The following is a 52,340-nucleotide window of genomic DNA, read 5'->3' as shown; positions in this document are numbered from 1 at the left end:
TTTGAATATACTTCTTCAGGTTAGAGAGGCACAAGGTACATTATCTTGAAGCTGTCACCAGTAACTTGCGAATTTTTAGAAATTCCCTGCTTATTTAGTCTTTCTGTAATATTTGTAAAAAACAAAGGCAAAACCAAAACAATCAAGAAAAAAAAAATAAAAGCAAAACCAAAAAAAAAAAAACCAAAAAAAACCAACAAAACAAACCAAAATACTAACCAACCAACCAACCAAAAAAAAAAAAAAAAACCCTGAAAAAACCAAACCACAAAACAAACTAAACTATTTATTCAAGACAAATGTATGTTCTAAACTTTTACCTTTCTTTAACAGAGAGTATTTTGGATGTTTAAACAGTACATGCCTCTGGCAAAGACAAAGACATGCTAAGAAGACACTTGGACCCTTGCCAATCTGCTTTCAAGCTTGTCAACTGGTTTAAAACAAGACAAGTAACCTGACACAGGATGACCCGGCATCAAGTTGGGCTTGGACAACGCCATCTCCAAAGAACCCAACCAGCCTAGATTTTTCTAGGATTTAACTTGCATTGGGATGGTCAGGCCCCAATCAATGTTGACAAGGTGGTTATGGGACAATATCTTCAGGGGCTTATTGGCAATTATAGGCATTGGTAACGATGTTCATGACTGCTATTGGATTTTTAGGTACTGTAATCAGCCTTGTTATCTACTGAAAACCTGCCATGTGTTCAGCCATCAGCTTTCTTCTGGCAGCCCTGGCCTCTTTGACCCTATGCTGTCCTGCAGCTACAGTTGTTACAGCTAACTGGACCTTTGGGACTCATTTCTGCCTAAACTCAGCTATACTCTATTGATTATTTGTCTTGGAAGGAGTTGCCATCTGGATGATTAGCATGGACCATTTTCTAACCACTGTCTAGAGGCAACACTAGCTGAAATCCCACGGTGCTGGAGTCATGACTGGCTTTGGGGCTTAATGCTTTCTGCGTTACCTTTGGATGGATGGATGGATGGATGGATGGATGGATGGACGGACGGATGGATGGGGAAATGCAAACCAGAGCTCTCCAGGGTGTATTTCCTGCTGGCTGAGCTAATAAAGTCATGCTTGTTGTGTTTGTTTTTCATTCCTTCCAGCATCATGCTGCACTCAATATTTGCATCCCAAACACCTCTGTAAGAGCTTCCTGAGCACCCACCCATGTTTCCACAGCCTTCACTTCAACCAGAGGAACAAACTTTACCTGATAGGGCTGTAGAAACCTTGCCAAGTGATCACAGATCTTAACTTCAAAACAAGAGCCCTTCCCTGAAGCTCTGACTGTGTTGGATTTTTACCCTACTGGATCCCCAGTTAAGCTGTGCACACAACCTGCCCTCAGCATCCAGGGGATGCCTGCAGCCTTGCCAGTGCCTGCATTGCCTGGCAGAGTGGGGCTGGAGAGCAGCTGAATTAGGTCACACCTGCATGCCCTAAACACTCCTTTTCTGCACTTCTCCTTTGCATTCCTCTCTCACCTCTCCCAGAGATCACGCCAGTTTCTTTGGCTTACCACACTCTTTACCAGCCCTTACCACCCTTCCTTTCCTGGAGCTTCCTTATCCTACAGTGCCACTGTGGTGGAACTGGGGAGCAGCTGGTCCTTTGGCCCTGAAGCCAGGGCCATTAGTCCTGAGCGGTGAGGAGGAAGATGAGGAACACCAACACCGCTGCCTTCTGCAGAGTATGTAAGCACCAGCCTCACTTCCACATGTCAGGGATCTGACCCCTCTGTCAGTCACCCTGATGAATCCTCTATTCATCAATAGATAATCCTTTCCCTTCACTTGGACATTCACATTCCAGGGGTTTTGTATCTATGAATCCATGACAAATGTAATTAAAAGATTTTATTTTATTAAAAATTGACATATTTATACATTTGTACATTCCACATACTGCTGTGTATGTTCACCAATATAACCACTAAGTCCAAAAGCCTTAATGGTACAAACTCTCATCTGAACAAATTTACTGCAGGGGAACTTCAATTTTGAAATCAATCATACATTACAGAACATTATTAACTTTTCTTCTTTTCCCTTAAAAAGTAGCAGCACATTTAATTACCAGTGTTCACAAGGCATAAGCCCCAAAGTGTTGTACAGCAAGAGAAAAATTAATTAGCTAATATAGGCAATAGGAAGAGAGCTCACAATGAAAATGTATTAGTTGCTGCCTGTTATGAACAGCAGGATGTTAATAAACACTTAGAGCCATGCTGAATAGAGACTGCAGCAAACCAGGAAGAGTTATAAAATAAAAAATTATTTCTTGATAGAACTGTATAAAACAAAATATTTTTAATGTCATTCAGGACAGAAGTCCTGTGAAGAACAGATGTTGCTATAAAGACTCAGCAGTCAGGATAATGCTCGTGTGTTTAAACATGTAATAAAGTTCTCAGAAAGCATATACATACTCCATCCCTACCATCACCAAGAGCAAGGGCAGCAAAGAGAGAAGTTCTCATTGTAACCTGGAATCCTGTGCACACCTGAGCCCCCTCAGTATGGGCTGCCTGAATTAGTTAGTTCATAGGTGTCTCTGGTGTGCTCTGTGTAACAATCCCCAAATGCTTATTTTCCCCTGGCTTTGACAATGTTACAAGAATACTGACCTCAATGTGACAACTTATCCACTTACACAAAAGAAATGAAAATGTAACTGAATTCTTTCTCATGAATATACAGCCATGAATCTTATTTTGAGCAGAATGCCAGATTCCGAGTAATTTTTTTAATTACAATTTTTCCTTTTATTGACTGAAAGAGAGAAAAATAGCGTATGATGACATACACACATGATAGGTAATTTTTTTGTAAGGTAGCATGGAGCTATGAAAGTGTAGAAGAAAGTTTAACAAGTGTTTTTTGTATGTACCATCATGTGTAGCAGTGAATGACTGAAAAGTCAGAGCTGCAATATTTCAGTAACTGGAGGTTACATGTTAGACAAACGTGTCTTGATATCTGCAGAGACATCAATGTGAGTGAATAATCTCATGTATTATGTCCTGAATCACAGACACAATATCACATTAAAAAAAAATCTGCACTACTGTTTCAGTTTTGACACATACAAAGTTGGAGGAGACTCATTGGAAAAAGTGAGGGAGATGAATTTCAAATAATTTAGCAACAGCTAAATTAAGAATAAATATTCTGGCAGAATCTCCATTCTCCAAGGGCAGGTCTTAGACACCACATTACCTAACTGGAGATAAAAAGATCACATCAAGCTTTAACTCCCAAAAAGCATTTGTTTCCAAACTAGAAGAATTGTCCAAGAAATATTCCTCTTTCCTGCCTCTCCTCCTTCACATATGCAGTCAGCAATTAGTACCCACATCTGGTTCCTTCCCTGTTCACTCCCTTTGTGCTGCTGCAGCCATAACTTACCACAATAGCAATGCTGGCCCAGGATTTCAGGTACATAAACCAAGAATCACCAAACTGACAGTGGCAAAACAAAAGAAGGATTGAACTCAGGTTCTCCAGAATGAAGTGTTCTTACCCAAGGGCTGTTCAGTTGTCCCACCTAAGGAAATGTGAATGCAGACCTTTCATAAATTTCCTGGTGACAAAGCCCAGAACACCACAGAGCACTCTGATGTGGGCCGACATCTTCTCTGTTTGGGAATACTCCCAGTTGCTCACATGCTGGACACACAGAGGAAGAGCATCATCCCCTGCCACCTCCCTGCTGAGCTCTTGCTCTGCCTCAGCCTCACATTGGCTTTCTTTGCTTTTTCCTTTAGTTACTGTGGGATTTCCATATTAATTCATTCAAATGAATTAATAATTCATTCAAATTCATTCTAGTATAAAACTTAACAAAGCAACAGGTAACAATATATCAATTTTTCCAGTCCACATTTTCAGGGGACTGGGCTTCAAAGAACTAGATGGCCCCAACTTAAATATCAATCACATTTTTGATTGCAAAAATGCTGACTTGCATTATTCTGATTTCTGTATTTGTTCTGCATGTACAGTTAATGGTTTTGCTGCATTTTAGCCAAAGTACATATCTGCAAAAAGATATTGACTATTAATAAAAAAATATTTAATCTTTTATAGACACATTTTTTCTTGCAATAGCAACTGAGAACTTTCCTGAGGTCTGGAATGATATGATTTTTATTCCATTGCAGCAGTAGTTCATCACTACTAAGTGGCTAAAATTACTCTAAATCATGGAGAGGGGTCTGTTTTAGTACCCCCTTACTAAATAGAAAAAAAGAACATACTTAGGACGCTGACAGCAAAAGAAAGTATTTCTTAAGAAATGCATGCTAGTGTACAATAAAGGTTTATAGGGTCTATGTAAAAATCACTTCCACTCTTATCAGCAAGTATTTTGAGGACAGGGGACTATAAACTTTTCTATACCATTACTGCCAGTTGTATACACAATGTTCAAAACCCATGACTACAAGATAATCTGCTTATACTAGTGCCACAGCAGAATCACTCGTGCCAGAACTAAGTCAGAAATGCCCACACTTCTGAAGTGTCTCTCACTAAATGTGACCTGCATGTCTTAGTACAAAGCACTACAAAATTCCTCACTTGGGCTTTCAAAAATAAATAAAATTCAGCACAAGTAATACTTTGCTAATTTCAAAATCAGCAAGGAGAAAGATTCAAAGGTCTTTTGCTTTAAAGCAAAGTACTCCACACCTTGAGTACAGCTCTGGGACCCACAATACAAGGAAGATGTTGAACTGTTGGAATGAGTTGAGAGTAAGGCCTCAGTGATGATCACAGCCTGGAGCACCTCTCCTATGAACACAGGTTGAGAGCTGGGGCTGTTCAGCCTGGAGAGCGGCTCTTGGAAGACCTTACAGCACCTTCCAGAACCTGAAGGGAGACAGCAAGGGAGCTGAAGAGGGACTTTGTACAGATGCATGAAGTGATAGGGCAAAGGAAAATGGCCTTAAGCTGAAGGAGGGCAAATTTAGATCAGATATCAGGAAGAAATTCTTTACTCTGAGGGTCGTGAGGCACAGGCACAGATTGCTCAGGGAAGTTGTAGACAACTCATCTTTGGCAGTGTTCAAGACTAGGTTGGATGAGGCTTTGAAGAACCTGGTCTAGTGGAAGGTATGCCTGCCTATGGCAGGGGGGTTGGAATAGATGGTCTTTAAGGTCCCTTTCACCCCAAACCAGTGCATGTTTCTGTGAAAAGAGATGGATATCTTCTTCCTCTGGATGAGGGCTGGCTGCCCCTTCTTGGAGGCAGCACTGCACATAGAAGGCAGCTTCCTAAGCCAGCCTTTCTGTGCAAGGAGGCTGCATCAGGACAACACTGAGGCCCATGGTGTGACTCTGGGTGTCCTGTGTGGGGCCAGGACCTGGACTCCATGATCCTGATGCATCCCTTCCAACTCAGCTTATTCTGTGATTCTAGAAAGGACCAAGCACCCCATTTTGCTGAAAGCCTCCACTGATTTGGAATTCTGAAACAGGGAGCAGCCATACTAATTCAACTGCATGCGGGTCAGTAAGCCTGGTATTTATTAGAGCTTTACAGAATTCAAAGAAATGCTTTCACTTTGCAATACTTAAGTTTATTTAAAGTTGTCATTTTTTTAACCTCTCTCGGGGGAAGCTACATCTTTTAAATCAACTTCTTTAAAATGGTTAAATAAGCAATGTGAATACATATGAGGGCAGTTAAGTAAGGGGTTTGTTTTATTTGAAAAATTTTAGTTCACAGAATATTTAGTAGAATATAAAAAACCCAGTACCCCTGTAGTGCACTTTTGTAGATTTCTTACAATTTTATACCTTCTCTCTGTGGTTTTGATTGCACAGTTATTCTTAAGCACTAAAACCTATTTTTGTGGAGTTCCAACCTGCCTAAGTTATGTTAAAGCAAACACTTAACACATCATCTGTACACTTATGTATCAGCTACATCTTAATCCTCCAAAGAAATGCTAGAATGATAAGATCAATTTATTCAACTGTATGTACAGCATATTTGCATATTAATAAATAAATCAGTATTAAAGTCAGGGCCTCTTCCCCCATATAAAAGTGACTACAGTCTGACCAGACAAACTTTCTTTCTTTTTTCTTCCAAGCTCACCTGTGTGATTGAGGTTATTGGTTTCCACTCAATACATTACAGTAACAGCAGGAGCAGAAACCTAACAGAGCAGTGCTTACATTTAAATTCCATATAGCAGGTGGATGGGAGGGAGGTACTAAAAAGTGCATCAAAAGCCAACATTTTGTAAAGCAAAAAAATTGAAGTTGATAATGCGATCCTGTGGAAGATAATCCAGCCCAAAAGAAGACATGCTGCAGCAAGCACTAAAATCGATGCACATCTCTGTCTTCATAGTAAGCTGCATGATGCCAATCTTGTCCCATCACTCTTCAAGAATTCCAACTCCAATAAATGCCATCTTCCCCTCCACAAATTTATCAACACCACAGTCAGTGCAAAGTGACGATTCTTAAAATGACTGTTTGCCTTCACTGCGTAACATTCATCCTCACTGTGAAGAAAAGGCTCCTTTTCTCTTAAGTGTTTACTCCTATTCACAGAAGAGCCCATATTTGCACCTCTCCATGTGTAGTAGTGAATTTTCTTTTCTATCTACATTCATTAGAAATCAAAAAGATAAGTAGCAGTGTTTTATATTTACTGGAAGTCTTCCCATTAACCCAAAAACCAGTGTCCATCTTGATTTATACTTAAAGTAGCTGCACTTTTTTCTTTCCAGCCCACTTTCAATGGGGTATAAGTCATGGGAAATGTGGGAATATTTCAAGTCTGATTGCTGGAGCTGGGAGAGTGATGAGTCACATTGGAATTGAGATGTCTGTTTGCAGCACAGTGCGTGTGGGCCATGCTCCCATTCGGGTATCTTACAAACACAGGCTCGCAGAAAGGATTTTGGCACACCTGACACACCTTTTTGTCTGAAAGAAGAATCGGGGCTCCTTTTTGTTTAACCTAAAAGAGAGGGGGAAAAATATTCCAAAAGTGAATCTAACAAGAAAGGAAGGGAAATGATGGAGCATAATTGCAACTATACCAAATGGATAAAACAAAAGTAATTTTAAGAATCTGCTGTGAACTCTAAGCAACACTGTCCTAGCTAGGAATAGAAGAAAGCTTCACAACTGAATTTACCATTAACAAAATTTACTAAGAAGCTTCAATTAATACTGGAATGCTGGAAAATTTTTTAACAAATTTTGACAATGACACTGTAAAAAAAAAAACTGAATTGGAAATTCTGACACTCCCTCCTACTGAAAGAAATGCTAACTGACACTTGTTAAAGTTTCTGCAAGAACTTTTAAAATCTGCAAATCCCAGACGCACTTCATATTCAGCCCAGCAGCTCACCAAGGTTATTCCTATTTCAAGGCCCCTACTTTTCCTTTTGTTTTACAGTGAAAACATACAATTAATTTTGAATCTAGTAGTCATGGCAAAAAAAAAAACCCTAATAAATGCCAAAGACATGAAGACAGGTTTTGTACTAATTCTTCAAACTGCTTTTGATTACTGTGTACCAAAGGACTCAACTGTAAAGCTTCCAAGTGCTTTTATTTAAAAGCCCCCCAATAACCTACCTTCTCGTGCTTGTAGATTAAGTTTTCAGCTTGTGCTAATCCAAGTGCCACCTGAGTCATTCTTTTTGTGTGAATGCTTTGTCTCACTGCTCCAGCCAGGAATGGGGACAGGAGCTGCACTGACCAGCTGTCAGGCACCACCTGCAAAACCAGACCTGCATCGAATTCCGCAGCGTGGTTATTCAAGAGATCCACAGCAGCCATGACGAGCTCACAGTCCGAAGTGCCTGGAGTTAAATACACTGACAGCAGCATATGGAAAAGCCTCTGCCTGTACTGCAGGTCTCTGTTCTCTGAGTTCCACATACAGTACTCTTCAGCAGCATGGAAGTCCTTCAACTCATGGACAAGGATATGCAAAGCCTTCTCGTGTTCTTCTAGTTTCCCATATAAAATTGCACTTTCCATATGAAGGTCTGTGCCCTGGATTTTGTCTGTTAAATGAGAAACAAGGCAATATTTGCTCAGTGGAGGAGACAAGTGCACCCTCTCCCAGCAAGTGCAACTATAGAGAAGGCAGATGCTTGTACGTACAGGAATGTTCAGATGTATGGAAACACATCTCTAACAAAAGAGGACCACAAAATATGGGACAAAGAAATGACTAAATAATAGGTGATCAACCACTGTCACTGACACCTTTTAAACTCTAGCAGACACTCCTACCATGTACAAAAAAAACCTGTAAGATGAAGCAGCAATATTTTTAACCTCTGCTTTTCCCAGTGTTATAGGAGGTCACAGAATAAACTCCATAAAAGACAATAAAAATCCAACAGTACTTCCCATTAAGAAAAGGACACTACAAACCATTAATCCAGTTTAAAGTTCAAGTGTCGGCAATAGGCAGATAGAATGGCAAGTTCATCTGGCATTTCAAAATAAAGTAGAAAATAATCTAATTACTGTAGTGATAAAGACTTGGCATAGGCCTATGGAAAATGCATGGAAACACAATGTTTTTCTCACCAAAATGTTTTGGTTTATCAGGGAGGAACACACTAGCTTGCACTGATCTCACTTTCATGTAACGTAAGAATTGTCATGTAAGAAATCCTTTATTTTGGAGCACATGGATTTCAAGCGAATAATCCATTCTGTAACTCTTGCCTGGAAAATTTTATTTGAAAATTGACTAAAAGATGAAAAAAAACCCCAAGTGTTTCAATGACTGTGCTCTATTTGTACAGTACCCATCACATAACATTTTGCTGCCTGAAAAGGAAAGGAAACATTAAACTTTGGTATATTATTTTAGTTGATACTCAGCAAGTTTTATTTCCACTTATACTGGATTTTTTCCACTGAATTTCAAAACTCATTCCACATCTTTCAGTTCAATAACAAGTCACTTCCCTTTCATCCACTATTCCATCATTCTCCAGCCATAATCCTCCATACCAGAGAAGATTTAAACACTTGGCTTGCTTAATTGTACTGTATGTTTGCATTCCAGTGGATGAAACATTAAAAATTAACCATTATAAGCACTGAATAAGGAAAATTTTTAGCCCAACTGTTGCTTGCCTAATACCAACAATAACATGTATGTTGCACTCTTCACTTTAGAAGATGTTCCTATTTTTATTTAACATGAACCCCAGAGTGAGTTTCAGGGTTATGGGTAACAAGTCCTTGGCAATTAGATTCCTCAAAGTTTCACTTCTGTTCACTAGAAGCAGGCTGCTTAAAAAATAAAGTTGCAGGTCTTTCATTTGCAAAAGGTTGTCATGTTATGCACAAGTTCCATGCTCATCATTAAAAAGAAGGTGGCTATTAAGAAAATTGTATGCAGGTATTTGTTCTGGCCAATTGGTATTTTGTCTCTGGTGCAGTGACAAACACACCATTGGAGCTATGGAGACCAAGGACAACACCAACACATATGCCTTCTAAATTAACCTGTGTTTGTTAGAAATACAGCCTATCAAACAAACACAGAAACCTTGGATCTTTTAATTTTCTATCCTTGAGAGGACTTTGATTTTGTTTCCAGCTGGAAATCACATACAGCACTTATAACAGACAACATGCAACCTACCTAAAATAAAGCGAATTCTATAAAGATCAGATTTCTGAAGCAGACTGCGAAGTTTCAACAGCAGTTCAGTTGTTTCTGTACAATTATCTGTGGTCACAGATTTTAGCTGAAGTATTGCCTCCAAGTACAAGACAGCGAGATGAGTATGGTACTTTTCTTTCTACAGATGAATAGAACAATGTTAGCTTAGTTTACAAATCTCTTGACCCCAGCAATAACAGTGATGAATATTTACTTAATTACATAGAAGTGTGTTTTAACTTATTTAATTTGAATTAATCACAAAGTTTTTTGTCCATACAGATAGATAATTTAATTCCAAGCATCCTCACAAACTACATTGTAAATACAGGATTCCTCATATTCAGGTATGTTCTTTGACCTTTTCTATTTCTGCAATAAAATCTGAGAAAGCACTCAGAGGTAGAAAAGCACTCTGAAGGCACAGTGCTTTTTTGTTATCCACAAAAAATGAAAGCTTAGGAAAATAAGCTGATGATTTGACTGTTTCAAACATTCTCACTAAATCATTCACAATAATTTAGTAATTTTTAAAGACCAAACTGATTTATAACCCAGCTTTTAATAGCAGGTAGATTTAATTGTAAAATATTTTCACAAATATTTCACAAGGTGCTGTGTTTAACTCAAAAAGTTTGTTTGGAAAAATCTATGACATCAGAGACAAGTATATTCATCAGCCATGGTGTAACACACCTGCAACACCAAAAAGGGAAAAACACTGATCTCATGTGCATATGAAGAATGTGAATTAGTGACTGACCATCAGCTCTGCAGAGTTCTTTCAATGTTCATTTCCTTGCTTTATTTCTGGGTTAAAGAACTTCTGTGCTTAAAATGTTTCATAGCCAAATACAACATTTAGCTGCTTTTGCATTGAGCTAAAACCCCCAAAAGTGTAACACACTGTCACTTAGGATTTGTGAATGCATCTTTTGGGCATTCAGCATCAAGAGTGGCTTGGAATTCTAGTGAGGGGTGCATGGTTTAATTTGATTATTAATTGTTCAAATCTCTCTAGAAAGACAGAATAAAACATTCTTACTTGTAAAGCACTGAATCAGCAATTTTAATGTATTGCTGCCACAATACATTAAAATAGGATAGCAATAGGATCAGCAGTTGCTCAACCTGTTGTTGATCATTTTCTATGATCTTATCAGAAGAAGATTTGAGCCTCATCAGTGAAATAGAAAAGTATGCAATAACCAGATGTAAAAAAACCCCTTAAGTCTGAGGGAACATAAGCAATTGTTTTGCTATCACAAGCACTGAAAAATTCAAAATAATGAAGGTATCCACTCCTCATCTTTTACTTTAATCTTAAAAACACTCCTGCTCTACTCTGAGTACACTTGAAAGACTTTGCATTATGCCTATGCCTTGCAGACATTTCCTATTTTCAGCTCTGTTGATCATAATCTGCATTCTGAATCCTATGCCTACTTTTAGCATTCTCACAGAACTCACCTGTATTTTTCTTTCCAGTACTAGATGTTCTAGATATCTGACACGTGCTTTAGGATATTTGTTAAGGCAACTGATGATATCATCTGGATTAATGTTGTTTTTCTCCTGTTCTTCCAAAGGCCTTTTAGTGAAAATCTGTACACCAACCTAGAAAGAGTTTATTGCATTTAGGAATTCAATGGCAACTATTTTATTAAATAAATATTTAAAATGAATAAGGAATAGCACTATTGTTAATAATACATTATTCAGGAAAATAAACACAAAACCCTGCTCAACACCACAGGATTACACTACTCTCTGCTTATCTTGATCTCACTCACTCCTATCTGCACTACCTCAATTTGTAGTGTATACATTGTCCAGCCTATAAGCCTTGGCTTGGGCACAGCTTCCAAAAGAAATATTGAATGGATTTGCACAGTAGAACAAGAGACTACAGCCTTTGCAGCAGGAAAGCTCAAATTAGAGACCAGAATGTTCTAAGACTTTTCACATGTGATGACATACAGCAAGAAACTTCCATAATTACCAAACCAAAAGCTTAGAAATCTGCCACTGCACAAAATAGCTATGCTTAAATTAATATAAATCAGGCAGTGACAAGTTCCAACAGCACAGACTGTCTGATCAGCATCAAATATCGCAGAATTTGTTTTTTTTTTATTTTGGCAGATTAAGTTAATTCTTCCAGCAATGAAATTTTGTCTTGAATGGAGGCTATTTATGCCATGTCCTAGTATACACAGATACCACCCATCCTCTTTAAAATAAGAAGCAGCAGCAACAGCTAACCTGCCATGTGATTTATTTATTTAAGATTTGAAAATTATCTTACTCAATATGAAGAAAACAGAAGACATGATGTATTTTTCATGCCCTAATCTTCGTTTTCAGAATAAAAAGAGGCAATTATCTAGCACTTGCTAATAGAGGGACTTAGATGAATTGAGAAACCTCCAAGTTTTCTTCTGCTGATCACTATTTAACTGACATTAAATATTCTGCAAAAGATCCAATCAGCTATCAAGAAAAACCAACATTAAGGGAAACCCAAACACCAGTGCAGGGAAATACTGATATTCTGTTGAAAGTGTATCAACCACAAACCTCTTCATTTTTTTGTAAAATCCATTCAGAGTATTTCCACACTAGCTCTTGGTCTGAGCAGAATGTAAGGAAGTCTACTATGTATTCATAGAGATCTGAACGTGTAGAATCTTGAATGTCTCCATCAACTATTTTCACCCATAACTGCAACAAAAACACACAGATTAAAGTGCTTAAAACATGTACTAGCTCTTCCAGCTCAAAATTTGTCAGCCACTAAAAGACTTAGTCCAAGGTGTGTGGAATTAGGAGGTGTTGACAAGAACACCAATTGCAAGGAACGTTGCTGGTCACTCACTTTTGCCATCACACCCTTCTCTTGCATCTGCCATATTCACCCAGTTCAGACCACATATCATGTGGGCTCTCATTCTGGGAGTGACTAAAGGAGGTACACTAATCACAAAGAAAGCTTTTATCAAAAGTCCTTTCCTCCAATGCATGGTATACTTCTCATGTGTTCCGTGTGTGCAAGATTAAAAGCAAATTATACAAGCATATTAGAAGAAAAACTGTTCTTCTGCTTTTCTTTTGTTTTGACTGAAGAACTACAAGTACCATGTGATATTATTTTTATATACATTATAATTGGAATTAAAATGTGCTACACCTAGCAGACCAGTTTAGCAATAAACCTTGTTTTTTGCAGCATCAAAATTCTTCCAAAATTTCTTGCACAAGAAAAATGTGTTTTTGTTGCCCTTACCTGTTTTCTTCTCAGGCCATGATTACTATTTATATAACTGACCTGATAATGTGCTCAAAAAGCTGCAGAATAAGGCAAACTTAAGATACTGGATATTTAGTCTGCAGTGTCCAGGCCACTGCTAGTATTACTGACATGAGATGGAAGGTCCCCAAAGGCATTACTAACCCATCTGAAACCCACACATCTTGCAGAATGTGTTCACTCTTCATCACTGGGTAAGCAAATAAACTCTCAGTTATTGTCAGTGTCTGCCATGAGAATATAATTCTGTTGTGCTGTGTGTATACAGATCAATCAGCACAGGGTATGCTCCTTGAGCGCCATAAATATCTTTTAAAGTGATTGCTTGATTATTTTAGCACTTTTTTCCATCTTTTAGGAGTATAAACATATGTTCTGGTATGTACAGTTTTGCTTTAAAAAGATATACAAGCAACTAGATAGCTGTCAACTTCAGTAAGCTCCTCAGACTTTTCACATCTAGCATACTAATTTATTCAAGGAAGCCTTAGCATGAATTTCAAGTTTCTTATAAACACACACATACATATACACACACACATCACAACTTTTCAAACAGATAAATTAAGACCTCAGATTTTTATCTCGGAGCTAAAATGTTATTTTGGAATGGTTTTCAGGTGACACAAAAAGCTTTATTCTAACCTGAAGTGCTGCAGCATCCTGACCGTTGTAGTGATACAGGAGACCAAGTGCAAAATACCTGTAAAGAAAGAGAAGATAATATTAAAATTGCTAGAACTTTCCCACTAATTTCATTATGGACTGATTAGCACAGAGTACAACAAATAATGGCTTACAATGACATGTATATGGCCATGTCCACACTTCAACAAGTCTCTCTAGGCAGTTTTTATGAATCAAAGGAGAGAAGTTCTGCCCTGAAAAAGTGTCTCCATCACTCCTGTCCCCAAGACAGTTTGTAGTTACCAGATCCAACTTACACCAAGTATGTGCCCAATTAGATGTATTTCCGATGATGTTCTGACAATTTGTCAATTTCATGTACAGACATTACACACACCTCCAAGAGCTATCCTCCAATAGCTCATCAGCTGTCATTAAATCATATTTGATTATGTGTTTATTTAAAACTCTGTTTTACTATCAGATACTTTTTTCTTTACTATGGCATGGAGTCAGGTCAGGCAAAGAAGAGCTTTGTACAGTGCAACTTCAGAGTGGTTTTTGTGTACTCTAAGAAAAATACAGCCAAGTTCTGTAATGGCTGTCCTCATGGAACAATGTTCTAACATTCATTCAATTCACACTTGCAAAAGTATGCCATGCAAACTACACTTACCCGAAAGTTTCAACAAAACACCTGAAATAAATTAAATCACCTCAAATATAATCACGATTAAAGAGTCTTCCTCACCACTAGAGTTGCTAATACTGCACCAGACAGCTTAAAACCAAAGAAATGAAAACAAAAATAGACATACCACCTAAGGCTGGAGTTCGTATTTTACGCATTTACTATCTAATGTTTCCTGCTTAATGATTAATTCTCTGCCTGCTGGCATTTCTGGTTTGAAGTCATTTGCAGTCATCTTAAGGAACCTCTTCTTGGTCAATCAGTGGAATAAAGAAAGCTTGCAATGCAGAAGCAAAAGCTCTTTCCCTGAACAAGCAACCGCAATTTTAAAGCTACTAATTGGTTAATAGCTTTCACCTAAGGTAGTGCATGCTTTAAGGCATCTTTTCATTCTGTCTGTGTACAACTACTGCTGCCATTCTACTCTCCCATTATCTCAAGGGCATTTAACTTTCTTCTCCCAAACTTGTACCAATTCTTTCTTTTTGTGTTGGATACAGAAACTTTCATGTAGAATTCTGCATTTACCAGGACAAAAGAATGAATTTCCTTTACCTTAGACTGTCAAGTAATAGCTTTTCACCAACATTTTTAAATACTAACAATGTTAATTCAGACTGAGTTGTTTTTTGGACAAGTGTAAGAACAGGAACTACAAGTACTCGAACACATTGTTCAATAACAGCCTCTAAGGCAATTTTCCCTTTGGTCTAGAAGGTGCAACAATAAAATAATCCACTTACTTTTTGTGTTTTTCCAGCCAGGCAGCACTATCTGTTAAAAGACAGAAGTTCTCTGAAACCAGGAGATCCAGCAGGCTTTCATGATTTGCCTCTGCATACAGTTTGAGTAAAGCTGTGTCGATATCCTCCTTGTAGCCATTTGCAACCTCAGTGCTGCGGACTTCATTCAAGTAACTCATGAGGAATCGTTTGCATTTTGTCATCTTCTCCTGGTCCCCTTGGGTCAGCTGGTTCAGGTCCGCGTACTCGTGCAGAGGGGGATGTGACCGGATAAATGAAGAAGAAGTAGGCAACAGGAAGGGGTACAGAGAGATCAGCTCCCGGACATCAAGCTGGCCGCTTCTGCAATTACAGTGTCAAACTAGATGAAGCAAAAAGAAAGAAAAAGTATACATAGGCACAAAAAAAAGTGTGCTCACATATGCTTAGAGTCAGGACACTAACATGTAACACTAACATTCTGGAATATTTTTTGCTACCTCTTTATTTATCATTCTTCTTCCTCGTCTAGAGATTGAAAGCTCTGAGAATTCATAGACCGGCCAGCCTTTTGCATTTAACCAGTAAGTCTGTTGTACAGGCAGAGGCCTTGGGTGTACATCTACGGAGGCTCCTCTGGAGTGGCTTTTCCACTTCAGGTGTGAAGGTCACGCTATACTCTTATTCAGCAGCAAGTTGTAACATAGATATGCCATAAAAACATTTTTCTTTCAGCCTAGATTGAAATTCCTCAAGCTTTTAAAGAATGCATATGACAGAATTTTTTTTTCATACATAGCAAACAGTCCCTGATTTTCACAGCTAGAGTGAACTCTCTTTTCAGGCCTTGCTTTAGAAGAATAGCAAGACATCAGGATATTTTATAGTATTTTACTTCACAGTCAAAGTTTTTATTCAGAAATCATGTTTAAAAATTAACATTACTGAAGTACAGGAAATACTGTTGCTGAAAAAAAAAATCAAAATGAACGTGACACTACTTGAAAAGAAGCCCTGTTTAGTTATTTTTTTGCAAATAGAACTTTTTAAAAATAATTCTTATCTACCTGGTGATCAACCAACTCAAAGACTTTCTCTTCACAACTTTGATTGGAATGAATTCCAAAAAGAAACAAATGATAAGACAGAATTAGAAAAGCAGCAGATTTCTGCAGGCAATAAATTGTGAAAGATCATAAACAGGTTCATCCCTTCACTACAGGCATGCCCTGCATCATTCACTTCTTGCCAGAGACACAATTCCAAAACCATCCAGGAAATACGAACTATGACACCACGACAATCCCCATTTAGAACTTTGCTTTCAAGTTAATACAGTCCCTTGGCTACAAAAATCTATACCAGAAGAAGGAAATTCTGGGAGAAAGAAGCAGCAGCAATTTTAAAAGCAGCATCCTCTCTTCTAGAACCTAGTGACTGCAAAGCACAGGAGTAGCAACACAAATAAGAGAAGAACCACAACAGAAAAAATTGGGAACCCTTCCCTTGAAGAGAGGTTTGAACAGCAGGTTTTCCCAATTTGTATAGAGAACTCCTACTGCCTAAAACCCACTTTCACACTAGAAAGACCCACCTCTAATAGAGGGTCTACTTCAGGCATTCAGGTCTACTTCACAGATTTCTGCAGTTGAAATTTCTTTTCAACCTTCTTTTGGGATTTGGCTTTGAAATTCTTAGATCTACATTATGATAAGAGGCAGAATAAGCCAGAAGTAGCAAGTTCTGTCAGTGGCATGACCTGATGGTTCCAAGAATATTTGAGTTTTCAGTATGAACTTATCACAGTAACCTAACTGCAGTTTTAGCTACTGCAACTACTCTGAAATTTCAAGTCCTGAGATTAAATATATTATATGAAATGCATTACACTAGAAAATTCATCCTATTTGGAGATTTTTTCCCCTCCAATCCAAACTAATCTTCCCTGATTTGTTTTAGAACAAAAGCCAACCCAAAATTTGAATAATATCCATAGGCTCCTCAAATTTTTTGCAGAAAAAAGGAGTCTTAATAATTCTGAAGAAATAAAAATATAAACATCGATTCCCTTGCTAGCTATGCTGTCAAGTATTTGGAGACGGCCCTAAGCTTGAGTTGGAGATTGTGACCATTGAAATAGATGATGTTAAAAAATGCTGTATTTAATATGCCACTTTTAGTAAGTTTCAAAACATTTTTCAACTTCTACAGTAGCTTCTGAGTCCTTTCATCTTACCACCCAAGTTTTCCTAGATAAGGAAGTAGTCAGCTACCTTACCTCTGACTTCACAGATTCGGGCCTCAATGATGATCTGTTTCAAAAAGAAACTTCAAATTTGGCTAGCCCAGAGCCTGGGCTGTGAATCACCTGTGGTTCTCTCAGCAGGTATGACTCAAGCTCAGCTGAACAGTTTTGTACTCCCCACAGCAGTGGTAAGCAGCAATCAAGCAGCCTCCTTAAAAGAACTACATCTTCCATGAGCTTCTTCAGAGAAACACCAAATACTAAACAATGACCTCACCTGCACAAATGGCTAACATTAAGCTCAAGGCTTATGGCTTCTGGGATTTGTGGATGTCTAGTGGATCTTTCCATCACATCTGGACAAAACTCTTCTAGAGCAGCTACAAAGGATCTCATTTATTTTGAAAAACATGTCTGGGCCTTTAGTTTCAAGTATCTCAAGCTCAGCAAAATACAGATAGGAACTTAGCACACAGTAGAAGACAAACTCTTGAGACATCAGTGTTGTGAGGCAACTTCCCTTTGAGCGATTCTGCATTAATTCCCTTTGGGTTTCAAATATATAGACAATGCAACAGGCAGAATCTACAAGTTTTATGGAAACTTAGATCTAAATTCAGACCCTTGTATCTACAGGTATCAGAAATGCCAAAGAAGCCTACAGTGTTTACTGTTTTGCCTAAATCCCACTAGCTGTATTGGAAGCTTATATTCTTGAATCACATTTAAGATGCAAAACCTACATAGTTCCTATTTTTTATTTCTTTAGGTACAAGTACCAGCAATTTTTTTAACCTTTTCAGTGTAGGAGAGACTTATACCTAAATTCTCTGTATAGGCTTTCCAAGATGAGAAATACTGTGTAAAGAGTTAACACTTTTATTTGTTAAAACCAGCAAAGTTTAGAAAAGTTCCAGTATCCAGTGGGTCAGAAGGCAAGTAATATCTAACCAGTAAATACTGAAGAGAACTGGTTTCCCTATGACAGCTGCCAAACATCTCAGTAAGACATGGAAAATTCCGCAAATGACCTCCTAAAAAGCACTATTTGTTAACTCTAATGATAGCAATGAGAAATAGCATAACTATAAATCACAACTATGTAACATAATCACAATTCTGTTATTACGTATAACAGAATTTGTCAGACCAAAGAAGCCTTACTGTTACTTCTCACTCAGTTTTAAGGCAAATGAATCTAGCTGAAGAAAATTATCCTCCTTATGTTGAACTATTTGAGTTTCAATAAAGCGACTACAGTCTTCCTTTTTGTCAACCTTCTTCAGTATTCAGAAGCAACAGCATTAACCAGGAGGAACTTGGCAAATTATTCCTCTTAAAAGTTCCACTCTTTAAGAACTATGAATTTAGCATAAGATAGAACTGTTTATTGACAAGGTTATCCAAGAAGGGTAATAATGCAAGAAAATGAAGACCTTTAATCCAATATAATTCCCCCTGCTAAACTGTAACTGTCAGATATTTTCCAAGTAGTGAGACAATCTCACTTCATATTTAGCCAGAAGCAGGCCCACATATCACACAAAGATCTCTGAGGTACTGCTGCTACCCTGTTTCACTGCTTAAATCCCTCTTTCCTCAGATAGGTACCAAGTCTCCCTTTGACATTAAGATTGAAGTGATTTCTAAGACAAGGTTGAAACATCTGCAGAGCAACTTACTAGGGTGGGAGGAAGTGTTTTCATAGACTGCCACTATCTTTCCCATTTTGCCTGTGAGCATCAGTAAGTTTAAAATGAAGAAGATTGATTGAGACTGTATCGGGGCACACACAGCTGTTACTGTAACTCAGTGTGCCTACCAGGACTGAAAATCAAGGAACCTAATTACCATATCAAGTTTTTTCAGAGTCACCAAAATAATCTGCTTAGTTTATGTATGAAGAAAAGCACAGAAACTTATTCTGGCTTTCTTCCCTGAGCAGACATCAGCAATTCATTCATCAGCGAAACTGAACTGTTGTTCTGCTTTAGAGTTGCAGCTTTTAGAGGAAGGGCACACCCTGGGACGCTGCCTGAGCTGCAAAATTTGTGGCTGGACAGCACATTTTCTCATGAAGCGTGTTTGTTTCTATAGAAGAGCTCCCACAATTCCATTCAGTAAAGCTCTTTTGTCAGATGGACTGATAGTAGGATGGAGGATGCCTAAGCAATCCTGGCTGGCTCCTTCCACAAGGTGGTAGAACCCCTCACAGGATACATTTCCCTCTTTTCACTGCTCCTAAAGCAGTCTTAACTATGCACCACTTGTACTTCTGCTTTAGATACACAACCCAGGGGTCAGATACACAAGTGTCTGAAAGATTACAAGGGTGCAGAAAGATTACAAGTTGTTCACTAATCACCACAATTACTAGGTGATAGAGGAAGTGGTTGTGGCCAGAATAAATTGTCTCTAAATGCTGTTCAGGCCTTTTCTGTCATTCCCTCATCTTCTCTCAGTGTACACTGTTCATCCAAGCCCAGTGTCTCTCATTATACTGGTGAGCAGGAAGCAAAATGGCCAAGTCCCTCACTAACAGCAACATTCCTCAAAGCTTTACTTTCCTCAAGGCATTTCCATAAATCCAAGGACAACTTTTTCCTACACTCTAAATATGCTTACGGTATACTGAAAATTGTCTAACCTTAATCCTATTCCATAGACTCTAAACTGATTTAAAGTGAATTTCAGCAGATAACAAGGAGAGTTATTTTATGTGGTCAGCATGCATTCCACTAACTACAAGACAGTGCAGCATCACAGAATGAGGCATGGCTAGCAGAAATGAAATTATCAGGTAGAAAAAAGATAACAAGCAGCATTTTCTGAATGAAAGTGGAATATCAAGGTCAATTTATAAACAAGTGACTGCTGAAATGGCTAAATCAGCAAGGTTAGTACAGACTTCAAGAACAAATCTGTCTTCTGGAAAAGGTCTAACAGAACAACCGTTAAAGCAAATTCAGTATCAACATCCTCATAAAAATACTGCAATTGTGTCAATAATATTTAAATTGTAACTAATGTTTAACTTATACCTTTTGTTAAAAGTATTAAAAAAAAGAACAAAGGAATGTTCATCCTGTAAATCACAGCACAGACTCAGTGATAAAACCTTGACCTTCATGGGCATAAAGTAAAAAAAACTCCATACACACAACACTCAAATTCTTAATGCTATTATGTGTTAGCATTCAAAAAAAATCAGTTGCATTAACTCTTCAGCTAAAAAGTTGTTTCAATGTCACTCTGTTCTTAAACCCAACAAAACCATTTTATTACAGTGAACTCATCTACATCAAAAAACATTCAAGCAACTAAGTTTTTCAAACCAAAAACACTAACTCCTTATTTAAAGAAGGTAAATTATTAAATTGCTTGTCACACAATTACCTGAAGAGCTCTTTTGCTTCAAGGAACTGAAGCTGTGCAAACTGTATAAAACCTGCTTGCTGCAGGATTCGTTTGTACATTACCTATAAAAAAGAAGGAGGGGGAAAAATGTTTATTATATTTGTATTTATGTAGTGCTAGTTACTACTGCAATAGCTACCTGCCAATAACAGCAAACAAATTATCTTCAGCCACACCTGACAAGTCACAAGCAAAATAAACCTTGATCCTCTACATATATTGAATCTGCTGCCCAGACTCATTTCTTACACAAATGTGTGTGAACACAACACTGCTCATGAGTACTTAGTAAAGGCAAAGTCAACAAACAGGCAAGTTTTAAGTTTTCTTGTTCAAATAATGACTTATCTGATATCACACTGACTTGCTTCAAGTTTTTTGAGTTATTTGCAAACATAAAAGCCAATGGTTATCTTTGAAGTTCCCCACGATTCAGTAAGCACAAAAAATAAAGATGGTCCCCACTTGACCACACACAGCCACTTCCTTCCTGTTTCATCTCTCTGGGGCAAAACTGCTGGCAATTCTCACAGTGTCATCCTCAGCTGATGGCCGTATTTTTTACTTTCTGCCAGTTTTGCTACTTTGACTTCTTTTAAAATAAAAAATTCTTCCAAAACAACTCAACCTATCTAATAGGCAGTACATTATGCAGTGTACCATAAAAACATAGTTAAAGACCAAGAAAACCATAATATGGAAAGTTATTTGTTATCAAACTTTACTGTTAAGATCACACCGAGACAAAAAATGTTTAAATGAAGATCAGTAGAAAGAGAACACAAACTACTTTAAATGATAGGTAGTTATTAAATCTGAATGGTCAACCAACTACAAATTACAAGATTAAATGAATTCCTTGTGCTCAGAATATTTCCAACAGCAAAAGAGAAGTACTAAAAGCAAGGAACCTAAACTGTGCTCTGCAGAGCATTCCCATTTGTGACAACACTGCTATTCTGGCAAATACACCCAGCTACTTTCTCATGTCCTCAGTTTTTCCCTTGAGCTTGCTCATGAATACACAGCTTGCTAATGTTTCACACTGTACATGAAGGCTGTTACTAATATCAGACTTAAAAAAAACATTTTCAAAAAAAAATTCCCAGAGAAACTACAACACAATAGCAATGTATTCCAGGAAGGAATTGCTGAAGAGGCCTCAAGTACAGCAGATTGATACTCTGACTGATGATTTTTCACCTTGATTAAAGGTTATGGATTTACCAACAGAAAAACTTGGCTTCAGTCCATTTAGTCTGTGCATAGTTTACTAACGGTTTCTCTAATGGAAATACTTCATCTCTGCTGTTAGCAAGTCCCTAAAATGCTTTGTAAGGTTGTGGGCCTTTTCTTGCCTCCCCAGTGTATAGGGGAAAAGGGGAAACAGAGAGTAATGTTATCAGGCACAGTTTTTCAGACAAATATAACAATATAACATTAAACAAACAATACTTCATGACATCTTTATGTTAAGTAATGCTTTACATTCAATGTAATGATTAAAATAGAGTTAACTAAAGCTAAAAGAGAATTTAATTAGAGTTACAAAGTAAAACTTCTTTAGGGGATTGACTCACAAAATATCCAGAATATTTTGGATTTCTGACAGTGTTATTTCACCAATACACAGTAATCTGTGAACCAATGAATAACTACCTGGTCACCTTCCTAATGACACTGCTGAAGGATAAAATTCTGCAAATATTTGCATCTCATGGCAGCAGAAAAACATTAAAATCCAGCCTGACTTTCCAGGGAAAGACTTCTCACCCCACTGACTAGTATCAAAACTAGATAGGCTGGTGTTTTTCTCCCCACAAAGCCTGTTTTCAATTTTTGCAATAGAGTGATCACTAAAAATTTACATATTTAGTCAATTATGATTTTGTAATAAAGTTGGACTTAATTTCACTGAAAGTGCTGCTTCAATTGCAGAGCTTAATCTGCAATCTTTTTAAGAAAAAGAGGAAAAGAGTTTACTGGTAGTGTAACTATAAGCTGAAGGAACCAGCTTTAAATTTGAACTGATAAAGTGGTATTCACTTTCATTTAAATGTTGTCATATCTTCAATTCTCCCTTAAAGACATGCAACAAAAAATTGTAGAATATCTATAGACAGACACATTCTGAACTTTTTTAAGAGGCCATGATGAGATAGGCAGTACCCAGGTAGATTTTCAGCTGACAACATAAACACTAGATATTAAGATGTCCTAGGGTAAAGATTATGGAGGAAAACAGAGCATATTATGGAAAATCCAATATTCCCTTTCTCAAAGATTTTTAAGAATGGGCTAGATCTACATGTCAAACACACACAGTTAAATTCTGTTTGTGACAGAAAAAAAAGTCAGATCTGGAACAGTCTTCTTTTAAAAAGGTACTAAGCTACACCCAGTCAAAATGCAATACATTGTTTAGTCCTTTATAATTTCTGAAGAACCACCACAGGACTTGCAATTCTTTAGGCAAATTCTTCACTGTTGACTGAATTCACATAAGGAAACAGTAGCTATAAAAACATGACATAAGTTTTGTATTAATTCATATCTGAAAAAGCAATAGGAAAAAGAAAGATGACTGCTGAAGCTGTGATTGCTGTAGTGAAGTCTTAATTCTCCCAACTGCTAAAAAAAATCCTTTCTAAAACGGTCAGAATTAACAATTACATTGTCCAAAGGGATTTTTCTAGAAAGCCACTTTGTCTTTTGGTCAAATTTGGATGCAGTTAATGTCTTTTGAAACTAAAAAGAATTAGGAAGAACAAAAAAAAAGATACCTATGCAAGATGTGTGTCAATCTAACCAAGGTCTTCACTACCATCAACCATGATTTCTGCAAACGTCAGCTGTCCTGAAAAATTAATAAGTAGTATTCAGTCATTTCATGGTAGCATGGTAGAAAGGCCTCTGTATTCTATCAAAAATTATATCCAGCAGAGCCATCTCCTTGGAGCACTTTTGCTTAGTGTTTTTTACCTAGAAGGAATTCCTGATGCTCAAAACCAACTAAATGTTCATCTGTTACGGCAAAGCTAAATTTGCAGGGACCACAAGTTAAATAACAGGTTACAGCTTCTAAGGCATGGCCTGCTACTTTTCAATAATTAAATATTGACTGTACAAATCATTCTGAGAGTACAGTACTTCATTGCTGCTATTTCACCATCATTCTGCATTACTAGCATATGTACATATATATATTTATGCTGTTATACAGAGGGAGAGCATGCACCCATGTATGTATGCATGCAGTGACAAAGTACTGAACTGTAGGGAAAAAGAACCCCAAGTCCTCAAATCTGCCCTGCAGCACCCTGAGCTCAAGTGACCCATAAGGTGGCCATTGCAAACTGCAGAACTGAAGGGACATGTGACAAAGGGAACACTGTACTTCATGAACCACACAATAATAATCACTGTCATGTATGGATAAATTATAGTGGCTGGATCAATTACTTTAATGCCAACCCTATGCACTCCATCCTACTGCTTGTACAAAATGCCAAAATAAGGCCTTGGAAGCGTGAGCTGCTCAGGATTCAGTAATGCTTGCAAACAGATACCAGAAAATACCTATTAGAAAATACCAATTTTCTATTAGATATGTATTATCTGAGCATAGCTCTCAGAAGGGAGTTAGAAATGAGTGACTGTGTGATCAGTTAAAGTACATCAAAGAAATGCTGCAAAAACATAAGCAAGGTGTGCAATTTGGTTGAGGTCCATCAGACTTATATTACACGAGACTACAGCAAAGAAAGACTGATGTGCCTGTAACAAACCTGTAATGACAACACCAGGTAACAGAGTCCCCTTCGAAAGCAAACTCAACATGTTATATTTTCAGCTACAGACAAGCTCTGAAAAACTGGAGTAATGTCTCAACAACTAGGCCAAGCTGAGTCATTTTAGTAGGAGTCAGTGGGAAACTCCATCAATTCAAGAATTTGATAATTGATTAATATCAGTTTGCAAATACACCCCAGAAGTAGAAGAGCTATTTTGCTTACAAGTACTATGTTTTCTGGTTTTCAGCTGAAGCATTGAGTTAAAGTAACTGAACAGCCTTAAAAGCACACTAAGTTAGAAAGAACTTCCAATATTCTAGGAAACTAATTTCAGGAAGACCGACCCTGCACACTTAAGATAGTTAGAAAAAGAAAGTAACATATTTTAAAGGCTGAAAAAATCTTAATGCAAGCAAACTGAGGAGGAATGAGATTCTACATCATGTATTTTAGATAATGAAGTGTAGTTCATCCTGTGGCAAAACACAAAGTCATGTCCCACACTAAATCTACATGAACTGTAAAGAAATAATTGGAAAATTATAGGTCATCATACATAGAAGACATTGATTAGATCATGCATCCTGCCCTCACAGCAATATTTGTTTGCTTATTTAAACAGATTGGAAGGGAAAAGTAGGAAGTGAAGATGTAAAGCAAAACATGCTGGAAACCGAACTCTGTATTTGCCTAAATACTTTTCAGCTTCAAGTACTTTCAGGTAGTTGGACCTTCACAAAAGGATGGGAACACTTTTCTCAACAAGCTTTTTAGTTCCAGCAGTCTCCCGGCTGCTCATTTAAGAGAGGAGTTAAGGATCAAAATAAAGCTGATACAAGTTTCATTTAATGATTGCCTTTCAGGCCTTGACCGAAACTGAAATGAAAAGCAATTAGAAGCTTCTTGAAATTTGCAAAAAAAAAAAAAAAAAAAAAAAGATCCTGAGAGTCAGAATAATTTTGAACCATTGCAATCCTGTAACTTCCAGTCATGTACATCTTTTTAAACAAACCAAAAGTAACACAACTGTTTTAATGGCAACAAAATGCTCCAAAGTATATTAAAAAAAGGAAAATCACAGATTTTCTGCAGGTTATAGATCAAATTTTGCTTTTACAAACTAAGTCAAATATTCATTCACCTACTCCATGAGCAGAGATATCATGCTGCTTTTTACAAGTCTCTAAAAAGGAGCAAATACAGTAGAATATGTATGGCAATATAAATCAGGAGTAGAAGGGAATGAGTACAAATCTTTAATCAACACTATAATCAAAGAGTTTGTAAGACACTTCACAACACAAAAACCTTTAAATCTGAGTTACACAGCAGTACAAACACTACTTGTAAGAGCCTGGAAGTAAGATGCATTTGCTTAAGATTTCCCATCACTTAACTCTGAAGTTAAGTGCTACCTGTGAAGTTTAGGATATGGTGAGAATTACAGAAAAAGTAAAATTTCAAAATTCTAATTTGAAATAAAGTATACATTTTTAAACAGCAATAGCAAATAATAACTGAATCTAGTACCAAAGAAGCATTCATTGGATTTTCTGCCACTAGGTTTCTGGTTTTGCTTTGTTTTCAATTCTCTCAAGGTACAAATTGAAAAAAATTCAACCAAACCCCGGAAGAACAACAGCATTCAACCCTTCCAGTGTCACAGCTTCTGCAAGAACAAAATAATTTAGCAGAATACCTATTTCCTCAGGCTGAAATCATAAAAGGTATTACAATTCTGCAATGTAAATTCCTCCCCCACATTCTCCAATCACTTGACCAATGGAATACATGACCCCATTGTGAAATTTACATTTTCATGAAAATTTAAAGGAAGGACAAACCTGAAATTTCTCTTTTGGAATATTCCTTCGAGCTCCTTTTGCTAGAACAAGGGCTTCTTCCACTCTGTGGCTAGCTAGAAGATCTTGAATCTGTTTTTCCAAAGGCAGTGGCACCAAGATATATACACCCTTGTTAGTAGCAACAATCACCTTTCCTGGACAGGACAAACAGATACATTCAATTATCAGCCTCTACAGAAAAAAGCCATTTCAGAACTAAAGCTTTAAAATACACAATTTAAGGTACAAGAACTTAAATAGGGTTAAAGTCTCAAAATTAACCTTTGCTGCTACCACATTTACTTGACAGTACAGTTTACCTATGAATTCCACCTCAGAAATACAGAGATAATGGTAAATTTATTCAGTTACAGCAGATTTTTTTTTCCACTCAAAGTAAGAGAATCAGCTAGACTCACTCATGATGAACTAAGCTGGCAAGGCCACTGAAATTATTGTCCAGATTCCAGAGAGTAGGCTTTTAACTAAAAGGTATTGCCCTGGGCTTATATCAGAAAATTTTAAGCCATACTTCAAATCTAGCAAGAATTATACTATTCACAGTGCTAGAGTTTGTACCTTTTCTAGGAAAAAAAAAAAGTGGTAGCATAGTATATTCCACACTTAAGAGTTCTCAATTGAAGAACAGATACATAGAAATTCTTGTATTTTTTTGGTTAACAATTTTATGTGAAAGATCCAATTTTAAACCTCTTACACAGATATTTTAAAAAGTATTTTTCTTTTGTATTCTTTTCTAATATGTAAGAGTTTTGTCAGGATAGTCAATGGACAATTACTGAGTTGTAGCATTAAATTAACATTGTTCCTTTGAAAGAAATAATCAAGTTACAAGAAAAAGCTCTAACTCCATAGACTCCTGCCCAGCAATTAACTGACAATTACACCACATTTAAAGAGCATACATTTTGTTAGAAGTGTGGAATTGAATTACTGATGTCTGCAAGGAATGTAATGAGGAAAGCACTTGCAACAAAAGTTTCAACAGTCAACACACTAGTTAGATACTTTGTTTAAAAAACAAACCCAAGTGACTTCAGTGGTTGTTCCAGAATTACTGATGCAACAAAGTGTCCTTCTTAATACCTTCAAAGTCCTGTAGAATGTGGCCTTCTTTAAAAGGCAGGGTTTGCTTTTGCTGCTGGTCCAACATGCTGTGCACCGTAATGAACTCATCATCGAGAGCAACCACGTAAGGAAAGCACAAAGCTGCCCCAATCACGTTCTCTGACCAGTGCACTGGGGCGCGCTGTGAAATCCCATCAACAGTAGCAAACATGCCTAGAAAAAGGGAAAAACAAAGCCTGAGACTCGTGCTAGTTGAAGATCAAAGAGTGTTGTTTTCCCAACACAAAGAAGGGTATTAAGGTACAGCAATGGAAAGTGTCAGAGCAGATGCAGTATCGAGGCAGCATGATGACAACACATCACACCTTCCTGGACCTGACAGATATGTTGGTTAATTCCGTTCCATTTTTTTTTCATTCTCCTTTAGCATGGGAACATATAATGCCAAAAACTGAGAAGAGATGACTACTGAAACAAACTAGCAAGAATTATTCAAGTTTAGTAAGTTTAAGAGCTTTCTTAAAGGAATTATGCCATGTAGTTTGAATTCATTCCAGAACAGTAACACTTGCTGAGACCCAGCTTTCAAACAATCTTGCCTTAGTAGGAGCTGAAGACCTGCACCACCTGACCTATCTGGCAATGCAGATGTGTTTGTTCTTGTAGTGTCCAATGTCTAAAGGGCATTTTAGTGGACACAATTGTTTACTTACACTTTTTCACTGTTACTATAGCCAACCTTTTCAGAGAACAAGGGCCCAGCTCCTTGGGGTGAGTCACTTCCTTTGAAGCATCTGCATTTCCAATCATTTGAAAAAAATACAGAGGCTGTGTATAAAGCAGCACAGAGTAAAGACTTGCTATTAATAACTATTAACTCTTATGCTGTCTTCAGAATAACCAGATTAAAGCTTCAGTTAATTTGCAGGGTGTTTTTTGTCATTACCTTTCCTCATGTCTATTCTGTCCTCCATTCTTCTAGCTTAACAGACTTTTAAATTGCCTTAGGACTACATTCCACTGGTTCTATTTTTATAGATATTTCCCAATTCTGAGACATTAATTGAAGAGAAATTTCAGTTGCAATTTTCAGGCCTAGTTCCATAAATATTTACCAGCATAGTGTAAACTTCTGTTCTAAATATGAATTCATACCCCTTAAACCAAGAATTCTCATGCCATTAAAAAGACAAGCCCATGAAAATTGATCTTTGGCAGCAGTGAGCCACTTGACAGCTGGCAGAATATGTCTGAGCTCTAAAGAACAGAAGAGATTAAAAGATTATGTTATTTAATTTACAAAATCTCTTCCAAACAGAGGATAATGAGACAAGACGAGCTGGGTACAAGGACCTTCTTGGAATTAAAAAAAAAAAAAAGAAAACAGAGAAAACAAAACAGAAGATTGTAGACTTTTACAGAACTACAGTGTAGAGACCAAGCTTTTGAATCCCTTACAGCGGCATTCAAGTGATCAGCCCTTTCCCCTTTACTAAGGGTTCTTTTTCACTACAGTGATCAGCTCTTCAACCATAGCCACCTTACAGAAAATTTCTAAGTTGTAATATAAAATTCCTAATTTACTTTATAGATCTTGATGTTCTTATGACTGAGCAGTAAAATTTTATGTCAGGCAAAATGTACTGTCCAGTTTCAAAGGCTTTCAGTTGTTATTCCATGATATAATCCCACTTCAAAACATGGGAGAAAACCTGTACTAAATACATGCTAACCAGCATTAAACTTAGAGCTTATTATATTTGAAAGACTAATTCTTAGGCTTTTCTATTTCTGTGATGTTCTAACACAAATAATTATAAACACCACTTTTTTTTTTTTTTAATTAAAAAGCTCTTTTTTATTTAATTTACAAAAATCCTTTATGGAAGTGAAAAGGTATGCATTCCAGTCAATGTCTCTCTACATCCCTCTGCCTCCAATAGCTAGAGCTTCTGTGGCAGAATGATGCATTTTCTGTCTTCATCTAGCTCTCACCTAACAATAAACATAACTACAACTAGGAACCACAGCCTTTTTATAGTACAGGAATGCATCTAATGAAACCTACAAATCTTTCAGCCAAGCTTTCAATCCACCTCAACTGTTTCTGCAGCTCATTCTTCATCCATTTTTCTACAAATGTCATGGCAGAGAGCGTCAAAGCCCCGGTGAACTTCACAGAATCACAGCTCTCCCCTCATTCGCCAAGCTGGCCTCTTATCACAGAAGACAGTCTGGTCAGGCAATTTCCCCTTTTTAAATCCACATGGATTACTTCAAATCACATTCTTGCCCTTTGTATATTTGGAAACAGGCTTCCAGGATTTTCTCAGATCACCTTCCTGAGGGATCAGGGTAGGGCCGGCTGCACTTCCCTGGCTCCTTTCTCTTGACCACCTAGGGCAGGAGTGAAAACATTTGCTTCCTTCCAGTTCTGAGGAACATCCTCTGATCATCACAATTTTTCAAAGATAATAAATTGGCCTCACAATGACATTGACCATCACCCTCAAGCATTCATGAGAACATCCCATCAGGTCCCAAGAATTTGTCTGTCCAGTTTATTTAAATGTTCCATAACCTGATCCTTCTCTGCTGAGGGCAGATTTTCCCTCTGTTCCTAAGGGCTGATGATTCCTGAAAGAAAGTCATACTGGTAGACTGACATGAAGAAGGCATAAAGCACCTCAGTCTTTTCCATGCCCTTTAGCATCAGGTCCTCCACCCCATTTAACAGTGGGCTGCCACTAGCCTTCCTGTGCTGCTGATATGCTTGTAGAGGTTTTTTGCTGCCCTTCACGGTGTTCAGCAGAGTCAATGCCAGATGGACATTGGTCTCTGCCCTGGTTTTGGACAGAGTTATTTTTCTTCTTAGCAGCTGGTGTTTTGGATTGAGTAGAACAATGCTGATAACACACTGACGTTCAACAGAGCACACCCTTTCATCATCTCCTCAGTCACTATCAGTGGACTCTGGAAAACTCCTGGCCTCCTTGTCTGCTGCTATGCTGCCCCTTTAGAAGGTACTGGGAGTGCTTCAAGTGTACCCTAAAAACCAGAGCCTGCAAACGTAGATTTCTTCGGGTTACCTAAAGAGGGTCTTTCCTACATCTTTTTCCTGACGAAGGCAGGAACACACCACAATGAGTTTGCTCACCCGTGTTAGTTTACTCTCCAACCCAAATCCATAAACTCTGATCTGCCTCCTCCTTTGTTCCAAGGCACCCCACCACATCTTTCTACTGGTCCCATGTAAAGGGCAACCCCCATCTCAGCTGTTAAAACACAGCTGTGCTGATTTCCCAGAAAACGTGAGAGAGGTTCCACTACTACAATATTCTGTAAAGACTTCATTCTCTGCATAAGCCTGAAGCAGAACTTCTTCAGCTCTGTTTCCTGCGTATGAAGTCTCTCACCACACCACCTTGCACTGATTTGTTTGCCAATACAGCCTACCACCACCACCACGCCTAATCTAAATCCAACTCACCATGTTGCTCAGTCAAGATGGCAAAACCACTTTTGCCTCACTTGACCTGGTGGATCCCATCTCTTCCTTAAATAGGGATCCATAGTCCTAAAAGACAAAACCAATTGCCACAGGCTGTACAATCCATTGGTGATCTGCACAATCCAGGTACTCCTCCTCAAGATGTTTCCTTACCAGCAGGATTGATGAGAGAAGCCCCATCTCCAATATGAGGGAGTTTCCCACTACTATTATTTGCTAATTCCTCCTGGTGCTACTGCATTGCACAGGCTCAGATGATTTGTTGGACAGAACTTCCTGCTTTTCATCTGCTACTGTAAGCACTGAGCATATTACATAGATGTAGATCAGCAAGCAGAGAAGGAGAATTCTTCCCAATAGAAGAAGTCATGAGTTTCCAGTGTCAGCCATCACAGAACAGCAGAGACCCAGCCTGTCCTTCCCCTCTGTACAGCTGGAGGTTGAAGCCTCATGCCTGGGTCCTGGAGAAGATTCAATTTCCTTTTTGCCATCTCTGGTGCCATGTACTCTGCTGACCTCCCACTGCATCTCATTTACTTGGCAACAGAAATCCTCAACTGAGTACACATACAAGCAAGAACAATATTTTTCCTTGGTCCAGTCTCAGCAAGAGGCAGGAGGCACTCTGTTCAGCTCAAGGTGTGAGGAGCTGCACCCTCCATTGGGAGCTCAGCCTGAGAACACCTAAGACCTTTTGAGGCAGTTGCTCCAGCTGGTGCAGGAAGCATATCCTGTGCCAATACCAAGAAGTGTCTGCTGTAATTTTAAACACTTAAAACCTCTGTACAGCAGGAAATTTGATTAAAAATATCCAACAAGAGCTTCACAAACTAAAAAACTGGTAAGCAGTTTCACACATATCAGAAAGGACTGATTTTCAATTGTAAATTAACTAATTAGTGGACAGAATGAAGAGCACCAAAAAGGAAGTTCCTCCTGCTTTTGAAAGAAAGAGCTAAATACTAACTGCAAGTAAAGACAAAGTACCAAATGGCTAAGGATCTGCTATGAACAATTCTGACAATCAGTTTAAAATCCAATATACAGATAAAGAAAAAGGTTATATACACAATAAATTCAGAGATGTTTTATACTGATTATCATTTTAAGCACTTGCTTTTTGCCAATCTAAATTCCAGTCTTAACTCAAAAGAAAATAAATACAAATAAATGTCACTTCAAACACTCTAAAGCCAAATTAATGCAGAATATCTCCACCTCTGTAAAAGAGGTTGAACTTAGCATAGATGCTCTACCAAGTGCCAAACCAGTATGCCCTGATCAATTAGACATATGAAAGGAAATAAAATTAGAACTGAAGATTTACATCAAGCCTTTTCAAGTTCATGCATTCCACAGCAGAGGCCCACCTGAGATACCAAGATACATAACACTTATCTACTATAAAGGTGCCCAACCATCTTCATAACTTCAAAGAGACAACTGTTAAAGACACTAGGAATTCTACCAAGGAGGAACAGCAAGATGGATAATACTTAGTCAAAACACCAGTGGGGCGGGGATAGAGAATAGGAGATAAAAAAAGATTAATTCAGCAAGGAAAAACTATATAGTTCATAGCAGATACTCGAAAAGGTCTTTGAAGCAGAAGAAGAAAGACTTTGCCTGTAGCAGGAGGAAAAGAGTGGTTTATAGCATGTTTACAGTAGCACAAGTACACTTGCTTAAGATCTCCCATACCTGACATTCTACTTACACAAGGATATTGGACTTCATAGGCAACCTTCTCTTCATGTATGTCTCTTACAGTACACCAGACAAAAGCAAAAGTCAGACTAAATAAAATTCTGATTCCTAACTAAATACAATTATGCTTTTGAAATTATATTCTTAAAGAAAAGAGAAATTACTTGAATGGCATCTTGAACAGTTCGACATGCCAAAAAAAAATTTAAAAATTAAAGAAAAGAATGGAATCTTCTCAGAAAATCAGCTAATTGACAAATTTTAACTTCCCTAGCACTACCAAAACAGTTAATGTCCAAAAATACATATCCATATTTAAAAGAACTAAGAGCTTTAATAGGAAGTGGGCAGTCAAAATGACTTAGAAAAGCCTTGTATGTGAAAAAAAAACCCCAGGTTCATCCTGGAACATCTTTAACTCATGTAAACTCAAATTCTACCGAGAGTCTACTCCTTTAGAGAAAAGCTGGTGAGTTTATGTGCATTCTAGTCACAAAGCAAAACGTCAATATAAGCAACTGATTTTCTTTGGAATTTATATTGCACACTCAATTTCTTTGGAATTTATATTAAAAAATCAAAACCGAATTAAGAACCTAAATAGCTGTGAACTTTGTGCCATGCTATTTCTAATGTTTCAGGGAAAATACATAAACAGTTTCTCCTGAAAGGACAGTCATGTGGCAAACAGCATGAAAGCATTCTGCCTGTGGCCTGTCAGCTCTGGGATATTGCAGCTTTTCCAAAAAACGCTCAAGATTACTGATGTCACAGCATATTGTCATTTTAGATAGATTACAGTAGTCCTTACAGTCATCTCTTAGACAAGAGCTTGATTTCACATGATTTAACTTTGGTTTTGCAATACTTAAACTATAATTTTCTGTAACACAAAGTTGAAAAATACTACTAAAAATATTAAGCAAATAAGAGTACAAAAACTGGGTAGTATCTGATAACACCTACAGTTAAAGCAGCATTTAGTATTATAGAAAGTAGGATGCAACTTCCACTAAAATTTCTTACTAATACTGTAGTACAACATACCTTCTTGTGAATCTGTTAAAATCTATAAAATGGACTTCATATGAGCTCCTCTGAATAGCAACTGAGGAAAAAAATAATTCATCTACACTAATTGAACAATTTTGTAGCAACATCTACAAACCCAGTCCCTCTAGTCACTAGAGACTGTCTATCATTCTCTGAAATTTCTCTTGGTACCCAACAATTTTTTTTGCTACGGGCTGCAAGATACAATGCAATGAAGTTTTGATTAAAATAAAACAATTAGAACAAAAATAATCACAAAATCTTCTGTATTAAAAAAACACTTAGTGTCGTTTTGTATTGTTATAATAGTACTATAATAACTCTATAATACTAAGTATCACAAATTTACCATCCCCTTTTTTTTCTCAGCATTCCAATACAGACCTGTGAAGGAAATCATCATTATTATACATAACACTTCATTTGTAAGTCTTTACTTCAGAAATTCAGAGAAATAAAGAGAAGTTATAAAAATTGCAAAAAATTAAAATCCTTAGTCTCACCTAGGCCTCCAGGGCCAGCCAAGAGAAACTCTTGTCTGCCTATTCTTTTCACAATTGGCCGTTTCTCATCGCTGCAATAAGGAAATAGGTCCTGGGAGACGCCAGTATTGTAATTCAAAATTATATACTGTGTAGTAAGGGCAAGGCATAAGTAGTAACCATCTACAGCCACAGCACAGGGTTGTTCTGGAGTAAACACTTCCTTCACTATCTGGACTCTGTCTTCAAACACCATGAACATTTGAATGGTCCGACGCTTGACTGAGATAATGCAAACTTCAACGCAGAAAGGATCCCCACTCACAGGGTTTTCATTCAGTGTGAATGTCACTGCTCCTTTGATCCTAGCACCAGTGGGGACAGGTTCCAAGTTGATCATGTTCACTAGTGTTATCGTGTTGTCACAAAGCACAAGCAGTCTCGTGAGGGCAGAGGCTGCTTTCAACTCGCTCACAGGCTTCTTCAAACCCAGGTATTTGTGTAGTTGCTTGGTGGCAGCAAAAGTTATTTTTCCAGCTGTCGATACCTTTTCGTCCAACAGGAAGTGATAGATAAAGCAGTCATTGGTTCCAATATAGAGGTTCTTCCCACAACACTCAATGCACTCGATGTTAATGTAATTTTTGTCTCCCATTAACATCTCCCGCTCAACAGCAGAAACAAGCTTGAAAGCTTTAACGCTCATTGTGTCTTCTGGGTGATCTAATTAAAGAGAAAAAAACACTACTATTTACCTCTGAACATAGAATCAAATATCAGAGACAGCAATTTAACATCCACTAACAAAAAACTTTACTACTGCATTTTTTTAGTAGTCTATACTCTATTTCCAACCCAACTACACAAACCAGAGGAAGCACATTAATAGCCACAGAAGTTATCAAATTGTATGCTTCCACATCTAACCTATTCTGAAACAGCTTCACAACAGCATCTACCTATTCTTAAGTGATGCTTTCTCCACAAGTAACAAGCATGTTATTGGCTCTCTCAAGATACTGGCACTACAAGAGGTTATTGCCAGTACTTAGTTACTTATAAACCTGTCATGCACAGGTTTCTATCACCTGTACTTGAAAACAGACAAGCTTCAGGTCTTGCATTTCCTGAGAGGCTGCAAGGCATTTAGTGCTACCAGTTAACATGTCATGTTGCTTTACACTCCACTGTAGGCCTATTAATACACAGACCTTTCACAAAATACCTCAGGTATATTCCATTAACACATATTTTACATTCCTTAGTCTCCAGCAACCAGAAATACATCGTTTCCAAGCCAGTTAAATAATAACTTACACAAGGTATTATCCAACTCATAATAAAAGTTGTTGGTTTGGGTCTATAGTTTGTTTTTTTTAACATATGCGCGGCCCATAAAGCATTCGTCAAGCTCAAGACGCAGTATCACAGAAATTCAGAGTGTTTCTGCTCTCCACTACCACAATAATTCCAAAGGTCCATCTTGAAGTGCTAACCAGCACTTATAATACTTATTCTACAAACTATACCTACCCTTCTCCAATCAAGCACAGTCAAGGGACAGATGCAATTTATGAAGCTGTTTTAAAATTAGTCCATGCAATTTTATTATAATCCAGACTTGTGTAATTTTTATAAGAAACTAGCAGACAACTGTGCTCAACACTCCAAAGAAGAGCAAATGAGAAACTGCTGACTTTGTTTAATCACCTTTTAATTTGTCATGACTGGTCTGTAATGGTCACTTAGCCAACACAGGCACAACACCAAACATCTCAAACATACACAATTACTTCTACTCCACATGTACAGTGGTGGTACAAAACATCAAATGAAATCTCTGTGGACCAAAAGAGAAACCAACATCAACAAAACACTCCTGTAAACAAAATTGAAACTAAACACAGTCAAAACAAATTCAGTTTCTAATTATCACATCTAACAAAACCCTTTGTTTTTACAAGAGAACACTAAAAATCATGGTCAAAAATGTCAATAACTGAGTTAGAAAAGATAATGTCCACAACTTGCAGGTAATCATGAAATAAAATTTTATAAAAACTAAGATTATGGCTAGAAGCAAACCATATTACCAAGATACAGTAGTAAGTGTTAGTTCATTTTTTGGATTTTTATTAGAAGTTAAAAAGATTTTAGTTTGGTTTTCCATTACATTTTCAAGTTCCATCCTCACCTGGAGTGTAAATTAGTGTTATGACCTTCAACAAAAAAAAAAAAAAAAAAAAAAAAAAAAGCAAACCAAAACAACAACAAAAAAACCCACTAAAAAAAAACCCCACTCAAACAAACCCAGGAAGCACTAGAGAAATACCCGAGGGTAAATGATAATGCAAGTCTGGCAACACAGCCACCTTATTCTCCGACATGATCAAAAGAAACAAAGCATTTTAAGTTAGAGAGGGCTGTCCAAAGGTTGACTGCCAAAACAACTCCAACAGTACTTAAGAGCCTGTTTGTAGCCTGAAGTGATAAACTACCTTCTGCAGAGGTCAAGCAGCTTTCATACCTGAAGTTGCCAAGGACTTAGTTAATGTTCCTGCAGCCCAAAGTAAAAATGTTAATATCTGCCACTGAGAGAAACACACAATTTTACTCCAGACCAAGATGTGTTAAAAACTCCAGAAGAATTTCCTAAATCAAAGTTGATGAAATTTAAAATTATGAAAGAAATCTTAACAGATACATGACTCCTGAACAGAAAGAACAAAAAATCCATAGTACTACATAAGTCTGATAACAAAGAAATGAAAACATTTGTTCTAGAATAAAAAAAGATGTGAGAAAAAGCTTTTAGGAACAAACAATGCCAACATGCATGACCCGGACATAACTTCTATTTTAGCATTTATCTTGTTCTCATCTATGAAACCTTAAGGGCCAGTGAGCACTGTAAATGAACAGGTTCTGCAAAACATGCTGTTCCTTTGAAGTACAAGAGGCCACCCCATAGTTATAGATAGTCATTTTTATACTACATTTATACGTGAGAAGCCCGGAAAATAAGATAACGGGGATGTTTTCCTGCCAAAGAAAAATAAAGCAATATTCAAGAAAATTATCAGTCTAGTAGGCACTGATTTTTAAGCGCAATAATAACCCCGCACGCACTCATTTCCTGCAAGAAGTGGGAAGCAGCTCTCCCCCGCTCCAGTTAAGCAATAACCCCGCATTACATTGTGCTCTCCCTGCCTTGGCGAGCAACACCCTGCCTCCCTCGCCTCCGCACCGCTCCCACACCCTGCGCGGGCTCTAATCAGCCCGTGGCCACAACTCTCCCGAGCCGCGGAGCCCCCGGCAGCCCAGGGATGCGCTGCCCCGTCCCCTCACACACACCGCGCCCAGCCAGGCCCGCCACCGGCCGGCCCCGGCGCGCCCGCCTCCGCCCGGCCGGACACGGAGCCTCTCCCGCCGCCCTCCCCCAGCACCTGTCGGCGCACAGCGGAGCCGGGCCCGCCGCTCCCAGGCCTCGCGGTGCGGCGGCGGCCGGAGCCGCCTCGGGGCGCGCTGAGATCCGCCGGCGGCGGGCGGGGGGGACGCGCCGCTTCCGGTGCGGCGCCGGCCCCGCCCCCGCTGCGTCACCGGGCCCGGGCAGCGGCGGGAGGCCGCGTCCGGTCACGTGCGGGAAAGCCGCCTGCCCCGGCCGGGAACGCGCTCCAGTGCGCCTCGGGGAGCTCCACTGCTCTGCAGCCGAGAGAAGATATATGTGTATATACGCACACATAAAAAATATTTACTTATTTACAGTATGTGAAAAATGCATATTTTATGATTGGCTTTTCGCAAATATTAAATTGAATACTATTTGTATTATGTTATATTGATTAGAAGTGCTGTATTAACATTTTAATAGTATGGTATATGTAGTTTTATAGTTAAAATAGAGCCTATGTATGTGGGGTTTTTTTTTACTAGCTCAAGCAAGAGATGAGATAATGAAGAAACTCTTCACACAGAGATGACAATGATGGGGGCCCATAAAGAATTACTGCCTCCTTATCGGAAAAGACAAACATTCTTCCACCTTCTCTCCGTCTTTATGGAACCACCAGGATTAAGGGGAAGAAGTTGACAAAAACCAGAAAAGTTCTTAATTTGCAAGGAATTTATGCATCATGTATGAGATGTATGAATATGCAACAGGCTACTGCTTTTAAACATTATTCCTTGGTTCACAAGGCGTGCTTATTGGGCTTAAGTGCCCGAGAGCATCCGGACGTCCGTAATTCTTTGCTTTTTATTGTCTTGTAATTGTCCTAACTCTAAATTTTCATTACTCTAATTGTATTACTATTTTTATAACAATTTTATTATTATTAAACTTTTAAAATTTTAAAAACCAAGTGATTGGCGTTTATAACACAGTAGTAATATTTTTATTTTAATAGTTATTTATTTATTTATTTATATAAAGGGTCCAAAGCCTTGGGATATATATATATATGGGAGGTGCTTTTTTCAGGTTCCCAGAAAGTGGCCTCACTGAAATTTGGCTTAATAATAGTAATAGTATAAGTCTCATATCTATTATGAGACTTACAATAACGCTCTTTGCATATAGTATTTTATACATTATTACTATTATTTTAATATATTTTTATATATTATAGTAATATAATAATATACATTATATAATAAGATAATAATTATTACATATAATAATCTAGTATATAATAATATATATCTATAATATATATAAATATAAATATATATTTTTATATATAAAACTCTTACCTATGAAATGTTAAAAAAAATAAATTACTAAACGGTAGAACTGCCTTGTTAAAGTTTAAGGCTTGACATACCTCAGTGACCTAGGAGGAGGTTAACGCAGCTTGGCGAGAAGGGTGTGCTACTGATAGTGGACACAAAGAATGCAGACTTTGTGAGCCACAGATACATTTGGCAAAATTCCCAAGATAAGGAAGAAACTAACAAAGCCTTCCCATCAATTCCACTGGAATCAGCTCCAACTGGATCAAAGGCAATTCCCAAAGGAAGAGGGCTACGATCACTGACTCAGGGCCCAAGAAACCCACTGGCTCAAGAGAAGAGGAAGACTGTGCAGGCTACTCAGCATGAGAAGTGAGGGAATCATTGACCAATGGAAGACTAATTAATGAAAGAGCTATGTAATTTGTAGCCAATGAACATTAATGCCTTTGTTTGCTAATACAGGTAAATGTTAAGTTTTGATGGTCGTCATGCTGGCTTTGTGGATTTGCTGCCCAGAACATCTTTCTGCACAGAATTGTAAATAATTCAAATATCTCAGTTCTCTGTGTGGATTGGCCTCTTGCACACTGGGTGAAATAAGCTATTTTGGGACAACAAATACAGCTAATGAACAAAGTAAAGAGGGGTGTATCAGAACTGATGTAAAGCATTTTTTTTCTAATTGTAAAATCTTAAAAAGAAAAATAATAGAAAATGGTACCTCGTAAAAAAAATACTGTGAAATGCAATAGGATCACTCAACAAATCTATGAAAACAATACAGATCACTAAAATTCTATTATTTTTACAGCAATTGGAAATGAAACAGTATATTTTTATAAGATGCTTGCATTTCATCCCTTTCAGAACTTTATTGTGAGAGGACATGCTTTGGTTAATCAAAGAGGAACTATAATTTTGGGTACAAATGCCTACAAAGTAAATAGTAACATAAGAAAATCACAGTGTAAAAGTCTTGATCAGCACAACTAATTCGGTTAGCAGGGATATGTTTCTGTGAGGCAGAACTTACAAGGTACTTTAGGAAGAGGGAGATAATCCATGTAATTTACAAGAAAGTAATTTAATTCATTGAAATAAGCACCAAAATACAGGCTGAACATTCACCCTAGAAGCTATATTAATTTACAAGATTACTTGAGTTCAGTTGATTTTGTGACATAATTGGCTGAAGTGAGAAATGAATGAGAAAATGAAAATAGAACTAGTCTATAGCTGTATGCCTCCTGGGCACAGAACTATAAAGTTGGGGCTTTGGGCAGCCCTGGCACCCAGTCCATGCTTTCCCCTTGGACGCAGCTTCCCCGAAGAGAAAAAGCACAAAGAAACAAATTGTATATACTGCCAGAAGACACTTTTGAGGAAGCCATATGATATAATGTTACTACTTACTTGTACACTTAAATGATTTTTAAATATTGAAAATTTGAATTTTTGCCTTTTGAAGTGCTGCATATATGTAGGCTCCAAAGTGACATACATAGTCATGTATCTTCAACTCCTTCTACATGGATGTACTTTTATTGTGTTACATCATTGCCTGTTTTTTGCACTTCTGTAAAATGCATCAAGTACTTCAAGTTACCTTGTAATTTTATGTTTTAAAAGCTACTTGGTTGTTTACACATATAACCATTTGTAGTGCTCTATTCTGCTTTTAAACATGTAAGCAGGTGACAACCTCCAATGGGCAGGCAGCTATTGTACTTCAGAATTCAAAGCAACTTTTGTTGTTGCCTATCAAGCAGCATTAACCAGTGGGGGTCGCAGCTATGGGCAGGACGGAGATCTATTTGATTTCACAGCAGAGTTCCGGCATGCAGCAGCACAGAGCTCATACTCTTTTTGTGTGCTGACAGAATGACGAACAGATGTTCTCCCGGTTCCATGCTATCAGCTGGGGGGGTGACCTCAGCTCATCAGCAACACCTAACCCCCTCAAGGGCAGAGACACCTTGCAGAGAAACCTAGAGAAATTAGAGCTCTGCAATCACCAGCTGTATGACACTTAACAAGGGCGAGTGCTGGATTCTGCACCTGGGATGGGACAATGCTGGATGTATGGAGAGACTGGGGAACAAGAGGCTGGAGAACAGTGCCATAGAAAGGGACCCAGGGGTCGATGGCAAGTTGAACATGAGCCAGCAGTGCCCTGGCAGCCAGGAGGCAGAGCACTGGGAGCATCAGGCACAGCTTGGCCAGCCGGGCAAGGGAGAGGATTGTCCCACTTTGCTCTGTGCTGAGGAGGCCTCACCTTGAGTGCAGGGGGCAGTTTTGGGTGCCACAGTATAACAAAAGATATAAAGCTATTGGAAAGCATCCAAAGTAGGGCCACGAGGGTGAAGGGCCTTGAGGGGAAGCCGTGTGAGGAGCGGCTGATGTCACTTGGTCTGTTCAGCCTGGAGGAGACTGGGGGGAGACCTTATCATGATTCTACAGGTTTCTCATGAGGGACAGGCACTGATCTCTTCTCTCTGGTGATGAGTGACAGGACCCAAGAGAATGGTCTGAAGCCGTATCAGGGGAGGCTTAAGTTGGATATCAGAAAAAAATTCTTTACCAAAGGGTGGTCAGGCAATGAACAGGCTCCCCAGGGAAGTGGTCACAGCACCAGGCCTGACAGAGTTCAAGCATTTGGAAAACACTCTAAGACATGGGGGGTAATACTTGGGGCTGTCCTGTGTAGGGCCAGGAGCAGGACTTCGATGATCCTTGTGGGCCTCTTCCAGGATATTCTGTGATTCCGTGGGATTCTGTGTGTTTCCCCTGACTCGGCTGCCCCGCGGAGCGGTGCCGCCCCGGCAAAGCGCATCCCCGGCCCCGCCGTCTCGCTCCGGCCCCGCCGCCCCGCTCCGGCCCCGCTCCGGCCCCGCTCCGGCCCCGCTCCAGCCCGTGACGCCACCGCGGCGCGCGGCTGCCCTGGAAACGCGTTTCCCTCCGCGCGCGGGATTGTGGGAGTCCGGGAAGGGGCCGCCGGGGGAAGAAGATGGCGGCGCAGGGAAAAGCTCGGGTGGGCAGCGGCGGTGGCGAGGAGGAGCGGGGGTCTGGGCGCTCGGAGTCGGAGCTGTTGCTATTGCACCCGGAGCTGCTCTCGGAGGAATTCCTGCGGCTCACCCTGGAGCAGGTGCGTCCGGGGAGCCGGGCCGGGCGGAGCGGCGGCCCCTGGGGCGGGGCGAAGAGAGTCACGGCGCTCAGGGAAGAGCAGGCGCCAAGTCGGTGCTCTGGACACCACGAACTTGCAGAGAGGAGGGTCTGGCGTGGGATATGTCTCCGTGTTTGCAAAGGGGCTGTGCTTGAACACCGAGGCTGCTAAAAAGCAATTTGCCCAAATCGAAACAGTGTCTGCATACAGAAAAACTGGCTGTGGAAGGATGAGCTTTACACTGTTACAGTTGCCACGTCCATACCCAGTGTGTCCTGCTCTAGGTGACCCTGCCTTGGCAGGTCGGTTGGACTAGAGCATCTCCGGAGGTCCTTACTTAATACAACCTTAATACAACCTTAATAATTCTATGAGTTAAAGAAATGCAGCCTAAGTAATCAGTCAAGCTAATGCTTTAATGCATAAATATTGATATTTGATGGTTGAAAAATAATTGAGTTTGAAAGTGAGTTATAAACCGTTTAGGACCATAAAAAGCTTTAGCTGATGTTGAATAGTTGATGAACAATAGTAATGAAAGCTTCAGGGTTTTGTATAAGCTCAAAGAATTTTCGTATGCTTTTGTCTGTGCAGCCTATGTGGACAGGTTTCAGGCCAACACCAGAAGTCATGAAGCCAGAACTGGTAGTGGCAGAGGATTGACCTGCTCCCAATGACCTAAATTTGTAAGATGTTAGTGGAGTTTTTTTCTCATCCCATAAATGTGGCATGAAGTACAAAGAAACGTCCACAGCTCAATACACAATTAGAAGGAAAACTAGTGTTCTAACTGATGGTTCCTAGAACCATAGAGTAGTTAGGGTTGGAAGGGACCTCTGGAGATCATCTTGTCCAACCTCCCTGCCAAGGGAGTGTCAGCAAGAGCAGGTGACACAGGAACACATCCAGGTGGGTTTTGAATGTCTCCAGAGAAGGAGAGTCCACGACCTCCCTGGGGAGCTTGTTCCAGTGCTCTGCCATCTTTAATGTAAGGAAGTTCTTCCTCATGTTGGGATGAAACTTATCTCCGTTATTCTTTGGGAATTGGGGAAGATAGCACAGTTCTACATCTATAAGTTTGACTTGCATTACATTCTAGTTGTCTGTTTTTTAGAAATGTGCAAAACAGCTCTGGTATTGTGGTTGGTTTGAGGGAAGTGTGTTTAAGAGTGCATGAAAACATCAGCCATCAACAGTATGTCTGTCATAACTTTTCCCTTTTTTGGCTGCTATTTTCCTTGGGTAGAGGAAAATACTTGCAGTATTTTGGGTAGAGAGAGGCTGCAGGGTTGACCTATGTGGGCAAAGGTGAATAACTGCCCAGTGCTGGTCACAGCTGGATCCATGTGTTTCACACTGTTGAAGAAAGCAGCCCATCACACCCAGAATTCGAAGCAGAGTTGCTCATGGCACCTGTGCTCAAATGCACTTAAAGAGCAGCAGACACTGGGGGCAAGAGACTCCAAAGGACACCTGAGAAGAGGTACGAGAGGAGAAATGTGAAGAAATGCACTTGCCGGTGGTGGAAAAAGAAACCACTATGCACTGGCCAAAACATCCCGTGTTTCCCATTGCCTCTCTGAAGGGACAGGCTGAGTGTAATCCACACAGAAAACGAAGGAAGTTGGCAGTAGGAAGGTAGGAGACCAGGCTGCTGTTGGCACTGAGCAGTTCATGGCCTCTCCAAACTGATCATCACAATCACCCCTTTACTTCTGGAACCCTGGCCCAGTACAATGCTTTACAGTGGATTTGAAATAAGAAATTATGCCACTCAGATGGTTGAACGTTGAATTTGTCATAAAAATAACAACTCTTTTTCTGTTCCCCACAGAAAAATATATTAGGTGAAAATGATGTAAAGATGGACAAAGATGGGCTCACAGATCTCTATATTCAACATGCCATTCCCCTGCCTCAGCGTGACTTGCCAAAAAGTAGATGGGGGAGAATGATGGAAAAGAAAAGACAGCAAAATGACTTGAGAAGTGAGAATAAAAGGTAATTTAGCTTTATTGGGCCAAACTTGGACAATTTAGGACAATGCATTTAGCTTAATCTTTGCTTGATTAGTGAAGCTTGTACAGCTTTTGGATATTGTTGCAGTTTACAGAGAATGCTGTGTTGGCTTGCCTGTGTCAGAAGTGTTAGATTTTACTACTGCATAAATAGAAAAATGGGGAAGATAATTTTTTTCTTTTGTAATCTAAATGCTATTAATGCTATCTAGCTTATAGTGCTTCTTTTCACAGAACTGTCTTTCTTATACATCCCCTTTAAGTACAGAAAGGCTGCAGTAAGGTCTTCCTGGAGCCTTCTCTTCACCAGGATGAGCAGCTTCCACTCTCAAGCCTTTCCTTATGATCATTTTTATGACCCTTCTCTGGAGCTGTTCCATGTTCTTCCTCCAGAGGCTCCAGATCTGGATGCAGCACTCCAGGTGACGACTCACCAGAGCAGAATAGGGGGTGGAGAATCACTTCCCTTGACCTGCTGGCCGTGTTGCTTTGGACATGTTTGGCTTTCTGGGCTGCAAGCACATGTTGCTGACTCATGTCCAGCCTCCCATCCACCAGTATCCCCAAGTCCTTCTCAGCAGGGCTACTCTTAATGCCTTCACCCCCAGTCTGTATTGATCCAGAGAGCTGGTATTGTTCCTCCATCTCCCCATCCCCTAGCGTGTTGATAATGAGTTACTGGTAGATTTCAAGGTACTTTATAATGAGGAGAAAGGAAATATTTTTTGTTTCACTGTATAATTGCTAATTAAAATTTGTGTTTGCAGTGTTTAAGGTAAGTACTAAAAGCATATTTAACTATTCTTTCTCCTGGACAGGGGTGGCCTACTCTATCTAGAGTGATGGGTGCATGCTGCAGCAATTTTGTGTGTCTATTTCAAAACTAACATTTACTTTCTGAACGAAATATTCTGTCTCATTTTAAAAATCTTTCTGTTTATATTTGCTCAGAAAGCAAAGTCTTCATCAAAAGTTTGTTTTACTGAATCTCTTCATCCAACCTTCCCCCTGCCCAAGACTTTGACATGTCATATGCATGAGTGGTGTTCTGATATGTTCAGCAGTAAATCCTAAGGAAAGGTGGATGGAAATTCCTATTGTTTTTCAGTATTACAACTTGTTGATATCTTGAGTTTCTTTTAGCTTTACTGAGGTTTCTAACTGTGAAGAGCTAAACAAATTCTGTCAAGTGATTTGGGGTTTTTTAGGTGTTTTTTTTTAATTTTTGGGTGTTTTTTAAAATTGTTGCAGTGGCTAAAACACCAAGCTGTCTTTTGTCTGGTTTCTTTTCCATGTGCATAAGAGGTTAAAGTACCTCAGTTTGTTTACATCTGTGGACTTGAGGATGGAAGCATGAGGTTAGTGTTTGGGTAGGAAGCTTGTTAGTATGCTGAAATAGGTGCAAAAGAGCTTTTTGTCAAAACTGAAAACGGAAGATTTTAAACAGAAATATTGCATCTCTTAATGGTGGTTTGGGTTTTTCTATTTGTTAAATCTGCACTTTCCAAACACTTTGTCATTCTTGAGCATTGCATTTTTAAAACTTTGAATTCATATAATGTGAGTTACATTAACTTTGTACTTTATTCTTTTTTCCTCATTCAAGATGTTTTCTGATAATACTGTTTTGATATTAGCTTGATAGTATTCCTTTTCATGAATCAGTGGTTACTAAACTGGCCTGCTCTGACTACACATAGGCTTAAAGGCACAAACTATTAAAAAATGTCATTAAATCCACTTAGGGTTCCTGTTCAAAGAAAACTTACTTTAAAAGGTGTGGGTTTTTTGCTTAGTGTTTTTATTTCTTAGCTAACAATCTTTTGGACTTACCTTGGCATTATGATTTTGAATAAGAGTGGAAACAGGGACATCTAGAAGTATCGGAATATGAGATGCTTTTCCTGCAGGTAAAACAGCACACCCTTCCTTAAATACTCATCTTTTGAAATACTTCACACTTATTATATCTGTAGATACTCTAGAATAGCTACAGTGGTAGAAGCATAGTGCCTTTGGTGTACAGCTCTAATTGTCTGTGTAGACAGTTCCAGACAACTCTTCTTGCTGAGGAGCACTGGTCCTCACATAGCCCCCTGTGCCTTTTTATTTTGGAAATGACTTTTATTGCTTTTTATTTTTATTTAAGTATATGTAAGTGTATAAAGTATATTTATTTTTATTTAAGTTTGGAGCATCTCAGAGTTTAATATTAATATTTTGGTACATATGTTTCCTTCAGGTAGGATAAAATTAATTTTCTCTACTCATGTAATGGATATGCTATTTTTTGATCATCTAACCTATGTTTCTGTGAATTTTATGATTTGTGTTTTCAGTGTTACAACAGTGGAAGGTTTAAGGAAACGGCCATTAATTGTATTTGATGGCAATTCAACAAGTACAAGCATAAAGGTGAAAAAGACAGAGAATGGAGCTGCCGATCGCCTGAAGCCTCCTCCAGCTGGGAACACCACCAACACAGTTAGGAGATTATCAGTTCCTTCAAATGCCTCAACATACGTGTCAGCCTCCAGTTTGTCAGAGGACACTAAGCTGGGAACAAGGAATAATGAGGCTCAGCAGAACAATATTTCAAAGACTGACAGCAGTGTGTTGACTGGTCTGAAGGTTTACCCTTTGTCTCCAATAGCAGGAACTACTGTTGTGAAGTTAAAGAGGTCTGTTCCAAAAGAGGAATCTGATTTGCCGGTATGTTTGTGCAGTATCTTGTTTTGCAGCTTTCGTTTTATTTAACTGAGATTTACAGGAGCCAAAGTTAGAGCCTTGCAAGAATTTTCACGATGATTTTATTTTGGAGTCATAGTAGAGTATTTAGAAACAGTGAATATTTAGAAAAGTGTAGCTAGTTTGGGAAATACCAGAATGAAAGAAATTTGTACTTGTCAATAGGAAGCTTCTGTGTAGGTAATGGTGCTGAGTGTAGCTGCCAGATGGGGACAAAGAACAGTGGTTAGTTTTAACAATGGTGTGATTATAGGGCTTGTCAATGAGCAAGGAGCAATGGGCTATCACTTAAAAACATGCCACAATGTAGACATAGGTCTTAACACTTGTGTTGTATTCCTTCATGATACAAATGAAGAAGTTTTCACATTTCCACTGGTTCCACTGGTTCCTGTTCTATGGAATACAGGAATACCTGGAATAAATCTGGGCTTCAAAGGAAGAAATAGAAATATCTGTTCTCAGTTGAACTGCAGGGGGAGCTTTAGATATACAGTGTGCAGTTACATTGATTAGAATTTTCCTAAGACATGACACTGAACTTTGTTTTCTCAATATTGCCTCATGAGATGCAATAAAACATTCATATTAATAATAATATATAAAATATTAACATATTTTTAAAAATCCTTTAATGAAAGAATGCAGGTAATATTCTGCTGCGTGGATTGGTACATTCCATCAGACTTCTGTTAAACATGAGTACCAAAACACATGGCTATTGTGAAAGACAGCTTTAGCAGCTTTTAAAAGAATCATGGCTGAGGCTCTGAATGGAATTTATGCTTGAGAGGTGTTTTTCCTATTACCAGTAGGAATTTAGTAAATTCTGTCAGTATTTAGAATTCTTCCAAGTATTGGTCAGATCTGAAGCTACAGAGCTTTTGAAACTTGTTTGGTATACACCTCACAGCTTCTTTGTATTTAATTTAAATGTCCTGTGGACAATGATGACATTTTTAAGCGCCACTGTATGACTGACACTCAGAAGCTGTGACCTCTGACATTTGCCTTTCTACCTTAGCCACAGTTTAGGTTGTTCCAGTTAATACCTGTAAGTTCAGTCATGCCTTGGTTGATGCTGGTGAGACATGTGAAGTTTGGCTTGTGTGTTCTATGGATGTTACTCTACCGTCTGAAATTAAAGAATGTGTTATTGAATAGAAAGTGATGCTGTCAGGAAGAATCAGTAATGGTACTTGGCAGATGTCTGTAAAGCCTGATCTATTTTTAGTGTAATGACAGTAAAGACAGTTGTGTCTCCAAGCAAGTGACTGTTCTTGACTTTCAAGAAAAAATTAATGAATAGCACAGAACTATCCCTATTATCTTTGGGTCTAATTCCCTTAAACCTTTCAATGGTTGCAGTCTACAGGGTTCCGGTAAATAAACTAACGCTGAAAGTCTTTTAAAGAGAAGAGCGATCTCTAGATTGTGCTCCCTGAACCCTTGTGTTGCAGTATCTTCTTGAAAACTCATCTATTTGTATTTACTCTGCTTATATGAACTATTAAAGCTCTAATTTATCAGAATTTTTTTATTATTATTTTAGATGATGAAAGCAAATTATTTTACCCCTTCATCTGCCATTGCTTTGCTTTGGGCTTTCTTGATTTTTACAGGTTTCTTTTGGCAGGGGGACTTGAAAAATTAGCTCATTTGAGGCTTTGGCAATTTTTTTTCTTCTTTTTATCCAGGTCATTACAAAGGAAGACCAAATTTTCATTTTCGTTTTTTAATGTTTTTTACTATTGACAAAAGTAAGTTGCTTTCCCAGTTATGTATTTGGGGATTTTTCCTGATAAAATTCCATTTCATCAAGTATTTTAACAAGACAACCTGGAATAACTTGAGAAGCATGTTTTGAAACTCCAATATGTACCTGTTTCTAAGATGCATAACTGAAAGAAATTTTTGAGTATTTAAGAATATTTAATTGTAGGTTGCTGAAAACCAAAGTACATGTATGATTTGCAGGTAGTTAAATTAATTTGCTCTATTTTTATCTTTACCAGAAAAGTTCTGTGATATTTAGCTTTCTCCACAAGATGGCAATAGAAAGCTGTTGTAGTAGCCTGTAGCTAAATGCTGAATAGTACTAGATTGAAATATGCCAGATTAATGACTGACTTCTGTTTGCACAGTATCTCTAAGAATAATTATATATTTTCTTGTATTCCAGAATGACCTAAAGCCTTCAGAAGCAAAGAAGAAAATCCAGCATGTAACATGGCCATGAAGTAGCTAATGGTGCTCAAAACATAAATATTGCTTCCATATTTTCAAATAGATAGGTCATATTTAAACAGTTTAAATAAAATTATTTTAAAATTTACAGACTTACTGAGATTCAGATTGCTGTGAAGTTTTAACAAGTTTAATAACTCCCTGTTGTAAAGCTGGAGTCACTATCACCAGTCACCTTAAAAGTATCCACTCTTGTACACCAAGTAGTTAATTACTTCTTTAAAAGGTGGTGATATTACACTAAACTAAACCTCCACTCTTAGTTTTCAGGATTATTATAGTTCATCTCCTCCATGTCACTGTGATTCACACATTGTTTCACTAAGATTCAGTTTTTTTCCACGTCTGATTAAATAGTTAAAATAGCTATTGAAATTTAGAATGATCCCTAGAGCCTTCTTGGCTTTAAAAAGGTAATTAATTTAGGTGAGAAAACTGACCATTCTGCTGATAAGATAGTCTACAGAATTTTTTTTTCCTTTTTGTTGCACAGGAGTGTAGAATTTGCAGTGCAAGTTAGGGTGGTAATAAGAGATGAACTATTTTAACAGCATTACTTCAAATTGAAGTTTCTCTTGATATATGAAACAAGGAATGCACAGATAGAAATATGTGACTAGACTGTTTGATATGAAACTTCGAGAGGAAGTAGTGAATGGATTAGTGCCATGTTCTCTTAAGCATACAGGCATACTTTTTACATGCATAAATGTAAAAATGTGCCAGTGTAGAAAATTTGATTGTTTTCCTGGTTACAATCATGCTTATTTATAAAACATGGGGAAAACCAATGGAATGCAGACCAGTGCTTTCTCAGCCTGCAGACAGTTGAAGAGCGATGTGGATAGCAAGATAGAAGTACCTTGAGAGCATTAACGCATGTAATGGCGCTCTAGAAAAAACCCCACAAACCTGTTTTCCTTCCTTTGATAATTTAAGATGGATTTTGGTTTTCTGTGAAATTTGGTGTTTCATCTGGATTATTGGTAGTGCTTCACAGGGCAAAAATCCAATTAAGTTGATGGAAAAATTTTTATTAAAACTCATTGGCTCAGGGTGAAGCCAGTTGAGATCAGGTTTAGATACGGATGGTAGATAAGAATAATAAGAATGCTCCTAGACTTGGTAAAACAAACAAAGAATCAACTTCTGAATCCACTTAGTTAACCCAGTAAAAGAAGTTTGATAGTGATCTGAAAGCTTGTTTACATTTTTAACATTGGTTTATATTGAAACCAAAAACTGTAGCTTAGTTCTTTACTTTACAGAAGTTCTCCATTCACTGTTATGATGTAAAAGGCACTTCTCGAATGCTGTAAAATGGTAAGAATGTGTGTTTTGAAATGGTGTGCTCTTTCCCTTTTACTAAACCCTTGTGCAGTTTTTGTACTTGAGTACAGCAAAATTTAACATAATGTACATTTTTTATGTAAAGACTTGTCTTTTAAGTAGCCTTATCCTATTTAAATAAATTAAATTAAAAGCAAACTAAACAGTTTTTGCCTTGTTTTTATAATGTAATTGAGCTTCATTTTATACAGTGATATTTCAGTGGACTTGATGTAATCAGCATTTTAAGGGTAAAAGGGTCAGTAGCTGCTTTGCAGCTGTAGCAGCAGTTAGTATCACATGAAGTGCTGGTTTTTGCACTTTTGTAACAGTCTGATGGGAATTCTGTTTTATGGCTGGCTTCTTGTCAGTGGTCTAGAGTCTAGGATGTATTTTGTGTAGTTCCAGTTGCTAGGAACATGTGTGTGTTGGTATGTGTTAAGGAGGGATATGCAGAGCTGCACTGGAATAATAGCATCATGCTGCTCTTGCATGGTAGCAGTCCTGTTTCCAGGCTGGGATGCTTTCCAGACTTGCATGTTTCATCTACCTTTCCCCAAAGCTGGGGCCATTTTGCTATCTGTTGTAGCACTTGGGAGGCAAGGTGCAAGCTGTGCTGCTCCTACTGCCTTCTTAGAATAATTATGGTTGGGAAAAACTTCCAAGATCAAGTCCAACCTTCAACTGAGTTCCACATGCACACTAAGTTGTATCACAAAGCACCATGTCTGTGTGTTTTTTTTAATACTTCCAGGGATGGTGGGTGACTCTGCCATTGCCTGGGAGCCTGTTCCACTGCTTTACCACATCCAGTCAAGAAAATTTTCCTAATATGTGGCCTGAACTTCCCCTGGCAAAATTGGAGGCTGTTTCCCTTGCCTTATCACAAGCTGCCTGAGAGAAGAGGCCAAGCCCCACCTTGCTGTGATCTCCTTTCAGGCAGTTGTAGAGAGCAGTAAGGTCTCACCTCAGCGTTCTTTTCTCCAGGCTAAGCAACTCCCAGCTTCAGCCCCTTCACCAGCTCCATTGCCCTTCTCTGGACACACTCCAGCACCTCTGTCCTGCTTGTAGTGAGGGGCCTAAAACTGAGCACATGACTCAAGATGTGGCCTCTCATCGTGCCAAGTACAGAGACACTACCCCTTTAGCTCAAAGGAATCTTCTCTCAGCAAGGGACTAGAGCAGAGCTGCAGTGTGCTGGGGCACTGGCAGACCCCTGAGGAGAGAGTGAGATGTTTGCCCTCCTTTCAGAGGTGTGGATAAAGAGGGATTTTTGTAGCTATTTGCTACAGCTTTCATCATAGAATGAAATCACCAAGGGATAGAAGTCGTTCACTGAGTTCTAATTAGCACAGTGTGCACTTTGAACATGTCAGCAAGCCAAGTTCTTCAAATGGTGTGCAATAAACCCAACCTGATCTGATCCGTCTGTTTAGATGGTTGAATTAATGAGAGGGGAATGACCTGTGGGCACTTTCAATTGGTACCAAGAGACAAACTCAAGAGTAGTGCCAGAAACTAGAAGCAAACTTTCCCTACCCAGTAGCACACAGAGGAAGTATATTCCTAAATCTTAATTTCATATCTGAAGATTCCTGTTGGAGGTGTGACATATTTCTTTCCTTCTTTTTCTGAACACTAATTAATTTTATCTGGAAGTTGTACTAGGACTGTGCATTGCATAACATGGCCATATTTCTTGCAGTTTGCTTTGGGAAAAGGTTTATCTTCCTTTGTATTATTTCCTTTTGATGTTACTGTCCTGCCAGCATGCTGTTGCTGACAGTTGCTGTGGCAAACATAGCAGAAATTATGCTACAACGAGGAGTATTATATATCCCAATAGAGAATAAAATTAAAGCATGCCCTGCTGTAGAAGTTAAACTTTTGACTTTTGCAAAGATAGATGGATGTCTTTT

At 38.5% G+C, this 52,340-nt stretch overlaps 2 protein-coding genes across 5 annotated transcripts; one reads left to right on the top strand and one right to left on the bottom strand.

The window, feature by feature from the left end:
- Positions 1 to 1,859: 1,859 nt before the first annotated feature.
- Positions 1,860 to 37,776, bottom strand: TGFBRAP1 (transforming growth factor beta receptor associated protein 1). Of its 4 annotated transcripts, none has more exons than XM_068180301.1 (12): positions 37,629 to 37,776; positions 34,204 to 34,905; positions 27,448 to 27,642; positions 26,341 to 26,495; positions 20,682 to 20,764; positions 15,062 to 15,403; positions 13,646 to 13,703; positions 12,271 to 12,414; positions 11,161 to 11,307; positions 9,670 to 9,829; positions 7,629 to 8,062; positions 1,860 to 6,999 (listed from the first exon to the last, which is right to left on the bottom strand). In XM_068180301.1, exons 2-12 carry the CDS (start codon positions 34,886 to 34,888, stop codon positions 6,811 to 6,813), a joined length of 2,592 nt encoding a protein of 863 aa, XP_068036402.1. In that variant the 5' UTR covers positions 34,889 to 34,905; positions 37,629 to 37,776; the 3' UTR covers positions 1,860 to 6,810. The 4 variants fall into 4 exon arrangements, with proteins under 4 accessions (XP_068036402.1, XP_068036401.1, XP_068036403.1 ...); XM_068180300.1 differs by lacking the exon at positions 37,629 to 37,776 and adding an exon at positions 37,312 to 37,384; XM_068180302.1 differs by lacking the exon at positions 37,629 to 37,776 and adding an exon at positions 36,276 to 36,293.
- A 4,127-nt stretch (positions 37,777 to 41,903) lies between these two features.
- Positions 41,904 to 49,180, top strand: C2H2orf49 (chromosome 2 C2orf49 homolog). Its single transcript, XM_068180298.1, has 4 exons — positions 41,904 to 42,061; positions 43,914 to 44,080; positions 46,437 to 46,809; positions 49,028 to 49,180. The coding sequence occupies exons 1-4, from the start codon at positions 41,924 to 41,926 to the stop codon at positions 49,082 to 49,084; spliced, it is 735 nt and encodes a 244-aa protein (XP_068036399.1). The 5' UTR covers positions 41,904 to 41,923; the 3' UTR covers positions 49,085 to 49,180.
- The last annotated feature ends 3,160 nt before the right edge of the window (positions 49,181 to 52,340 follow it).

Source organism: Anomalospiza imberbis, chromosome 2 (assembly GCF_031753505.1).
Source record: "Anomalospiza imberbis isolate Cuckoo-Finch-1a 21T00152 chromosome 2, ASM3175350v1, whole genome shotgun sequence".
Lineage (NCBI taxonomy): Eukaryota > Metazoa > Chordata > Aves > Passeriformes > Viduidae > Anomalospiza > Anomalospiza imberbis.
The sequence above is the reverse complement of the archived record's forward strand: the minus strand, read 5'-3'. Positions and strand labels throughout refer to the sequence as shown.

Coding starts and splice junctions, on each gene's coding strand:
- TGFBRAP1 (XM_068180300.1), bottom strand. Junction 9,830..11,160: donor TACTGGAAAGAAAAATACAG/GTGAGTTCTGTG, acceptor ATTCATCTGTAG/AAAGAAAAGTACCATACTCA. Junction 8,063..9,669: donor TAGAATTCGCTTTATTTTAG/GTAGGTTGCATG, acceptor CTCATTTAACAG/ACAAAATCCAGGGCACAGAC.
- C2H2orf49 (XM_068180298.1), top strand. CDS start 41,924: ATGGCGGCGCAGGGAAAAGCTCGGGTGGGCAGCGGCGGTGGCGAGGAG. Junction 42,062..43,913: donor TGCGGCTCACCCTGGAGCAG/GTGCGTCCGGGG, acceptor TGTTCCCCACAG/AAAAATATATTAGGTGAAAA. Junction 44,081..46,436: donor TTGAGAAGTGAGAATAAAAG/GTAATTTAGCTT, acceptor TTGTGTTTTCAG/TGTTACAACAGTGGAAGGTT.